The sequence below is a fragment of the Chlorocebus sabaeus genome, chromosome 11 (assembly GCF_047675955.1).
Source record: "Chlorocebus sabaeus isolate Y175 chromosome 11, mChlSab1.0.hap1, whole genome shotgun sequence".
Taxonomy (NCBI): domain Eukaryota; kingdom Metazoa; phylum Chordata; class Mammalia; order Primates; family Cercopithecidae; genus Chlorocebus; species Chlorocebus sabaeus.
Genome location: NC_132914.1, coordinates 84,436,855 through 84,508,943, shown reverse-complemented (window position 1 = coordinate 84,508,943; position 72,089 = coordinate 84,436,855). Strand labels below are relative to the sequence as shown.

Here is a 72,089-nt window from a genome sequence, read left to right as displayed (position 1 = left end):
GATTTACTTCAGAAAAATGAGACTTTCCTCATTGTTGTGTTGAAAATTACACTCTCAGTTCCCCAGCAAATTTTATCACTCTTTACTACTATTTTTTTAATGAAATTCATCACATTTTAATATACTATTTATTTACTTTAAAATTTTGTTTCGCAACCTTCCCTGATAGAATAAAATCTCTAAGACATTTATCTTTTTAAAAACTATTTTAAATAAGTGACTAGAATATTGCCTGGCACATATTAGGTGTCCAATAAATGCTTGTTATTTGAATCCAGGAATTATGCTTTCTTTTTGTTTCTGGCCTATCATAGTTTCTTCCATGATTACTTCCTTTAAACTATGCTTGCAAAAGAAATCTTCCCTTCTCAAATTTATAATTGTCTGTGTAATAAAGTATTACTCTGTGAATATAGTTTTCTATATTGTCCTACTTGATTGTTCCTTTGTTTTACATTTCACTATTTGATTACTTTATTATTTCATTTTTTAGTTTTGATTTTGTTGATTTGAATTATGTCTTAGTAATTTTCAGTTTTTCTAGTATTGAAACTTTTTGTTACAAGCTATGTATTTGCCTCTAAATACTTAGCTATATTTCACAAGATTGAAATAATTTACTTTCATATATTTCAGTTTAAAGCATGTCATAATTTCTCTGATTATTTCTTGTTTTCTTCAGTGAACTATCTTGAAGTGTATATTTGTTGATTTCAAATATAGATCACTTTTACATGTATTTCAAGTTCAAAGATATTATTTTAGAGAACACAGTAGATCATAGTGATAACCTATGTATATATGTTTTTACCTAACAAATCAAAAGGGCATACAGTCTATTTGATCTTTATTGGAGCATTACACAATAGGTAATACAGGTAAAATTAATTTAGGCTATTTGATCTTTATTGGAGCATTATGCAATAGGTAAGGTAGGTAAAATTAATTTATTGTTAAGGAACCTGGGATTCAGAAAGATAAGGGAAGTAGTATGCATCTGAGTCAACTAAGACTTGAACTCAGTTATTATTATTACTTTTAATTTGGATCATTCTTTTTTTATTTCATGTATTAACAACGTGGCTCAAGTACAGTTGACCATTGTACAAGGAGGGAGTTAGGGGAACCAACCCTGGAAGAGTTGAAAATCTACATATAATTTTGACTCCCCCAAAACATAACTACTAAAAGTCTACTGTTGAGTGGAAACCTTACTGATAACATAAACAATCAATTAATAAAATATTTTGTATGTTGTGTGTATGCATGTATTAGTCCGTTTTCACACTGCTGATAAAGACATACCTGAGACTGGGCAATTTACAAAAGAAAGAGGTTTAATTGGACTTATTGTTCCATGTGGCTAGGGAAGGTCTCAAAATCATAGCATAGAGCAAAAGGCACTTCTTACATGGCAGCAGCAAGACAGAATGAGGTGGAAGCAAAAGCAGAAACCCCTGATAAACCCATCAGATCTTATGAGGCTTATTCACTATCAAGAGAATAGCACGGGAAAGACCAGTCCCCGTGATTTAATTCTAACCCACTGGGTCCCTCCCACAGCAATTGGGAATTTGGGGAAGTACAATTCATTTTGAGATTTGGGTGGGGGCACAACCAAACCATATAATTTCATCCCTGGCCCCTCCTAAATCTCATGTCTTCAAATTTCAAAACCAATCATGCCTTCCCAACTGTCATCCAAAGTCTTAACTCATTTTAGCATTAACTCAAAAGTCCACAGTCCAAAGTTCCATCTGGGACAAGTCCCTTCTGCCTATGAGCCTTTAAAATGAAAAGCAAGGTAGTTACTTCCTAGATACAATGGAAGTACACGCGTTGGGTAAATGCAGCTGTTCTAAAAGGGAGAAATTAGTCAAAACAAATGGGCTGGGGCCCCATGCAAGTACAAAATTCAGCGGGGCAATCAAATCTTAAAAGCTCTGGAACGATCTCTTTTGATTCCATGTCTCACATCCGGGTCACGCTGATGCAGAAGGTGGGTTCCCATGGTCTTGGGCAGCTCCACTTTTATGGCTTTTCAGGGTACCGCCTCCCTCCTGGCTGTTTTCCGGGCTGGTGTTGAGTGTCTGCGGCTTTTCCAGGCACACAGGGCAAGCTGTCTGTGGATCTACCATTCTGGAGTCTGGAAGACAATGGCCCTCTTCTCACAGCTCCACTAGGCCGTACTCCAGTAGGAACTCTGTGTGGAGGCTCTGACCCTGCATTTCCCTTTGACACTGCCCTAGTAGAGGTTCTCCATGAGGTCCCTGCCCCTGCAGCAAACTTTTGCCTGGTCATCCAGGTGTTTCCATACATCTTCTGAAATCTAGGTGGAGGTTGTCAAACCTCAATTCTTGACTTCTCTGTACCTGCATGATCAATACCACGTGCAAGCTGTCAAAGCTTGGGACTTGCACCCTCTCAAGCCATGACCTGAGCTGTACCTTGGCCCCTTGTAGTCACAGCTAGAGCAACTGGAATGCAGGCCACTAAGTCCCTAGGCTGCACACAGCACAGGACCCTGGGCCTGGTCCACAAAAACATTTTTTTCCTCCTATGTCTCCAGGCATGTGATGAGTAGGGCTGCCTTGAAGACCTCTGACATGCCCTGGAGACATTTTCCCCATTGTCTTGGGGATTAACATACAGCTCCTCTTTCTTATGCAAATTTCTGCAGCCAGCTTAAATTTCTCCTCAGAAAATGGGATTTCCTTTTCTATGGCATTGTCAGGCTGCAAATTTTCCAAACTTTTATGCTCTGCTTCCCTTATAAAATTGAATGCCTTTGACAACACCCAAGTTAACTCTCGATTGCTTTGCTGCTTAGAAATTTCTTCTACAAGATAACTGAAATCATCTCTCTTAAGTTCAAAGTTCCAGAAATCTCAAGGGGGGCAAGATGCTGTCAATCTCTTTGCTAAAACATAACAAGATTCACCTTTGCTCCAGTTACCAACAAGTTCCTCATTTCCATCTGAGACTGCCTCAGACTGGACTTTATGGTCCGTATTGCTATCGGCATTTTGGGCAAAACCATTCAATAGTCTCTAGGAAGTTCCAAACTTTCCACATTGTCCTGTCTCCTTCTAGCCCTCCAAACTGTTCCAGCCTCTGCCTGTTACCCAGTTCCAAGGTCACTTCCACATTTTCAGTTATCTTTTCAGCAATGCCCACTCTACTGGTACCAATTTACTGTATCAATCTATTTTCATGTTGTTGATAAAGACATACCCAAGACTGGGTAATTTACAAAAGAGGTTTAATTGGACTTACAGTTCCATGTGGCTAGGGAAGGTCTCACAAGCATGGTAGAGGTTGAAAAGCACTTCTTACATGGTGATGGCAAGGGAGAATGAGAAGGAAGCAAAAGCAGAACCCCCTGATAAACCCATCAGACCTTGTGAGACTTATTCACTATCACGAGAATAGCATGGAAAAGAGTGATCCCCATGATTCAATTACCTCCCAGTGGGTCCCTCTCACAACACATGGGAATTCTGGGAGATACAATTCAAGTTGAGATTTGGGCAGGTGCACAGCCAAACCATATCAGTGTATTATGTAGTATATTCTTACAATAAAGTAAGCTAGAGAAAACGGTTATTAAGCAAATGATAAGGAGGAGAAAATATATTTACTATTAATTAAATAGAAGTGGAGCTTTATAAATGTCTTTATCCTTGTGGTGCTCACATTTTGTAAGCTGAGGAGGAGGAGGAAAATAAGGGATTGGTCTTGCTGCTCGTTGGTGGCAGAGGTAAAGATGACGTAAGGGGAGGCAGGAGAGGCAGATACACTCAGTGTAACTTTTACTAAAAGAATCTACATGTAAGTGGACCCCACATTTCAAACACTTGTTCAAGGGTCAACTGTATTACACTTTTCTTTCATAGTTACAGAGAAAACATTTTGGGTAGCTATATCTTCTAACTGCAGTATTGTAATGCATATAAGTGTGTGTGTGTGTGTATATATATGTATGAACAGATATACATTTCTCATCTTATGTTCAATTTTAATAAATGCCCCTCTGACTGCCTCATGGCCTTTTAATGTTCTTAGGCAAGAGAGCATGAATCTACATTATTAGAATACCACGCTGTATTGCATTTATTATGAATTATAGTTATTAAAACTAACTGAAGCATGAGGAGAGATTTTATTTATAAAAATGTAATTGTTTCCAACTTTATAACTGTTAAGGTATTCTAAATATCTTTCAAAAAAGTTGGACATTTAAAAATGATCGACTTTTAGGTTTCCTAAATCTCTTAGAGGAAGAACTTACTTACAAGCACTTTCAAGCTTATTTCTGTATTATTATGTGAAGATATTAATACCAACGTTTGATTTGTTCTGTAAAGTACTGAAAGTATTAAAGTCAAATCACCTAAGTAAGGTAGAATAGTTTTGCCTTTTTGAGATTTTTTTTTTTCTATTGCTGCTGTGGGGTTTTATAAAGAAGGTAAGTATGTTGCAGTGAAATGCATGTTGATTTTATGGTCCAGATAGCGGATTTAGCACTTGGCTTTAGATAACCTTAGGATTAATTTCTTTGAGCTTTAATTACTCACAGGTAATAAAAATAAAATGAAAATGTACAAATGCATATTAAAATGGGATAAGCACCCATTCAGCAAAAAGAAGAAATATTAACATATTTTACTCCACACAGCTATCATGACCTTGGCATTACTATATGCCAGTCAAAGTATAGCACAGGAAATGACAGTGATACCGCATCAGGAATACCATCAGGAGTACTGACTCCAATTTACATATTCACTGGAGGTCACCCAGTGTCTAGTAATCATTACAATTTCATCTTTTTGCCTTTATATTTTGTCCCCATATAAAATACAGAAGGTTAAACACATTAAATGGAGAAGGATGAACTATTTATTTATTCTACTGTGTGAAGGCAGAAAAGAAGACATTAATCAGGAGGAATGGAAGAGCACAACTTTTGGATTTTAATGTCCCCAACTTGGGAAATTTGTATAGACAGTATCATTAGTGGCACCAAAAACTGGTCCTGGTCTTATAAGAAAGTTATTAAAAGAAAACTTTGGACAGAAATTGTTACAGCAAATAATGACTCTATAACTGAATATCATTAAAAATTAACCTTAATAAAAGTTATCTTTTGCCTCTACATACTCTAGCTACATTTCACACTTGAAATAAAATAAATGGTGATAATATCTTTCATTTCTAATTTTGTAATAATTTACTGATTACTTTTCTTCCATGAACTATTTTGAAGCTTATTTCATCATAGAGAAGGATATAAATGTATGTATATATATAATTATAGAAACACCATGTGGAAAATGTTTCTTCAGAAGTTAAGTTTGCATGTCAAAATTCAAGATGGTTATCCTTTGAAATGGTCAAAGAAAGATTTATTACTTACAGCAGCTGTCAGTCCCGCTACTAGGAGGCAAAAGAGGAGCTCCACAGAAGGAAGTTTGGAAAGAGTAGATGAGTAATATGTATGCAGCCTTTCATGAAAAATAAAAGAAAACAAACCTCACCTTTATTAATTTTCAATGCATATATTATAAATGTAATGTTTTTTTCATTGCTATGAACACCACTTAATGGTATAATACTGTGTAAATTTTTATATGGTTTACTTCTTTCCCTTAATGTTATGTTTTGAGGCTCAATTACATTACATGCAAATGTAGTTCATTTATGTCCTTCACTTTATACTGTTCTACTGCATTAATATAACAACATTTATTTACCCATTCTTAACTTGAAGAACAGCTGTATTCCTTACAATTCTGAGTTATTTCTAAGAAAATTCTTTTCTTCATCTTTTGATCTGAGACATGTTATGTGCAAGATTTTCTCCACAGTATATTCTTAGGAGTAGAGTGGTGTATGCATATGTTTAACTTTATTCAAAAATATTGTCTGAAATGTTTTAATTTTACTGAGACACTCATACTCCACCACTATCACCATCACCACACAAGAAATATATGAGGGTGTTGCTCCACAACTTCACAAAAACATATCGCTTTTAAAAGTCTATTTCAGTTAGAAAGAGAGAATAACTCAGAAGAAATATTGTTCAACATGTTAATTACAGTTAATGTATTGTGTAGACTTGGAGATTTTTAACAGTAGATAATAAATGTTCTCCTCAAACACAAAAAATGACCAGTATGTAAAATGGCAAATGGTAATTCACTTGATATATTCCACAAAGTATAAAAAACAAAAATAAAAATAAATTCATGCAATTTTTTTGGCTATTGTGGGAAGGGATGCTGATAAGTGGAAAAGACAACAAATTAAACGAAAAAGGAAAAAAATCTCTTGATTTTCCTTTTTACTTGCTTATATTTTTTGGAGGGTGCTTCTGGTGGTATTCTTAATAATTGCTTGTTAAGAAAAGAAAAATAATTTTTAGAAAAGGGCTAACTAACCACAAAAAAGGATTAAATAATTATTGAGAAACAAATAAAATACTAAGTGATGTAAAAAGAGTAAAATGTAGACATGCAAATCAATTTGTAGAAACAGATGATCAAAAATGATTATAAATCAGAAAACCCATACACTAAAATGTATACATGTAAATATTAAAGTTTGCTGAATTAAACACTGCTGGTTAATATTTCAGATAGAATTAGAGCATAAAAATTTGTATAAAATTGTGGGGGAAATGCCCTCCTCAAAAGACATAGACTTTATTCTAGTTTTTCTTCTCACGGAGAAATGTTTTTAAAATGTGTTTGATAATACAGGTAGATTTTTTTCTTTATGATGGTTTATTACAGTATAAAATATATAGAGTCATTAGAAGAGAGTGTGGAAAACATTTGTGGAATATCTTTAACATCCATTCTCTTTTCTCTTTTCTATGTAGCATCCCAAATTTCAAAGTTTTACAGTAAGATAATTTATTAGAATGTAGTCCTTTTTGTTGTTTGTTTTATTTTCTCATTGATCTATTTCTATTATCACGTAGTGGGCATTTGGTAATATTTGCTGATTGAATTCATTGCTTTAGACCCGACAAAAGCTAAAGCCATTCACGGTAGATAATCTTTCTAGCTATAGTAATTGGTCAGAAATGAACACACTCCCAAATACTGATAAACCAGAAAAAAAAGAGACTAACAATTTAATTCCAGAACTTTGATAATCTATTAGGAAAATGACGTTTGTCACTTTTTGTAATCAGATTGAAAGGGCAATACATTTTCATGAACTGTGACTTTGATGAACTGCAGTTTTTATCTGTGGAACAGAAGGGTTAACCTTTCTGAGAACATAGTGAACAATGAGGAAATTGAGCCAATACTTGAAAACGGGAACTCTCCTTTAAATCAATGGTCTCCTCCTTTAAACAATGGGTAGAGACCTTTCTGAAGAAAAAATAAACGCTTTAGAGATGATCATTTGAATTGGAAATCTTCCTCATCTCAGCAAAGGGTACAATTCACCAAAAATCTGGGGGTCAATTTGATTTTTTTCTCTTTTCACCATTTTTCAGTTATAATCCAATATAGATTTCAATATAGATAAAAATATTTTACATTTTCTTGTTTTTCTTGATCTTCATGGTCACTTCCCCAGAAAAAACCATTATTATGTCTCATCCAGACAATGACAATAGAAGCATGTGCTTTATTCCAACTCTTTTGTGCCAACAATCCATTCCCTACACTGAAGTATGTGCTGTTAAACTCTGTCCTTCCATTCTCACCCACACGTGCTTCAAGCTCTTGCCTGGATATCTATTTCATTAAATATATGACTTTTTTTGCATGTTCACTGAAGCTTTTGTTTTTATTTTATTCGAAGTTACAATTGCACATAATTCAAAGAGTAAATATTTCTGCAGAACTTCCTGAGAAAAATGAGAGTCTTCTCTTCCTTTCCAGGGAGAGTCCTCTGTTCCCTATTTTTTTTTTTTTTTTTTTTTTTTCTTTTTATGAGACGGAGTCTCAGTCTGTTGCCCAGGCTGGAGTGCAGTGGCATGATCTCAGCTCACTGCAAGCTCCGCCTCCCGGGTTCATGCCGTTCTCCTGCCTCAGCCTCCGGAGTAGCTGGGACTACAGGCGCCCGCCACCGTGCCCGGCTAAGTTTTTTGTATTTTTAGTAGAGACGGGATTTCACCGTGTTAGCCAGGATGGTCTTGATCTCCTGACCTTGTGATCCACCCGCCTCAGCCTCCCAAAGTGCTGGGATTACAGGCGTGAGCCACCACACCCAGCCGTCTTTCTTTTTTTTTAATTTATTATACTTTAAGTTCTAGGGTACATGTGATGTGCACAACATGCAGGTTTGTTACGTATGTACACATGTGCCATGTTGGTGTGCCGCAACCATTAACTCGTCATTTACATTAGGTATTTATCCTAATGCTATCCCTCCCTCCTCCCCCAACCCCACGACAGGCCACAGTGTGTGATATTCCCCACCCTGTGTCCAAGGGTTCTCATTGTTCAATTCCCACCTATGAGTGAGAACATGTGGTGTTTGGTTTTCTGTCCTTGTGATACTTTGATGAGAGTGATAGTTTCCAGCTTCATCCATATCCCTACAAAGGACATGACCTCATCTTTTTTTATGGCTGCATAGTATTCCATGGTGTATATGTGCCACATTTTCTTTATCCAATCTCTCATTGATGGACATTTGGGTTGGTTTCAAGTATTTGCTGCTGTGAATAGTGCCACAATAAACATATGTGTGCATGTGTCTTTAGAGCAGCATGATTTATAATCCTTTGGGTATATTCTCAGTAATGGGATGGCTGGGTCAAATGGTGTTTCTAGTTCTAGATCCTTGAGGGATCACCACACTGTCTTCCACAATTGTTGAATTAGTTTACAGTCCCACCAACAGTGTAAAAGTGTTCCTATTTCTCCACATCCTCTCCAGCACCTGTTGTTTCCTGACATTTTAAAAATCACCATTCTAACTTGTGTGAGATGGTATCTCATTGTGGTTTTGATTTGCAGTTCTCTGATGACCAGTGATGATGAGCATTTTTTCACGTGTCTGTTGGCTGCATAAAGGTCTACTTTTGAGAACTGTCTGTTCATATCCTTCACCCACTTTTTGATGGGGTTGTTTGATGTTTTTCTTGTTAATTAGTTTAAGTTCTTTGTAGATTTTGGCTATTAGCCCTTAGTCAGATGGGTAGATTGCAAACATTTTCTGCCATTCTGTGTGTTGGCTATTCATTCTGATGATAGTTTCTTTTGCTGTGCAGAAGCTCTTTAATTAGATCCTATTTGTCTATTTTGGCTTCTGTTGTCATTGTTTTTGGTGTTTTAGTCATGACGTCCTTGCCCTTGCCTATGTCCTGAATGGTATTGCCTTGGTTTTCTTCTAGGATTTGTATGGTTTTAGGTCTAACATTTACGTCTTTAATCCATCTTGAATTAATTTTTGTATAAGGTGTAAGGAAGGGATCCAGTTTCAGCTTTCTACATATGGCTAGCCAGTTTTCCCAGCACCATTTATTAAATAGGGAATCCTTTCCCCATTTCTTGTTTTTATCAGGTTTGTCAAAGTTCAGATGGTTGTAGATGTGTGGTATTATTTCTGAGGCCTCTGTTCTGTTCCATTGGTCTATATCTCTGTTTTGGTACCAATACTGTGCTGTTTTGGTTACTGTAGCCTTGTAGTATAGTTGGAAGTCAGGTAGTGTGATGCCGCCAGCTTTGTTCTTTTTGCTTAGGATTGTCTTGGCAATGTGGGATCTTTTTTGGTTCCATATGAACTTTAAAGTGTTTTTTTTGTTTGTTTGTTTTTGTTTTTTCCAATTCTGTGAAGAAAGTCATTGGTAGCTTAATGGGGATGGCATTGAATCTATAAATTACCTTGGGCAGTATGGTCATTTTCACGATATTGATTCTTCCTATCCTTGAGCATGGAATATTCTTCTATTCGTTTGTGTCCTCTTTTATTTTGTTGAGCAGTAGTTTGTAGTTCTCTTTGAAGAGGTCCTTTACATCCCTTGTAAGTTGGCTTCCTAGGTATTTGTTCTCTTTGAAGCAATTGTGAATGGGTGTTCACTCATGATTTGACTCTCTGTCCCTTATTGGTGTATAAGAATGCTTGTGATTTTTGCATATTGATTTTGTATCCTAAGACTTTGTTGAAGTTGCTTATCAGCTTGAGATTTGGGGTTGAGGCGATGGGGTTTTCTAAATATACAATCATGTCATCTGCAAAGAGGGACAATTTGACTTCTTCTTTTCCTAACTGAATCCCTTTGATTTCTTTCTCTTGCCTGATTGCCCTAGCCAGAACTTCCAACACTATGTTGAATAGGAGTGGTGAGAGAGGGCATCCCTGTCTTGTGCTAGTTTTCAAAGGGAATGCTTCCAGTTTTTGCCCACTCAGTATCATACTGGCTGTAGGTTTGTCATAAATAGCTCTTATTATTTTGAGATACGTCCCATCAATACCTAGTTTATTAAGAGTTTTTAGCATGAAGGACTGTTGAATTTTGTCAAAGGCCTTTTCTGCACCTATTGAGATAATCATGTGGTCTTTGTCTTTGGTTCTGTTTATGTGATGAATTACCTTTGTTGATTTGCATATGTTAAACCAGCCTTGCATCCCAGGGATGAAGCTGACTTCATCGTGGTGGATAAGCTTTTTGAGGTTCTACTGGATTTGGTTTGCCAGTATTTTATTCAGGATTTTTGCATCAATATTCATCAGGGATATTGGCCTAAAATTCTCTTTTTTGTTGTTGTGTCTCTGCCAGGCTTTGGTATGAGGATGATGCTGGCCTCATAAAATGAGTTAGAGAAGAGTACCTCTTTTTCTGTTGATTGGAATAGTTTCAGAAGGAATGGTACCAGCTCCTCTTTGTACGTCTGGTAGAATTCGGCTGTGAATCCATCTGGTCATGGACTTTTTTTGGTTGGTAGGCTATTAATTATTGCCTCAATTTCAGAGCCTGTTATTGGTCTCTGCAGGGATTCAACTTCTTCCTGGTTTAGTCTTGGGAGGATGTATGTGTCCAGGAATTTATCCATTTCTTCTAGATTTTCTAGGTTATTTGCATAGAGATGTTTATAGTATTCTCTGATGGTAGTTTGTATATCTATGGGATCAGTGGTGATATCCCCTTTATCATTTTTTATTGCATCTATTTAATTCTTCTTTCTTTTCTCCTTTATTAGTCTTGCTAGTGGTTTATATATTTTGTTGATCTTTTCAAAAAACCAGCTCCTGGGTTCATTGATTTTTTGAAGGGTTTTTTTGTGTTTCTATCTCCTTCAGTTCCTCTCTGATCATAGTTAATTTTTGCCTTCTGCTAGCTTTGGAATTTGCTTGCTCTTGCTTATCTAGTTCTTTTAATTGTGATGTTAGGGTGTCGATTTTAGATCTTTCCTGCTTTCTCTTATGGGCATTTTGTGCTATAAATTTCCCTCTACAAATTGCTTTAAATGTGTCCCAGAGATTCTGGTATGTTGTATCTTTGTTCTCATTGGTTTCAAAGCACATCTTTATTTCTGCCTTCATTTCGTTATGTACCCAATAGTCATTCAGGAGCAGATTGCTCAGTTTCCATGTAGTCATGTGATTTTGAGTGAATTTCTTAATCCTGAGTTCTAATTTGATTGCACTGTGGTCTGAGAGACAGTTTTCTTTTTTTTTTGTTCGTTTGTTTTTTGTTTTGTTTTTTTTTTGGAGTGTAGTTGTTTCAATACCATTCTTGCCAAGCAATATCAAAGTTGTCCATATTCTTCAAGTTTGTCATATTTTTTATAGACAATATTAAAATTTTTAAAGTATGTGTTTAGAAAGAGACTAGTCACACCTCCAGGGATTTAAAAATGAGAAGCCACATAAATTCTCTTCCTTAAAAAACAGCCATTTCAAAAGGTTTTCTTTAATATCATAAAATATTTTCATGGACAATGAGCTAGCAAACACACATGCACCAATGTGCGTTTTGACAAGAGTACCCCCTACCCCAACTCCCACACCAAAGTGGACATGAGATTGGAGAAAAGAATACAGCAGATGGGACAGATAGAAGAAGAAAAAAAATCAGTAAAAAGGATAGAATATAACTTTGTGCTTGGTTATTTTCCTATGTCACAACAAAACAAGACATTTCGGTGCAAATAGTTAATCTTTCCTCTTTTTTTCCATTTGCTGGAGAAAAAAAATACTTTTTCTATAATAAAATACATAGTTTTTTGTTTTTTAACATAACTGTTTTTTTCTTTTTTTCAGAAAATAATTTTGTAAACTGTCACTTCCCAGGCAGGGAGGCTGGATACCATGTGGGCCCCAGCTCGCCCGATGGAGGCTGGGAGCTGAAAACAAACCTAGGCAGGAGATGGGTGATGGTGGAGGTGCAAGGCAGGGCATGGTGCATGGGATGAGGGCGGCTCGGTGGGGTGGATTAGAGGTCACTCTCGCCACACAGCACTGTGGGGAAGGATATGTAGTCCAGAGCACCTGGCATGGAATTGGGGCCAGTGTTGGGGGCCATCTGTGCGATGCAGTACTCTGCCTGGTCAGGTGGCAGCTCATGACGCAGCTCGTACACGGTAATGTAGTCCTTGTCCCCAGCCAGGATCTTGAAGGAAGCCATGACTTGGTCTGCTGTATCTGTATTGGCTGTCTTGCGGGACATGAAGTTGATAAAGGCCTGGAATGTCACTACCCCCAGCCACTTGGGGTTCACAATGCTTATGATGCAGGCAAATTCTGTTTATCCCTGGGGGTCATTGCCAATATCATAACCCAAGCTGATGAGGCAGGCTTTGAACTCCTCAGGACCCAGTGTGCAGAGTGATCCCAGTCAACGTGGTTGAAGGAGGCCTGGAACTCATTCATCTGCTCCTGGCTGATGTCCTTGGCATCCCAGGTCAAGATCTGGTTCTCCACCTCATTGATGGTCCTGGCGATGGTGGTGAGCAGCTACTTCCAGCCCACATGGATGTGCTCCATGGTGTAGTTGGTGTGCTTGTTGCCAAAGATGAGTGCCTCCTGGATGAGCTGATGGTCACCCTCCAGTTGATCAGTCTTTGGCTTATAGTTGAGGATGCTCTTCTCATACTGCTGCAGGTGGCTGAGCTGGTCCTCCAGGGTCCCGTGCATCTCAATGGAGATCCTCCTGATCTGAGAGACAGTTGTTTTGTGATTTCTGTTCTTTTACATTTCCTGAGGAGTCTTTACTTCCAACTATATGGTCAGTTTTGGAATAAGTGTGATGTAGTGCTGAGAAGAATGTATATTTTGTTGATTTGGGGTGGAGAGTTCTGTAGATGTCTACTAGGTCTGCTTGGTGCAGAGCTGAGTTGAAGTCCTGGATATCCTTGTTAACTTTCTGTCTTGTTGATCTATCTAACATTGACAGTGGGGTGTTAAAGTCTCCCATTATTATTGTGTGGGAGTCTAAGTTTCTTTAAAGATTGCTAAGGACTTGCTTTATGAATCTGGGTGCTCCTGTATTGGGTGCACATGTATTTAGGATAGTTAACTCTTCTTGTTGAATTGATCCCTTTACCATTATGTAATGTCCTTCTTTGTCACTTTTGATCTTTGTTTGTTTAAAATCTGTTTTTTGTTTTTTTTTTTTTCAGAAACTAGGATTGCAACCCCTGCTTTTCTTTGTTTTCCATTTGCTTGGTAGATCTTCCTGCATCCTTTTATTTTGAGCCTATGTGTGTCTCTGCACGTGGCATGGGTCTCCTGAATACAACACACTGATGAGTCTTGATTCTTTGTCCAGTTTACCAGTCTGTGTCTTTTAATTGGGGGCATTTAGCCCATTTACATTTAAGGTTAGTATTGTTATGTGTGAACTTGATCCTGTCATTATGATGTTAGCTGCTTATTTTACCCATTAGTTGATGTAGTTTCTTTCTAGCATTGATGGTCTTTACAATTTGGCATGTTTTTGCACTGGCTGGTACCAGTTGTTCCTTTCCATGTTTAGTGCTGCCTTTAGGAGCTCTTGTAAGGCAGGCCTAGTGTTGACAAAATCTTTCAGCATTTGCTTGTTGGTAAAGGATTTTATTTCTCCTTCACTTATGAAGCTTAGTTTGGATGGATATGAAGTTCTGGATTGAAAATTCTCTTTTTTTTTTTTTTAAAGAGTGTTGAATATTGGCCCCCACTCTCTTCTGGCTTGTAGAGTTTCTACCAACAGATCTGCTGTTAGTCTGATGGACTTCCCTTTGTGGATAACCAGACCTTTCTCTATGGCTGCCTTAACATTTTTTTTTCATTTCAACCTTGATGAATCTGACAATTATATGTCTTGGGGTTTCTCTTCTTGAGAAGTATCTTTGTGGTGTTCTCTGTATTTCCTGAATTTGAATGTTGGCCTTGCTAGGTTGGGGAAGTTCTCTTGGATAGTATCCTGAAAAGTGTTTTCAAACTTGGTTCCATTCTCCTTGTCACTTTCAGGTACACCAATCAAACGTAGATTTGGTCTTTTCACATACTCCCATATTTCTTGGAGGCTTTGTTCATTTCTTTTTACTCTTTTTTCTCTAAACTTCTCTTCTCGCTTCATTTCATTCATTTGGACTTCAATAACTGATACCCTTTCTTCCACTTCATCAAATCAGCTACTGAAGCTTATGCATGCATCACGTAGTTCTCATGCCATGGTTTTCAGCTCCATCAGGTCATTTAAGGACTTCTCTATGCTGTTTATTCTAGTTAGCCATTTGTCTAATCTTCTTTCAAGGTTTTTAACTTCCTTGCGATGGGTTCAAACATCCTCATTTAGCTTGGAGAAGTTTGTTATTACTGACCTTCTGAAGCCTACTTCTGTCATCTCGTCAAATTCATTCTCCATCCAGCTTTGTTCTGTTGCTGGCAAGGAGCTGTGATCCTTTGGAGGAGAAGAGGCACTCTGGTTATTAAAATTTTCAGTTTTTCTGCTCTAGTTTCTCGCCATCTTTGTGGTTTTATCTACCTTTGGTCTTTGATAATGGTGACCTACAGATGGGGTTTTGGTGTGGATGTCCTTTTTGTTCATGTTGATGCTATTCTTTTCTGTTTATTAGTTTTCCTTCTAACAGTCAATACCCTCAGCTGCAGGTCTGTTGGAGTTTGCTGGAGGTCCACTCCAGACCCTGTTTACCTGGGTATCACCAGCAGAGGCTGCAGAATGGCAAATATTGCAGAAGAGCAAATATTGCTGCCTGATCCTTCCTCTGGAAACTTCATCTCACAGGGGCACCTGGATGTATGAGGTGTCAGTCAGCCCCTACTGGGCAGTGTCTCCCAGTTAGGCTACACAGGAGTCAGGGAACCACTTCAGGAGGCAGTCTGTCTGTTTTTAGAGCTCAAACTCCATGCTGGAAGAACCACTGCTCTCTTCAGAGCTGTCAGACAGGGCCGTTTAAGTCTGCAGAAGTTTCTGTTGCCTTTTGTTCAGCTATACCCTGCCCCCAGAGGCAGAGTCTACAGAGGCAGGCAGGCCTCATTGCACTGCGTTGGGATCCACCCAGTTTGAGCTTCCCGGCCACTCCTTTTAACTACTCAAGCCTCAGCAATTGCGGATGCCCCTCACCCAGCCAGGCTGGCACCTCACAGTTGGATCTTGCACTGCTGCGGTAGCAGTGAGAAAGGCTCCTTGAATGTGGGACCTGCCGAGCAAGGTGCGGGATACAATCTCCTGGTGTGCCATTTGCTTAGACCTTTTGAAAAGCACAGTATTAGGGTGAGAGTGTCCAGATTTTCCAGGTACCATCTGACACGACTTCCCATGGCTAGGAAAGGGAAATCCCCTGGCCTCTTACACTTCCTGGGTGAGGTGATGCCCCGCCCTGCTTCAGCTCACCCTCCATGGTCTGCACCCACTGTCCAATCTGTCCCAGTGAGATGACCCAGGTACCTCAGTTGGAAATGCAGAAATCACCCATATTCTGCATCGATCATTCTGGGGGCTGCAGACTGGAGCTATTCCTATTCAGCCATCTTGTAACGATTCCCGACTATTTTTTTAGTAAGCTTATAAGTCTTAGGCCATATTTCATCTACTCACTTTCCCAAACTCTACTGCAGTTTTGTCCTTCATTTTGCTGTAGCCAGTGCCTGCCTGCCTGCCTTCTTTCCTTCCTTCTTCCTTTCCTTCTTCCCTTCCTTCTTCCCTCTCCTTCTTCCCTCTCCACCCTTTTCTTCCCTTCCCCTCCCCTTCCCTCCCTTTTTTATCTCTCTCTGTTTCGTTTGTTTTTTGGGACAGGCTCCCTGTCATCCAGGCTGAGTGCAGCCATGGTGCAATCCTGGCTCACTGCAACCTTAACTTCCTGGATTCAAGTAATACTCTTGCCTCAGCCTTTCAAGTAGCTGGGACTACCAGTGTGCCACTGAACCCAGTTAATTCTTAATTTTTTATTTTTATTTTTGTAGAAACAGGATCTCACTATGTTGGGCAAGCTGGTCCTTAGCTCTTGCTGTGCCTCTTTTCTGTGTGCAAACACTATGTATTATTTCTCCTTTCAACCTTTTCCCTAAAGGCTCCTCCCTCCTATAACTGGTTTCTTCTCCTCATTCACATTTCAGAATGGAGGTCGATTCCTCCAAGGTCTCTTTTACCAATTTTAAAGGGAATTTAAGGCCTTAATCTTGGTTTCTCTCCATTCTCTATCTTTCACAACACTTTCTGTAATCAATAATCTTCTTGTTTAATGATAAGGGAACTCATTTATGCTCTGTGAATCTCAGTAGACTTTAAAGGCTATCAACACTTGCTCATTGCTGTTTGCTCAGCTGTGGGCACAAAGAAAATGTTCAACTCATATTTGCTGAAAAAAACATATTTACATGATATTATTCAAGCCCACCATATGTATGTTTGTGATGGGATAGCAAGGTTTCCATATTTACATTTGGGGTGGGATAAGAGAGCTTTAGGTGCCTGGTAGTGTGGTGCTGCCATAGTCTCTTCACTCTTCACACACTTACTCAAAAAAATACAGAGCCTTTTCACAAGATGATGAAGAAAGAAGCTCCTGAAGCCTCCTAAAGTCAAAGTGAAAGCAAAGGCTTTGAAGCTCAAGAAGGCAGTGCTGAAAGGAATCCACAGCCACAAAAATAAAGAGTATCTGCACATCACCCACCTTCCAGTGGCCCAAGATACTGAAGCTCCAGAGGCAGCTCAAATATCCTTGGAACATCATCCCCAAGAGAAAGAAACTTGACCACTATGTCGTTATCAAGTTGCTACTGACCACTGAATCAAGCATAAAGAAAATAAAAGATAATGCACTTGTATTCATTGTGGATTTTAAGTCTGAAAAGCACCAGATTAAGCAGGCTGTGAAGAAGCTCTATGACACTGATGTGGCCAAGGTCAACACCCTGTTTGGGCCTGATGGACAGAAGGAGGCATATGTTTGACTGACTCTTGATTACAATGCTTTGGATATTGCCAACACTGTTGGAATCATTTGTATTGAATACAGCTGGCTAATTATATATATATATATATCTTTTCACCAGAAAACTAAAAACATAAATAGGAGAACTGTTGGCCATATATTTGTCTTTCAAATGACACTTTCAACTTGGTCATGCTTGATTAGACAAAGGTATGTAATCAGGCTGGGATAAACAGTTTATTTCTTTTGAGAATTTGCAGTGAGACAGAAATGTGATGTTAGAACCTGAGACACATTAATAATGACACTTCAGATTTAAGGATTACAATACCCTATTGCTAATGTGATGGTGGCTTACTTCATTTTTGAAGTCTTTCTGTTTTCATTTTTCTTAGATTTTTTTCCCACTCTCTTTAATATGTTTCAATAAAATTTATTTTTTTCTGAAAGTTATGTTGAAGTGGTTTATGTTGCTTTAAAATAAGAAAGTCCTACAAAAAACAAAAAGCAATTAGAAAACCTTTCTATAAAAATTCTACTTAAGTCTTTATATGAAGAAGGTTTGAAGATAAAATAGATTCAGTCGCTAGTGCAAAGAGGCTAAGATATCTTAATATTCATAAATATTCAATATTGCTTTGAATATATCAAGTTATGCGGGAATATAATTATCAAAGGAAGTAAGCTAAATGGATTTACAAATGTATCTGTACTACATTTGGAAGTATTCTAGGTTAATTCTTTTAGTTTGATGGTACTTACATTTTGGAATTTTGTATTAATTGTTTAAAAATGCTGCCAATGCTATTTCATTTGAGAGTTGTTGCTAAGGAATATGGGAATCTAAAAATATGGACAGACTGAAGAAAATTAGATTAACTTGTACAAATACACGTTAATATGTCTGGGACATTATAATGTGAAACAGATTACATGAGAGGGAATTGTTTGGAAAACAGTAATGCCAGAAAATTTCCCTCAAGGATGATATGTAATAGGATCTTTTATATACAAACACATTATAATATTGTACCAACTACATCCATTAGTTGGAAGAATAGCAAGAGAAATCATATCATGGAGTGCAAAGGTGTGGGTCACTTTTATGAAATGAGCAAGTAAATGTAAATGATAATGAGAGTGTTACTTATTTGAATTTATATGGCATATCCATCTGAATTGACTATATAACTACATAGTAATATATATTCTCTTATCTTTGTTATAAAATTGTGATTAATATCACTGATAAGTAGGGAAACTGAGTCATAAAGTAAAAGCTCAAATGTGACCTTGATGTACTGAGGAAGTTCTCTTAACTATATTGCCCCCAATGACAATAGAGCCAATGCCTCCAAATGATAAAGGCACAATGGAAACAAAAATATAATTAATAATAACAAAATCATGCTGTTTTGGTTACTGTAGCCTTGTAGTATAGTTTGAAGTCAGGTAGCGTGATGCCTCCAGCTTTGTTCTTTTGACTTAGGATTGTCTTGGAGATGCGGGCTCTTTTTTGGTTCCATATGAACTTTAAAGCAGTTTTTTCCAATTCTGTGAAGAAGCTCATTGGTAGCTTGATGGGGATGGCATTGAATCTATAAATTACCTTGGGCAGTATGGCCATTTTCACGATATTGATTCTTCCTATCCATGAGCATGGTATGTTCTTCCATTTGTTTGTGTCCTCTTTGATTTCACTGAGCAGTGGTTTGTAGTTCTCCTTGAAGAGGTCCTTTACATCCCTTGTAAGTTGGATTCCTAGGTATTTTATTCTCTTTGAAGCAATTGTGAATGGAAGTTCATTCCTGATTTTGCTCTCTGTTTGACTGTCACTGGTGTATAAGAATGCTTGTGATTTTTGCACATTAATTTTGTATCCTGACCACAATGAGATACCATCTCACACCAGTTAGAATGGCGATCATTAAAAAGTCAGGAAACAACAGGTGCTGGAGAGGATGTGGAGAAATAGGAACACTTTTACACTGTTGGTGGGATTGTAAACTAGTTCAACCATTATGGAAAACAGTATGGCGATTCCTCAAGGATCTAGAACTAGATGTACCATATGACCCAGCCATCCCATTACTAGGTATATACCCAAAGGATTATAAATTATGCTGCTATAAAGACACATGCACACGTATGTTTATTGCAGCACTATTCACAATAGCAAAGACTTGGAATCAACCCAAATGTCCATCAGTGACAGATTGGATTAAGAAAATGTGGCACATATACACCATGGAATACTATGCAGCCATAAAAAAGGATGAGTTTGTGTCCTTTGTAGGGACATGGATGCAGCTGGAAACCATCATTCTCAGCAAACTATCACAAGAACAGAAAACCAAACACCGCATGTTCTCACTCATAGGCGGGAACTGAACAATGAGATCACTTGGACTCGGGAAGGGGAACATCACACACCGGGGCCTATCATGGGGAGGGGGGAGGGGGGAGGGATTGCATTGGGAGTTATACCTTATGTAAATGACGAGTTGATGGGTGCAGCACACCAACATGGCACAAGTATACATATGTAGTAAACCTGCACGTTGTGCACATGTACCCTACAACTTGAAGTTTAATAATAATAAATAAATTTTTAAAAAAATAATAATAATAATAACAAAATCACGTAATCACTATTTATTGGTCCATTATATATAATCAAGAATTTCAGTAAAAAATATAATCTAAATTGTACCTTACCTGAGGTTTACCTTACATGAATGAGCCCTTTCTTACTTCCATAGAATATTTAAGAATACTTACTAGAATAAAAAAAAAAACACACATAATACAAATAAAATATTAAGATGGCTTAAATACAGTAGATCAAATTGAATAGTGAAAACAAGGATAAAATTGCATTAAGTTACTGAAGTAGGAAGAGGAAACTTGTAATAAGGAAATCTTTACCAGTAGAAACCTGATGCTTTATGTGTAGAGATATGAGTGTATATGAACCATGAATCTAATTTATAAATGGTGGGTAGGATAAATTAATTTATTTTAAATAATTGGAAATGTTCTTTCTTCTTGAAAAGTAGCAGTTTGAATGTGAGCTATAAAATTTGCTTGTTAAATATGACTAACAATTTAGTGCTTTGCAGCTACAAGCATTAGGAAGCATTTCTGAAATGTAGACAGACACTAACATGTAGCTCTTTGTTTCTCATCCCATGATATAGGATATGACTATTTCCATGTCTGTTACCTACTTATGAGCCCAGGTATCTTGTTTTCTCTAGTATCTTAGAGAAAATGTCTTGGCACAGAATAGCCTCCAATAACTGCTGTTATCACAAATAAACATCACTTCGTTCCTTCTTATCTAATTTTATGTTACCATATATATTGATTCTTTAGTATTATTTTTTCAATTAATTCCCAGTTTACAGAGATATTTTTCACCAAAAGTATAACACTAACAGTATTTCCTTTATATATATATATATATAAAATTTAAAAAATGGACTGAGGAATTTAAATTATATATATATTTATTTATATATTTAAATATATATTATATATATTATATATATATATAATATAATATATATATATATAAAATATATATATATATATAATTTAAATTCCTCAGTCCATTTTTTAAATTTATTTTGTTGCTGGACTAAAGTTCTCATTTATTTTGTTTTCATAACTGATAGTATGAAACAATGAGGTGATACTTCCAAAATCACTTTACTGACCCATTCTCTTTAAATCTTATCATAGTAAGGTAAAAGACAGAGGAAGTGACAGATAAGGAGAAATGATTTAACTGGTTTTCTTAAGCATATGAAATTTATTGTTCCTTTTCTTGCATATGACTTTCTGTGAATGTTTCCATAGATTTTTAGATTCTAACCTACTCTATTTATATTTTACATTTTTTACATTTTAGCAATAATGACCTTTAATTAAGAGAAAAAAAATTCCATGAAATTTTTAAACAAATAAAAATAGTCATGTAGAAGTATAGAGTATTACATTTTTTAAGTGTCTCACTTTAGGAATTGGCTGTGGGTAACATGACTGTGAAATCTATCATCCAAAGAGGGATGATTTTGAGAGTAAAAGATGTTATAAATTTTGTAATTTTAAACCTCAGTAGTTCTACTGGGGAAATGGAAATATTTGGTCACTCTTGCTTAAGGGGATGGCCTTGACTTTGCAAGCTGAGAGGACTCAGAGATTGATTTAAAAGGCAGTGATATATTTAGGCTCTTTGTTCCACCCAAATCTCATCTTGGATTGTAATCCCCATAACCTCCATGATTCCCACATATCAAGGGAGAGACAAAATGGAGGTAGTTGAATTATGGGGGTGGTTTCCCTCTTTGCTCAGCAATTCTCCTCCCTGCTGCCAGGTGAAGAAGATACCTTGCTTCCCTATTGACTTCCACCATGTTTGTAAGTTTCCTGAAGCCTCCTGAGCCATGATGAATTGTGTCAACTAACCCCCAACTTTTTTAAAAAAATAAACTACCCAGTCTTGGGCAGTTCTTTATAGCAGTATGAAAACAGACCAATATGGTAAATTGCTACAAAGATACCCAAAAATGTGGAAACAACTTTGGAAATGGGTAACAGGCAGAAGTTGGAAGAGTTGGAGGGCTCAGAAGAAGATAGGAAATTGTGGGAAAGTTTGGAGCTTCCTAGAGACTTGTCAAATGGCTTTGACCAAAATGCTGATAGTTGTGTGGACAATAAAGTCAAGGCTGAAGTGGTCTCAGATGAAGATGAGGAACTTGTTGGGAACTGGAATAAAGGTGACTCTTGCTATGTTTTAAGAAAGAGATAGTCAGCATTTTGCCCCTGCCCTAGAGATCTGTGGAACATTGAAGTTGAGAGAAGTGATCTAGGGTATCTGGTGGAAGAAATTTCTAAGCAGCAAACTGTTCAAGAAGCGACTTGGATACTCTTAAAAGAATTCAGTTTTATGCATTCACAAAGATATGGTTTGGAATCAGAACTTATGTTTAAAAAGGAAGCAGAGCTTAAAAGTTCAGAAAATTTGCAGCCTGACTATGCAATAGAAAAGAGGAGAAATTCCTCAATAGAAAAGAGGAGAAATAGAAAAGAGGATAAATTTTCTGAGGAGAAATTCAAGCTGACTGAAGAAATTTGCATAAACAATAATGAGCCTGATGTTAATTGAAAAGACAATAGGGAAAGTGTCTCCAGGGAATGTTGGAGGTCTTCACAGCAACCCCTTCCATCATGGAGCTGGAGGCCTAGGAGGAAAAAATGGTTTCATGAGCTGGTACCAGAGACTTGCTGCTTTGTGAAGCCTCAGGACTGCACTGTGTCCCAGTCATGGCTAAAGGGGGCCAAAGTGCAGCCTAGGCCCTTGCTTCAGAGAGTGCAAGCACCAAGCCTTGGTGGCTTCCACATGGTGTTGTATGTGCAGGTGCAGAGAAGTCAAGAATTGAGGTTTGGCAACCTCCACCTGGATTTCAGAGGATATTTGGAAATGCCTAGATGTCCAGGCAGAAGTTTGATACAGGAGTGGAGCCCTCATGAAGAACTTCTGCTAGGGTAATGCGGAAGGGAAATGTGGGATCTGATTTCCCATACAGAGTCCCAGCTGGGGTATGGCCTAGTGGAACAGTGGAAAGAAGGCCAGGCCACCATCCTCCAGATCCCATAATAGTAGATCCATCGACAACTTGCACTGTTAACCTGGAAAAGCTGCAATGGGAGCCCATGGAAGCAGCTAAGAAGTGGGCTGTACCCTGCAAAGTCACAGGAGTGGAGATGCCCAAGGCCATGGGACACCACCTTTGGCATCAGCGTGACCTGCATGTGTGACATGGAGACAAAGAAGATCATTTTGGAGCTTTAAGATTTGACTGCCTTACTGGGTTTCAGACTGGCATGGGGGCTGTAGCCCCTTTGTTTTGGCCAATTTCCCCCATTTGGCATAGGTGTATTTACTAAATGCCTTTTCCCCCCATTGTATTTAGGAAGCAACTAACTTGCTTTTAATTTTAAAGGATCATAGGTAGAAGGGACTTGCCTTGACTCAGATGAGTTGGGACTTGGACTTTTGGGTTAATGCTGGAATGCTGGGAAGGTTTGATATGATGATTGGTTTTGAAATACGAAAGGAACATGAGATTTGGGAGGCACCAAGGGTGGAATAATATGGTTAGACTTTGTGTCTCCACTCAAATCTCATCTTGAATTGTAATCCCTGTAATCCCCATAATCCTCATGTATCAAGGGAGAGACCACGTGGAGGCAACTAAATTATGGGGGTGGTTTCCCCATGCTGTTCTTGTGATTGATAGTGAGTGAGTTCTTACAAGATCTGATGATTTTATAAAGGACTCTTCCCCCTTTGCTCACCACTTCTCCTTCCTGCCACCTTGTGAAGAAGATGCCTTGCTACCCCTTCACCTTCCACCATGATTGTAAGTTTCCTGAGGCCTCTTCAGCAATGTTGACCTGTGAGTCAACTAAACCTTTTTTTAAAATAAATTATTCAGTTTCAGGTAGTTCTTTATAGCAGTATGAAAACAAACTAATACAGGCAGTTATTTAAGATGCATTTTGAAAAGATGAGTAGTGATGAGTTAGACAGATTTAAGGTTGAAAAGTGTGGTGAGAAAGAAAGAATCCAAGGCATGATCATGTTTGTTGCTTGTTCACAAGACACAGAATAATGACTGTTGCATAGTAGGTAGTTAATTGATGGAAAAAAATCAAGAAATGCTATGATATTATGAAGCAATTCAATCTTGGCTATTTAAAAGAAATGAAAGTAGGGACAAAAATAGATAGGTATTTGTACACTGATGCTCACAGTAGCAGTATTCACAACAGCCAAAAGGCAGAAGATACCCAAATATTATGGATTGAATGTCTTGATCTCTTCAAATTTCATATGTTGGATGCCTAATCCTCAGTGTGGCTGTATTTAGAGATGAAATATTTAAGTGAGTAATTAAAATTAAATGAAATAATAAGGGTAAAACCCTGATCTCATAAGAAACACAGAAGAGCTTGTTTTTTTGTTTTTTGTTTTCGTTTTTTTCTCTCTCTATGCATTCCAAAAAGAGACCAAGGAAGGGCACAACAAGAAAGCAACTGTCTACAAGCCAGGAAGAGTGCTATCCCTAGAAACCAAACTGACCAGAATCTTCTTTTCTCCAGAATCATAAGAAAATAAATGTATGTTTTTTAAGCCACTCAGTCTATGTTTTGTTTTGGCAGTACCAGCTGACTAATAAATTTTGGTATTGTAAAATGGGTGCTGCTGTAACAATTACCTAAAATTGTGGAAGTGATTTTAAAATGAGTAAAGAGTAGAGGCTCAAAGTGTTTTGAGGTGCATGCTAGAAAAAGCCTACCTTCCCACATAGGGACTATTGGTAGAAATATGGATGTTAAAGTCAGTTCTGGAGAGAGCCCATGAAGAAAAGAAGAAAACTATTGAAAAAGCTTCTATTGTCTTGAAGAATACATATATTATCATGAACAGAATATTGATAGAAATGCCAGAAATCATTCAAGTGAAATCTCACATGGAAAATGGGGAATAGATTATTGGAAAATTTTTCTTTTTTGAGATAAGGTTTTGCTCTGTCACACAGATTGGAGTGCAGTGACATGATCATAGCTCATTGCAGCCTCCAACTCCTGGGCTCAAGCAACCTTCCTGTCAGGTTCCTAGGAAGTAGCTAGGACTACAGGAGCATGCCAGTAAGCCTGGCTAATTGATTATTGAGAAATTGAGGAAACAATATATTTGCTATAAACTGTTAAAAAAAAATAAGGCTGATTTGTGTTCTAGGTTTTTTGGAAGGTAGAATTTGTGAGCAATGAAATTATATATTTAACTGAGGATATTTCTAAGCACAGTGTTGAAGGAGTAACTTGCTTTCTTTTTACAGCTTATAGCAAAATGTGAGAGTAGAGAAATAAATAGAAAGAATTGCTAAGCAAAAATGAACCAGAACTCATACATATAGAAAAATTTCAGCCTATCCATCTTATAAAATATGGAGAAAGTGTGTTCTGAAGAGAACACTAAGCATGTGGCTGGACAACCATTCGATAAAATATGATAGGTATGACTCACAGATGTGATCAGTCACCTCAGCAGACATCAGGGATTATACCAGCAAATACACTGGTAGTTTGAACTAAATAGTACAGAGAAAGCACGGTGGAATAAAAGCTGTTAGACTTCTGAGATTCCATACAATGGTACAATAGAGCTATTTGCCTGTGAACATGCTTGAGGAATACTTCAAGAAAGGGAGAGAATGGCCCACAAGTCAATTCAGACATCATCAGAGCTGCCACTCCCATTAAAGGCTCAGAAGACAAGGCTGCTTTCTCCCCAGTTTCATAGGATGGGATCCCTCTCTCAGTTAAAGCTGGGCAGACAGCTGTGGGGGAAGGGTAGCCCCACCAAGCCAAAGGGATAGGGACTTCTTGAAGAGCTATAGGGTTGATGTTGCCAACTCAATGGGGCTGAAGGGCAAATCATCAAACCAAAGAAGGTTATTCTTTTCCCTTAAGATTAATGGCATTTGTCTTGCTAGAGTTTGGACTTGCTTGGGACATATCACCCCTATCTTCCTCTCAATTTCTCCCTTTTGGAATGGGAATGTTTATTCTATGCCCAACTCACTATTGTATTTTTGAAGCATAAAACTTATCTGATTTTACAGGTTCACAGCTGGATAATTTTTGCCACGGGAAGAATTATGCCTTGCGTCTCACCCATTATTTGATTAAAATATTTATATGAGACTTTAACAAAAGAAGATATACAACCAACCAACAAATAGATGAAAAAAATCTTAAACATCATTGATTATCATGGAAATGGAAATGAAAACTACAATTAGATATCACTGTACCCCTATAAAAATGGCCGTAATTAAAAATTAAAAAATAATAGGGGATGGAATGCATGTGGTGAAAAGGGAACACTTTTACACTGTTTACACTGGGAATGTAAACTAGCACAACCACTATGGAAAATGTATGGAGATTCCTTAAAGAACTAAAAGTGGAACTATCTTTCGCTGGATTCAGCAATCCCACTACTGAGTATCTACCCAAATGAAAATAAGTCATTATATGAAAAAGGCACATCACATGTTTATAGCAGCACAATTTGCAATTGCGAATGTATGGAACCAACCATATATTTGCAATTATATATGATGGGCATATATAAGTGCCCATCAACCAATGAATGAATAAAGAAAATGTGGCATATATACACCATGGAATAACTACTCTGCTATAAAAAGGAATAAAATACTGTCTTTTGAAGCAACTTGGATGGAGCTGGAGACCATTATTCTAAGTGAAGTAATTCAGGAATGAAAATTAAATATTGTATGTTCTCACTTATAACTGGAAGCTAAGCTATGAGGATGCAAAGACATAAGAATGATATAATGAACTTTAGGAACATGGGGGAATTTTGGGAGGGGAGTGAGGGACAAAAGACATACATATTGTACATATTGGGTACAGTGTATACTGCCCAGGTGATGTGTGCACCAAAATCTTGGAAATTACCATTAAAGAACTTATCCATGAAACCAAAGACCACCTGTACCCCTAAAACTAGTGAAATAAAAATAAAAAAAAAAAAGAATATTTACATAAGACTTTGGACTTTAGAGTTTAGAGTTGATGCCAGGTTGAGTTAAAACTTTTGAGGCTTTTGGGATGTATCTTGCATGTTAAAAGAGCATGAATTTTTTGGTGGAGGCAGTGACAGAATTGTGTCCCTCCAAAATTCACATATTAAAGCCTTAATCCTCAATGTGACTATATTTTAGATAGGGTCCTTATGAAGTAATTAAGGTTAAGTGAGATCATGAAGCTGGGTCTCTAATCATGGAAGATTGGTCACTTCATGTGAAAAGGGAGATAGAAAGAGACAGAGAGAGGTCTCAGAAAGAAAAGGTTATGTGAGAATACCGTGAAATAGTAGCTGCCTTCTAGCCAAGAGTACAGGCCTCGGACTGAAACCTATCTCACTGGTACCTTGATCTTGGACTTCCAGCCTCCACAAACCGTGAGAAAATAAACTTTTAGTGTTAACATTAGCCTGTGTGTGGTATTTTGTTATGGCAGCCTGAATAGTCTAGGATACCACTTAATATATAGTTATCTTTAACCTAACATATTTTTATTGCAGTTTTATTTGTATTTTATATTCAATGAGTAATTGCTAGAACCTATTATAGGACAAATGCTCTACCTATGCCCTCTAAGTGTTTTTTCTGCTGCTTTCATTACTCATTCTTGGTATTTTTCTGCCTCTTTAATCATTCTGCCTCAGGCAAAGGACAGTCATTTTTCTGACTTGTAAATTTAGGAAAAATAAACTGGGCATGTTCAATTCAGCTTCTACCTTTTTCTCTTTGGGACCAAATTGCTTGTAAGAGTACTTCTCTCTACTCCACTTTGCTGTCAGTCAGATCTGGACAGGTTCCTGTGCCCTACAGAGTGGTGGGACTTGCCCCAATCTAGTATGCTTAAGTTGGGATAGGTGCCTGTTTATAGGGTTCAGTTACCAGGACATTGACTCTAACACAGTCTTAGAGCCTCCAACATAGTATATTTCAATAATAAAGACTTGTCGCAGGTGATTAAACTGCTATTCAATATCTGAAATTTAAAAAAGAAAATTTAAATATATTGCTTGGTATAGTAAGGAAAAGATATATTAGCCAGGTACAGCTCCAAGGCAGAGCAGAGTACTGATGTTACAAGTGTTTGGGGTGGCATGAAATACTAATCTGCTAGGATTAGTGGATTTTGAAAAGCTTATAGGTTTGACGCCATTTTTTGGAGGGGTTACTCAGGTGAGACTGTTGTGGATAGGCTGGCAGTCACAGATGTATATTTGTAGAGGGTGCTTTCCTGACTGGTGGATTTTCAGAAGGGTGTGTCTAATACTGACTGGTTGGTTGCAAAAGCTAGTTGACATGATTATTCACAGAAATATCAAAATGGTATAAAACTTTTGATGAAACTGTTCTTGGCTATTTGTTGACATGGCTGCAGAACAGTCTCTTGTTTTATTTTTTTAACTTGTGAAAACTTTTTAAAAAAATTAACCTGGTAACATTTTAATCTTTCTTCTACTTTTATTCATTCTTGTATTTTTAAATTTGTTCAGAACTTAGTTCAGAAAAAGGGAGATTATTTATTGGGCTCCCATAAACCACTAGCAGACCCCAGTAATGCATTTTAAATGTTTTCTAAGTCACAGAATGGTGAAGGCCATAGAAAATTTTAGTACTATGGTTATAAAAAGAACTTTTTCTAAACGAAGTGTCTTTTGAAAATAGACTTTTAGATGGAAATTAATCACTAGGCTTTTTCAGCTCTTTGTAATTTCCCACAGCTTTTTCTTGGTCTCTTGATGATGCTTTCCATCTTTTCTTCTTACTCCATCAGCCTGAGCAAAGTTAAATTGTGTCAATAGCTTTCTCAAGGTTTCAATTTTTTTTCTCCCTATTTCATATTCTTTTTATTTTGCTTGTGGCAAAATCATTTTCTTCATTGGGAATATAGATGTTTTTAGCAAAAAATAATCTTACAGTTTGCTTTGTTGCCTAGAAGTGTCAATGTTTTTCTTCCTTCTTTTTGATTCCTTTCATTGTTTTAACTCAGTATTCAATTTTTTCCAGTTTTCTAGCTTGTTGTTTTTACTTTTATAGCCAAAAATGTTTGCTTATATAACAAGTTTGAGAGCCTTAATTCCAAATCCAGCATTTCAGTGACTCCTCATTTCTCAGCTTATGATGTGTATCGTTTTTATATTTTCAAGCTCATTCTCACTTTTATACTCCTCATACCCAAGATTGGAGACACATTTTTAAATTTACAGTTTCTCCCACCTGGAAATCGCCCAACACTCACCCAGGAGCCATTGGTGTTGTTTATTTCATCATGTAAGTGCCATCTCATTGTTCTAAAATCAACTCAAGACTCACTACCACCTTCTATCTTTCTTGAGGCTTCCCTAATCCTTAACCCCTATCTCCAAGTAATAAAGTGAAACTGTATAGTAATTAAGATGTAGACTCTGGCTTTGTCACATGAGATCTATATGACAGTTGGGCTAATTGCTTAACATCTCTGTGACTCAGTTTCCTAAGTGTTTCACCAGGAATATATCCTAAGAGTATCTTCCTTATAGGGTTGCTACAAGTATTATTTGCATAAATATAAATTTAGGACAGTGCATAGGTCAAAATAATACTTGACAAATGTTAAGCATTTGTTTAAAATGTTCCCACAGCAAGTTGCACATAATTTATTGCAATTTCTATATTTTAGTATATTTAAAACATGTATTGTTGATGTTTCTCAATGTCAGTTTCCTTAAATGTTAATCTCCTTGGATGTCAGAGAACCTGTTATGTTTTTGTATCATCTGCACCAAGAATGTGGCTTCACATGTAGACAGGTTCAGGGCAAATTTATGGATATGATAAATACATACATATAAAATAAATCAATTTTAATACATATTGTAATTCAAACCAATGCAATTCAACAAATAGTTGTGAATGTCTGTTCATACAAGGCCCTTAGACCATAGGCTAAGGTCAACAATGAAAAATTTATGTATCTACTTTTAGGAAACTCACAATTTAGTGGATAAAACAGATACATAATTATTAAAAACATAAAAGTGAAAGTTCAGTGCTTTTAGTACAGAAACCTAGATACATGTAGAGGAAGAGAATTAGTATATAAGATAATAAAAAACATAGAGAAGTTGACATTTCTCTGAGAAACTGGAAAATAAGCCATTCTTTAACTGTTGTTAGAGAATTTACTGGGTACTAGGAAGCTGGTAATTCCAGGGTAAAAGTAAAATGTAAGTAAATACATGGATGCATTAAATTATATATTATGTGCCAGCAGTGCCAAATTAACTCTGCAATGGTCGTATCAGCATACCCACAGATCACAAGATCCAAAGAAAATCATAATCATATATTTAAGTCAAATGTATGGGATGAGAAGTTGCTATTTTGACCCACATTACATTAGAAATATCAAGACAACATTAACTGCGAATACTTTCCGAATTAAAAACAAAACAAAAACAGATGTCGGAATCCTTTTTTTTTTTTTTTTTTTTTTTCCTGAGACAGACTTTCCCTCTTGTTTCCCAGGCTGGAGTGCAATGGCGATCTCAGCTCGTCGCAACCTCTGCCTCCTGAATTCAACCAATCCTCCTGCCTCAGCCTCCTGAGTAGCTGAGATTACAGACATGCACCATCACGCCCAGCTAATTTTGTATTTTTAGTAGAGATAGGGTTTCTCCTTGTTGGTCAGGCTGGTCTTGAACTCCTGACCTCAGGTGATCCGCTTGCCTCAGCCTCCCAAAGTGCTGGGATTACAGCCGTGAGTCGCTGCGCCCGGCCCAGATGGCCTGTATTCTTGTAAATTATCTGAAGGTTTCGCAATATGGTCAACATACTTGCAAAACAATTACTAGGAGCTGACTAATGCCTATTCTATCCAACTGGCCCAAGACAGCCCTCCAGCTCGCCAGCGTTAGGTCACCTCTTCCTCCCTTTTCTCCTTGACATTAGGAGGAGTTTTACAAGTTAGTTCATCAGCATGCTTGCAGAGTTACTTGCTTTTACATCAGCATGCTTTGCTCTTTTACTTAACTTTTTCTGTTCTTGAAGATAGTTGAAATTATAGCTGTGGTACAGTGTAATCAATGAAAAAAGAATTTCAGAGGTCTATTAAAGACTATGAATTCTTTTCTTTACCTCTCTTATGCCTTTCAAAATATTAGAAATACTATGGTTCTTTAATATAACTACACTATTTCTTAATTACATGCATAAGTAGTTGTATTAATTTTAAAATAATATTTTAATTCCTTTTTAGAATTAAAAATATAATCCTATTTTACATTTCCTATGAACTTTATAATTTTAATAGTTATTCCAAAAATATTACATTTTGTGATATTCATAATTTCTAATTGACAAATTTTATTTAATCTATTTCCAATGATAGAACTAACTAAAAGGAATGATGACACAAACTCCTTTACAAAGTTCTCATGTATTAAAATTTAATAGTAATGAGATGGCAGTCAAAAAAAGAAATAAAAATATATTTGAAGCAGTAAAGTAATTTATTTATTTGCTGATAGACATTCTAAAGAGAAAGCATTGATTGATAACATTTATACTTATCTAAATACCATAATTATAGAAAATATATACATAATTTAGTCTCACTTTTTCCTCAAAGTTCAAGCAAATTTATAGAAGTATTGTAACTTACCTCATACAGAGTTTATTTTTTCTTAACAGCTTCACCTCCATTGTCTGACTCAATAAAACAAATGTACATTTTACTTTCCTGTTGTATAAAAAATGATGTTTAAATACAGAAATGTTAACAATTTTGTCCAAAAAAATAATAAATTGTGGCTTAATACTTACAAAACATTTCCCTCTTAAATCATAAAGATCTCTATATTTCTAAAATTAATGTATACTTTTACAAATATGTGAACACAATCTTCATATTAATATACTGAGTATTATAAATAGGTTAATATCTTACTTGACTACTGCTTCATTACAGCTTTCTTCTTTTCAAAACCAGAAGAAAGTAGTTAGTTGTAGATCCTTCCAGACATTTTTCTACATGTTTATAAACACACGTATGTGGTAATAAAAATAGAGATTTTTAAAATAATTAATTTTTTAATTATGTCTTTTAATTATTCTGAAACTTGATTTCTGAAGTGAGGACAGAATAGAATCTCACTGTTTTCATTAAAATTTGCCTAAATACTCTAAGTTTGAACATTTTAAAATTTTCTATTGATTGTGTATCTGTGTGTGTTTGTGTATTTCTTGGAACAATTTTGTTTATATCATTTATATATATTACTAGTTTGTAAATTTAAAAAAAATTCTAATACTCTTTGTTTTCTTTCTGTGTTATATGTATTTTCCCACAGTATTTCTCTTGATTTGATCCTTTTCTATGGAGATTTTTGTCCTGTGTGTGTGCGTGTCTGTCTGCCTGCATAATTTATACTATCAAGTATCTAACATAAATTATTTTTGTCTTTTGCTTTTTAAATCTTATTTAGAAGATATTGCCTGTCTAAGAACAGAAACATACTCTGTTAAACGATTTCCTATTGTTTTTATAGTTTGGTTTTAATAGCTAAAATTATTATAGTTTAGGGCTTTATTTCATATTACATGGCATATGAATGGTATAAGTAGGACATCTAAGTATACCTGACTTCTGGTGGAAAACCAAGCGTCCCAATGTCATTAACTTAGTTCAGTCTTTCCTTATTCAGTTCTAGTAAGTTCTGTAACAATCCAAAACATCATCCTTCAATGTGTCTCTGAGATATTAATTTGTTCTAATAATTTGTTTTTATTGCTACAAAATTATTATGCTGTTGCAGTTTTGTTAGCTTAAAGTAACTTTAACTATTTCTCACAAATTTTTTAAATATATATTTTGTAACCCATTTGTAAATTCTATGGCAAGATTTTATTCATAATTTTGGAAATGTTTAACGTTTTTATCAGGTTCTTTTTCCAACATTCTCTAGGTAGTTTATGGTAATGTTGCAAAATCTACCTTAGTTGCCACATATGCAAAGATTTCATTGACCCATTTCTCTAGTCTTGTCAGTAGTCCCTGTGAGTCACATGTCCATGCCTAATTTCTTTTTCTTTTCTTTTCTTTTCTTTTTCTTTTTCTTTTTTTTGGAGATGGAGTCTTGCTTTGTCATCAGGCTGGAGTGCAGTGGCACAATGTTGACTCACTGTGACCTCTGACTCCCTAGTTCAAGTGATTCTCCTGCCTCAACCTCCTGAGTATCTGGGATTACAGGCACACACCACCATGCCCAGCTAATTTTTGTATTTTTAGTAGAGACAGTGTTTCGCCATGTTGGCCAGGATGGTCTTGATCTCCTGACCTTGTGATCCACCCACCTTGGCCTCCCAAAGTGCTGGGATTACAGGCATGAGCCACCACACCCAGCCGCCTAATTTCAGTTGGATGGGGAAGGGCATATGTTCCATATGCCTGGAAGGTGGAGCATTAGAAACATTAGAAAAGGGTATGACTGACTAACACAATGGGTTTGTGAGAGAGAGGAGATAAACTCATGTTCATCTATCATATTTTACCAATCAATCAATCTATCAAAGTTACATGAATGATTAATATACATAGTATTACATATGGAAAAAACTAATTCTATTCAAGCTTATGTAATCAAAAAGGTTACAAAATAGGTGACAATTTATTAAATACTATCAAATAACTTCTCATCTTCATCCACTTGGCTCATTATCTGCAGCTCTTAATTCTAAATAAATATAACCTCTTTATAGGGTAGTCCAGCAGCCTGGAAACCAGATGAACAGCACAGTATCTCTTTCACAGTCACAGTACTCTTTTCAAATTCACATATGACTATATAATATTGTGGCATAAATCCATTTAGTGGTTTACCAATATTTTAGGACTGAGAACAATGCCCCGTATGGATTGTCCTTTGTTTACATTTCAGCTTCTTGTCTTATAGCTCACTTTTTTTTTCTGTGGCCTTCTTTTTCTTAAAAATGTCACACTTCCTCATAATATAGAGTATTTCTGTGTGTGGCTTAAAAGCTCTGACCTCTTTGCTCAGTTAACTCCTCTTCATCTTTGAGACTTTAAGTAAAGGGTTGCTTCCTCAGGTTTTTCATTTGAACCCCTGCCCCCTAGTCTAGGTCAGATTTCATCATATGTCTACACAGATTTTGTATGTGTGTGTTATGCTTTTCCTTACATTGTGCCATTATATGATTAATATATTTTTCAAACAGTAGATAGTACTCTATGGGAATGAAACAGTAATCTACTCCAGTCTATAAGATGTTGCTTAACATACAGTAGTATTCAATAATATTTTCTTAAGTGATTAAACCACAAAGAATATATGTTTAGAAGTTTATTATTATGCTCTCTCTGGTAGTGAATTATATCCAGGAATAAAGAAATAAAAGTAAGCAATAGTATAAAATGTAAAATATTTTATCAGTTCACTATTAAAATTTGAAAAAAAGTTTTGCGATTTTATTCTTTCATCTTATTGTAATCTGTTATATATTATTTTTATACAGTCACAATAAACAAGATCCCTTTTAAGTTAAAAATCATGATTGCATGATTTCCAGGGTATGCGACTATAATTTCTTAGACAAAATAATTTTTATATTACCTTGAAATACTTTATTAACTGATTGATCAGTTTGTATATACAGTGTACCAAAAGTAGTTAGAATTGAAATTACTATCTTTTTATATGGATTCAGAGTACTTTCTTGACATGAATCACAGAAATTTCAGAAATGATTTTGGTCTTCAAAGTGGCTGCCTCGGTGGGATGAAAAAATAGAAATTATGAGAAAAGTTTAAGTTTTATTGTCTTCTTTTCATTACAAACCAATTTGTGTATCTCTTTCCTTTTTTTTTTTTTTTTTAATTTTGAGTGAGGATCTCATGCTGTTGTCCAGGCTGGAGTGCAGTACCATGATAACGGCTTACTGTAGCCTTAAACTCCTGGGTTGAAGCGATCCTCTCTCCTCAGCCCCCTGAGTAGTTGGGACTATGGTGTGTCCTTTCACACCCAGCTGAGGTGTTTTGTTTTGTTTTGTTTTGTTTTTGTTTTACATTTTTTGCAGAGATGGGGTCTTACTATGTTCCCTAGGCTGATCTTAAACTCTGGACCTCAAGTGATAATCCTACCTTAGCCTCCCAAAGTATTGGGATTACAGGCATGAGCCACTGTACTTGACCAGCTTCCTTATTTATATTCCCATTGCCTCATTAGTTTAAATGTAATAAAGTTTAACTTTCTTTTTGTTATAAAGGAATTCCTGTAGAATAAAGAGTAATATAGTGTTTTTTTTTTTTTTTTAAAAAAAACAACTAATTTCCTTTAAAGTCCAAAACATTACAACACCATTCATTTGTTTTGTATCATAACATAGATTATTTTTATGGAAACTGAATTGTATGTGAAAAATAAATATAGTGGCTATCAGTAAGATTAGAGCTGTGCAGTTTTCAAATTTGGTTACAAAATATGTTACTATTTGAAAAACGTGTCGTTTCTGTAATGAGTTCATCTCAGTACAAGGTGTCAGGCAAGTAGCTCTAGAGTGTGAAGTTCTGTTTGTTCACCTACTTTGCATTTTATTTTGGTCTTCAAAAGCAGACTGAAGTGATATATGCATGTTATGATTCCATGGTTTTGGTATCTCTGACACTTCTCCTTATACACGCTTCTCAAGAATAAAAAGATAACAGGAAAGAAAAAAGTCTTTTCATTATGGCACTGTTAGCACCACTACAAATACTGTGGAGAAAATGAAAAAAAATAATAAAATAAAAAATCTGGACTTCTCACACAAAGCCCTTATTTCCCAGACATTTACATTTTCTTCTGCTTCTCCTAGAGATAACAGATGGCAGGGTGGTGATTTGGGATGCTAATTAGGCTGCTGTGTTTTTCAGCTAACCTTAGGTAGACACAGTCCTTTGAGGGCTGATTACTACTATGCCATTTTAAAATGCTAGAAGATAACCATTAAACACCCTTTAGTAATGAACTTTTTATAAACAATAAAACTATGATTAGCTCTAGTATAATAAAAAACTGTATAGCAGCAAGTCAGTAATTAAATGCACTGTGGCATTTTAAAAGAATAATTTCAAGTTTTAACTGAACTCAAGAATTAGTGGGCACACAACAAATGAAAACTGGTAGTATTTTTACGTGATTCATTGAATTCACTAAAATATGGTAATACAAAGGGAACCTCTATGGAAGTAAACAAATTATCCATGGGTAGAGTTAACAGATGGGAAAATTGAGTCTAACTTGATCACCTTGAATAAAACATTGAAAATTAGAGGAAAGTAAATAAACATTATCTTTGGAAGGTATGCTAGGAAATAACTATGTTTAGATTCATGAACAGATGATAGTGATATTCTATACAAAGAAACATTTTTATCCAACTGGAGTGCACATATTTTTAAACTACTGCCAGAATTAGAAATGATACTGTTAAAATATGCCCCTGGCTAATAGCAAAATGGACTCCCTATGGATAACTAAGAGGCACAAAGTTAAAACAGAGGAAGGCAGTTATGCTCTGAGAGTTCGTTCACAGGCCACGGCTGGGTGAGGAAGCGTAGTCAAGTACTCCGTGCTCTCAGAAAGATGTAAAAATGTAAAGGACCTTCCTTTCTAAAATCAGCCAAATCAGTTTCTATTGTGAGTGTTAAGATAAACTGCAGGAGGATTTTGGGATCATGGCAGACGAGAGGCAGGAATAGATTGCAACTCTGGACAGAGCAACATGCAGAGGCATGCATTGTGAATTTTAGCTCCAGATCAACTGCAAAAACAAACCAGCAATCCTGAGAGGACCAACAGACCCTCTGAAGGAAGCAGACTGCCCCTTCAGGACCCGGGAGACACCCCAAATTCTGTGAGCGCCCCAACCTCGGAAGTGGGAAAGGGAGAGCCTCCTCTCTTGAACACACACCCCACTGGAGAAGTTGAAGGTCTGTTTGCAGGAGAAGTTTCCGACTTTACGTGGAGCTGAATCAAGTTAGAGAGCCAAGCCGAGTGAAACACAGGGGTAGAGGAAGTAGCAGAAAGGCCCTGGGAGCTCACTGGGTCCCCAGGCAGCCCATTCCTGCCTGATACCACAGGGATCCATCAGGAGGGTGGCCAGAGGAGCAGGGGGTAAAACTCCACAGGCTGAAGGAAATCTCTAGCTGAGCTTCGTAACAATTTGAACAGGGTGAGAAGCCTCCTGGCCAGAACTCTGGGGAGGGTGCAAATCTGGCTTGCAGACTTCACAGGCAGGGGAAGAATTCAAGCCCTTTTCTTTCACAGCTGGGAAGCAGAAAGCCTCCAGCAAGTTTTCAAGCTTGTCTCACCCACTGCCTGGAAACAGACTAGGGACCCTTGTGGGGGACATGGTGGGAGTGAGACTGGCCCTTCAGTTTGCATGGGAACTGGGTGAGGTTGGTGACTGCTGGTTTCCCCCACTTCCCTGACAACTTGCATGACTCAGCAGAGGCAGCCATAATCCTCAGTGACCTCGGGCTCTCACCCCCATCCCCCACAGTAGCCACAGCAAAACCTGCCCAAGGAGAGTCTGAGCTCAGACACACCTAGCCCCTCCCGCACCTGATGGTCCTTCCGTACCCATCCTGGTAGTGGAAGACAGAGGCCATATGATCTTGGGAATTCTAGGACACTGACCCCGCCAGTCCCTTTCCACACTACTACAGCTGATGCTTTCTGGAAAGTGCCACCTCCTGGCAGGCGGCTAACCAACAAAAAAATAGAGCATTAAACCACCAAAGCTAAGGACCCTCACAGAGTCCATTGCACCCTCCGCCACCTCCATCAGAACAGGCACTGGTATCCATGGCTAAGAGACCCATAGATGATTCACATCACAGGACTCTGTGCATACAGGACTCTGTGCAGTACCAGCCTGGAGCTGGGTAGACTCGCTGGGTGGCTAGCCCCAGAAGAGAGACAACAATCACTGCAGTTTGGCTCACAGGAAGCCACATCCACAGGAAAAGGGGGAAAGTACTATATCAAGGGAACACCCTGTGAAACAAAAAAATCTGAACAGCAGCCTTCGGCCCTAGACCTTCCCTCTGACAGAGCCTACCCAAATGAGAAGGAACCGGAAAAACAATCTTAGTAATATGACAAAGCAAAGCTCATCAACACCTGCCAAAAATCACACTAGTTCACCAGCAATGGATCCAAACCAAGAGGAAATTCCTGATTTACCTGAAAAAGAATTAAGGAGGTTAGTTATTAAACTAATCAGGAAGGGACCAGCAAAAGGTAAAACCCAATACAAGGAAATCCAAAAAATGATATAAGAAGTAAAGGGAGAAGTATTCAAGGAAATAGATAGTTTAAAGAAAAAACAATAAAAATTTCAGGAAACTTTGGACACACTTTTAGAAATGTGAAATGCTCTGGAAAGCTTCAGCAATAGACTTGAACAAGCAGAAGAATGAAATTCACAGCTTGAAGACAAGGTCTTTGAATTAGCACAGTCCAACAAAGACAAAATAAAAAGAAGAAAATATGAACAAAGCTTTTAAGAAGTCTGGGATTATGTTAAATGATCAAACTTAAGAATAATCCATGTTCCTGTGGAAGAAGAGAATTCTAAAAGCTTGGAAAGCATATTGGGGGGAATAATCTAGGAAAATTTCCCTGGACTTGCTAGAGACTTAGACATGCAAATACAAGAAGCACAAAGAACACCTGGGAAATTCATCACAAAAAGATCTTTAGCTAGGCACATTGTCATCAGGTTATCCAAAGTTAAGACAAAGGAAAGAATCTTAAAAGCTGTGAGATAGAAGCACCAGGTAACCTATAAAGGAAAACCTATTTCTCAGCAGAATCCCTACAAACTAGAAAGGATTGGGGCCCTATGTTCAGCCTCCTCAAACAAAACAAGTATTAGCCAAGAATTTTGTATTCAGTGAAACTAAGCATCATATGTGAAGGAAAGATACAGTCATTTTCAGAAAACAAATGCTGAGAGAATTCACCATTACCAAGCCATCACTATAAGAACTGTTAAAGGGAGCTCTAAATCATGAAACAAATCCTAGAAACACATCAAAACAGAACCTCTTTAAAGCATAAATCACACAGGCCCCATAAAACGAAAACACAAGTTAAAAAGCAAAAACAGAAAACAAACTAAAGTACTCAGGCAACAAAGAGCATAATGAATGCAATAGTATGCCACATTTCAGTGCTAACATTGAATGTAAATGGACTAAATGCTCCACTTAAAAGATAAAGGACTGCATAATGGATATGAACTCACCAACCAACTATCTGCTGCCTTCAGGAGACTCACCTAACACATAAGGACTCATATAAACTTAAGGTAATGAGGTGGAAAAAGGCGTTTCATGCAAATGGACACCAAAAGCGAGCAGGGGTAGCTATTCTTATATCAGATGAAACAAATTTGAAAACAACAGCAGTTAGAAGACACAAAGAGGGGCATTATATAATGGTAAAAAGCCTTGTCCAACAGGAAAATATCACAATCCTAAACAAATATGCACCTAACATTGGAGATCCCAAATTTATAAAACAATTATTAATAGGCATAAGAAATGAGACAGACAGCAACATAATAATAGAGGGAGACTTCAGTACTCTATTGATAGCACTAGAAAGGTCATCAAGGCAGAAAGTCAACAAAGAAACAATGGATTTAAACTATACCTTGAAATAAATAGACTTAGCAGATATATACAGAACATTTCATCCAACACCCACAGAATACACATTCTATTCAACGGTGCCTGAAATTTTCTTCAAGATAGACCATATGATAGGCCATAAAGCAAGCCTCCATTAATTTAAGAAAATTGAAGTTATATCCAGCACTCTCTCAGACCACAGTGGAATAAAACTGGAAATCAATTCAAAAAGGAACCTTCAAAACCACTCACATATATGGAAATTAAATAACCTGCTCCTGAATGAGTATTGGGTCAAAAACAAAATCCAAATGGAAATTTAAAATCTTCTTCAAACTGAATGACAATAATGACACAACCTATCAAAACCTCTGGGATACAGCTAAGGCAATGCTAAGGGGAGATTTCATAGCCCTAAATACGTACATCAAAAAATCTGAAAGAGCACAAACAGGCAATCTAAGGTCACACCTCAAGGAACTAGAGAAACAAGAACAAACCAAACCCAAACCCTGCAAAAGAAAGGGCGTAACTAAGATCAGAGCAGAACTAAATGAAATTTAAACAAACAAACAAAAATGATACAAAAGATAAATGAAACAAAAAGCTGGTTCTTTGAAAGATAAGTAAAACCGATTGACTCTTAGCAAGATTAACCAAGAAAACAAGACAGAAAATACAAATAACCTCACTAAGAAATGAAACAGGAGATACTACAACTGACACCACTCAAATACAAAAGATCATTCAAGGCTACTATGAACACCTTTATGCACATAAACTAGAAAACCTGGAAGAGATAGATGAATTCCTGGAAAAATACAACCCTACTACCTTAAATCAAGAATAATTAGATACCCTGAGCAGACCAATAACAAGCACCAAGATTGACACAGTAATTAAAAAATTACCAACCAAAAAAATCCAAGACCAGATGCATTCACAGCAAAATTCTACCAGATGTTCAAAGAATTGGTGCCAATCCTTTTGATACTATTCCACAAGACAGATAAAGAGGGAACCCTCCCTGATTCATTTTATGAAGCCAGCATCACCCTAATACCAAAACCAGGAAAGGACACAACCTAAAAATACAACTAAAGACCAATATCCTTGATGAACATAGATGCTAAAATCCTTAACAAAATACTAGGTAATCAAATCCAACAACATATTAAAAAGAAAATCCATTATAATCAAGTGGATTTTATACCAGAGATTCAGGGGTGGTTTAACATACACATTTCAATAATGTGATACACCACATAAACAGAATTAAAAACAAAAATCACACGAGCATCTCAATAGAAGCAGAAAAAGCATTTGACAAAATCCAGCATCACTTTATGATTAAAACCCTCAGCAAAATCAGCATAAAAGGGACATGCCTTAATATAATAGAAGCCATCTATGACAAACCCACAGCCAACATAATAGTGAATGGGGAAAAGTTGAAAGCATTCCCTCTGAGAATAGAAACGAGACAAGGATGCCCACTCTCACCACTCCTCTTCAACATAGTACTGGAAGTCCTAGCCAGAGCAATCAGACAAGAGAAAGAAAGAAAGGCATCCAAACTGGTAAAGAGGAAGTCAAACTGTCCCTGTTTGCTGATGATAGGATCCTTTACCTGAAAAACCCTAAGACTCATCCAGAAAGTTCCTAAAACTGATAAAATAATTCAGCAAAGTTTTCAGATACAAGTTCAATGTACACAAATCAGTACCTCTTCTAAACACCAGCAGCAACGAAGCAGAGAATTAAATCAAGAACTCAACCCCTTTTACAATAGCTGCAAAAAAAAAAAAAAAAAAAAAAAAAAAAAAATGTATTTAGGTATGTACCTAAAAAGGAGTCAAAAGGCCTTTACAAGGAAAACTGAAAACCTTGCTGAAAGAAATCATAGATGACACAAACAAATGGAAACACATCCCATGCTCATGGATGGGTAGAATCAATATTGCAAAAATGACAATACTGCCAAGAGCAACATACAACGTATGCAATTCCCATCAAAATATCACCGTCATTCTTCACAGAATTAGAAATAACAATCCTAAAATTTATATGGAACCTTAAAAGAGCCACAAGACTAAGCAAAAAGAACAAATCTGGAGGCATCATATTACCTTATTTCAAACTATGCTCTAAGACCATAGTCACCAAAACAGCATGGTACTGGAATAAAAATAGGCACATAGACCAATGGAACAGTATATAGAACCCAGAAATAAACGCAAATACTTAACAACCAACTGATCTTTGACAAAGCAAACAAAAACATAAAGTGAAGAAAGGACACTCCTGTTAACAAATGGTGCTGGGATAATTGGCTAGCCACATGCAGGAGAATGAAACTGGATCCTCACCTCTCATCTTATACAAAAATCAACTGAAGATGGGTTAAAGACTTAAACCTAAGACCTGAAACTATAAAAACTCTAGAAGATAATATTGGGAAAACCCTTCTAGTCATGAGCTTAGGCAAGGATTTCATGACCAAGAGCCCAACAGCAAATGCAATTAAAAAAAGATAAATAGCTGGGACCTAATTAAATTAAAGAGCTTTTGCAAGGCAAAAGGAACAGTCATCAGAGTACACAGACAACTCACAGAGTGGGAGAAAATCTTCACAAGCTACACATCGGACAAATGACTAATATCCAGAATCTACAACGAACCCAAACAAATCAGTAAGTAAAAAACAATCCCATCCTAGTGGGCTAAGGACATGAATGGACAATTTTCAAAGGAAGATATGCAAATGACCAACAAACATATGAAAGGAGGCTCAGCATCACTAATGGTGGGTGAAGTGCAAATCAAAACCACAATGCAGTAGCACCTTACACCTGCAAGAATGGCCATAATCCAAACATCAAAAACAGTAGATGTTGGTGTGGATGCACTGATCAGGGAACACTTCTACACTGCTGGTGTGAGTGTAGACTGGTACAGCCGCTATGGAAAATAGTGTGGAGATTCCTTAGAGAACTAAAAGTAGAAATGCCATTTCATCCAGTGATCCTTTTGCTGGGTATCTACCCAGAGGAAATGAAGTCGTTATTTGAAAAAGATACTTGCACATGCATGCTTATGGCAGCACAACTCAAAATTGCAAACTCACAGAAGCAACCCAAATGCCCATCAGTCAACAAGTGGATAAAGAAATATATATATATATATATACACACACACACACACATATGTGTGTATATATATATATGTGATGGAATACTGCTCAGCCATAAAAAGGAATGAATTAACAGCATTTGCAGTGACCTGGATGAGATTGGAGACTATTATTCTAAATGCAGTAACTCAGGAATGGAAAATCAAGCATCGTATGTTCTCACTGATATGTGGAAGCTAAGCTATGAGGACACAAAGACATAAGAATGATAATGATGGAGTTTAGGGACTTGGGGGCAAGAGTTGTTGGGGCAAGGGATAAAATACTACAAACATGGTGCAGTGTATACGTCTCAGGTGATAGGTGCACCAAAATCTCATAAATCACCACTAAGGAACTTATTCATGTAACCAAATACCACCTATACCCCAATAGCTTATAGAAAAATAAAAATTTTTTTAAAAATGTAAAGGTGAATGGTAGTGGTATTACTTCTAATTATGGAGAATTCTGTGGTGGATAAAGAATAGTTAACTGAGTAAAAACGTCAAAGAAATGTAGAAAAAAAATGTTCTCCATTACTCAAGAAGACATTTCACTGCATGCTTCTGTAGATACAGTAATCCTACTTAATTTTGATGGTTGTTTGATGCATGTTAACTGATAATACTCATTTGGTTGAAGAACATGGAAGACTTGAAGCCCTAGGAGATCACCTTCTAAAGAGTCTTATTTTTTGTTATGGATGATCCATTAAATGTATTTTTTGAATCTCCTAATGTATTATTATAAATTTTGCCTTTCTAAATAAAGTAATCTCATATTCAAATTCTAAAGTTTAATATACTTAAAGATAAATCCTGATCATTCTTAATGTGTTTTTATTACTAGCTCTATAAAGAAGACAGACAGTATAACATTTCTTTCTGACTATATGATTTTCAGTGTTGTGAAATATAGCAAATATATTTAAGTAATTATTTCATAAATTATTGGTCATATCAAGAAATAGGTGTTTGTTGTTTACTTGAGATAATTCTGTAATTTAGTATTTCTCACATTTAATTAGTTGCATAATTAATTGTAACTTGGGGGGCAAAACATGACAGATAACATGTGAATTGTTTTCTGTTTGACTTCACTAAAACTCATTGTATTCTCTTGTGCCACATACATGCTGAGATCTCAAGTAATATTTGAGAATGATTTCTTGTCGTTATTTCCCTGAAGTTAGGTTTCACTTTCTTGCTTTTGTAAAAACAAACTTTGCTAGTATTTTGGCAGAGCTATATGCTTTCTTTGACAATAATCTACTAATTTTCTTATTTCAAAAACCAACGCCTTTATTTCTAATTTTATGCTCTAATACTTTATAAAGTAGTTGTTTTTCTCCAATGTAAATTTAATTTGGGTTATTCCATTTTTCTATCTTGATTGTCTATTGAAAATATCTCAACTGACTACAACTTTTTAATTCTTTCAATAAGCAGAGGACTATTATACTTTATTTTAGCTTTTAATTCTAATGATCAATCCTTTGTAGCAAATCAAGTGATCAAATAAGATAAAACCACTAAGATTTCGCTGAATCTCTGTATAGCAACAGTACTGTTGCATACGTTTTCTTTCTATTCTCATTTTTAACCGACCCCAGAATTTAAGTTACCAGATTGAGATTCAGTACTCTGCCAATAGCCCATGTTGAAAGAAGCTCTAAGAAGCTCTAAGAAGCAACAATATGGAAGCCTTGCTGATTTTTTCTGTAAATCTGTTACTGAAAAAAGAGATTATTACATTATAGGACATCTTTGGACAAGCTGATCTTTATGACTGTAGCCCAAGAAATACTTGAATTGAGCAACTGGCTTGTTTAATACTGGCTATTTGACCCTCTTTCCATTAGCTACCAGCAAATTTAGATGTGTAGTCCATCTCAACCAAACCTTTAGGAGCTTAACATGTATTATTTGTGTACTAATCTCATCCAGGCTTCATCTCAAATTCCCTACTTTGAATCTTGCTTCTTCATTCAGTTATTTTGTTGTCGTTGTTTTCACTGTGGTAACATAAAATTTACGATCTTACTCAGTTTCAAGTGTACAGTTCAATAGTGTTAAGTGCATTTACGTTGTGCATCCAATCTCCAGAACTCCTCCAGTCTCGCAAAACTAAAAGTCTATGTCCATTAAACCACAAATCCCCATTCCCCTTTCCTCCTGTCCCCTGGCAATCACCATTCTACTTCCTGTCTCTGTAAATTTAACTATTCCAGGTACCTCATAAAAATGGAAACATACAGGATTTCTCTTTTTGTGTCTGACTTATTTCACTAAGTATAATGTCTGAAGTGCATCCATGTTGTAGCATGTGTCATAATGTCCTTGCTTTTCGGGGCCGGATAGTATTGCATTGCATGTTAGATACGATGTTTTGTTAATCCGTTCAACCATCAATGCAAACTTGCGTCGCTTCCTCCTTTTGATTATTGTAAATATTGCTGCTTTGAACATGGGAGTACAAATATTTCTTTGAGACTCTTATTTTAATTATTTTAGGTATATACCCAAAGGTGGAATAGCTGGATCATGTAGTAGTCCTATTTTTAACTTTTTGAAGAACTTGCATACTTTGTTCCATAGTGGGTGCATCATTTTGCAATCCCACAAACAGTACACAAGCATTCTAATTTCTCCACATCCTTGTCAACACTCGTTATTTCTGATTTTTTATAGTAGCTATTCTAATGGGTGTGAGATAGTGTCTCATTGTGGTTTTGGTTTGAATTTCCCTGATTATTGGTGATGTTGGGCCTCTTTTCTTGTGTTTATTGGCCATTGGTGTATTATCTTTGGAAAAATGTCAATTAAAGTTCTTTGTCCATTAAAAAAATAAATAAATAAACTTCAGCCGGAACGTCTCCCCCTGCCACCAGCAATTAGTTAGTATAAAATAATCTCAAGTCTGCCATAAAATTTATTTTTCTGTCCAGGAGCAAGAGCATAGTGAAACAGTTAAAAGCAAATGTCCTGTAGTAGAACTCCCTTGTCCAAATCGTGTTCCTACCATTTATTATCCTTCTGAAATTGGGCAAGTTTTTAAACCCTCTTTAAATTCAGTTTCCTCAAGGTACCTAATATGGCTTCTGTGAAAACTGAGAGAATTCACATTAAATATTTAGCACACAGCCTAGAACATGATAAATGATGCTTGACATCATTTTTTGCAAATGATGCTAGATATTATTATTGTCATCATTGCCTTTGTCAGGATTTGAGAGACATAAAATTATGTGTAAATATAATACTAAATATAGATTAATACTAAATACAGATTAGGAAAAAATGTTTCTAGGAATTTTTAAAAATTATGCCTATAACTGATGTAATTTCAAATTTTATAAATAGCGTTCAATGAAAATTCAAAAGAATTAGAGAAATTAAACATACATCAACCATATTTGGGTTAGTAAACATATTTTTCTGTTCCAAGTGTATTATGAAAATAGGGCATTTTCAGTAGAGTTGCATTGGACATATTGAGCTGCATTTCCAATATACAGAAGATTTAAATGGTAAGAATGTGTTTTAATTCATAACATTCATCTGTGTGAAGATGTTTCTTCTTCTGAGATTTGTAAGTCTCCCTACCTATAAAACATAGTTTGAACATTGCTATCCACCAATGTCCAAGCCTATGGAATTGAATAAGTCAAAAATACATTTTTATGGCTTTGAAATAAATTTATTAAAATCAGAACATTGGAAACTCACGTGTGCATTGGCACCAGTCCTTTGTCTACAGATAGTCTTTCAATGGCTTTGTTTTCCTCTCTCATTCCTTCCTCCTATGACATTCTGCATTGAGGTTATGGAAGAGAAACAAAGGTGAAAAGACTGTTGTCAGTGTTTTAGGAAAGCTGAAACCCCCTATTTAGTGCCAAGATAAACAAGACAGGGGAGCTAGATTGCAACATTCTCTCACTTGCAATAGCTGATGGTCTACAACATTTGCTTCAACTATCTCACCTTTTATTTAGAAATGTATCAATGTGTTTCTTTTTACAATTAAATTAGTTTACATAAACACAGAAATTTATGATTTTAAGTAAAATTATTATGTTATTTCATTTTCCAGAAAATTATTATCTCTGTTCCAACATGTGATTCATTTGAGAAAGGCTAGTCCCATTTTACAGATTTGATTTCTCTCGTAAGTACCTATTATCCTCACTTTTAAGATAATTAAATTTCAGAAGAGCTAAATGACCATATAAGAAACCACAGTGAATTAGGGGCAGAGCCATAGTTATAATGCAAATAGTTTTAATTCCACTGTAATGTACTTTCCATTGCATATTGTTGCCTGTGTGTGTGTTTGCGTGTGTGTCTGTGTGTGTGTGTGTGTGTGTGTATGTGAATGTGGATGTGCTTCTAAGGAATTGTACTGCAAGTCCCCTTAGCTAGCATTGATTTGTCATTACTATTCTTATATGTTATTATTGTTATACTTTAGAGCGTAAGAAAAGTGTTCATCTCCCTTTTTTTATATAACATTAGTGATTACTCTCTATGCTCTATCCACTTTTCTTGATATTTTTCAGCTATTTTGAAATTTCAGCCAAAACAAAATTCATAAGAAATTTACTAGTTTGTTTCTCTAACAAAAAGATAAAGTTTTTAAAATAAGCTCTCACTGATGTTTTATCCAGTCCAGGATTCTGAATTTGGCAATAACACTAAGAAGCAACCAGCTGAAAAGTATGTCATTTTTCTAGGAAGTTAATTTCCAAAGCTCTTTAACTTTGATTTTTATATTACCTTAGCTGAATATGAACGTATAGTTTCTCTGTTGCTTTGTTCTTATATTTGTAATAAAAATATATAAAATGTCTATAAAGTAATGATTGCTTGCTTTGTTTGGCTTCTGGTTAAATCACCATCTTTTGAATACTGCCCATCATTTAGGGCCTAAGTTTTGATGCAAGTGGCAGTTAGTAAGACTCAATTCCTAACTTTTAGGCACCTAAATCTTGTGCAAGTGATAGGAAACATTGAAATATTCTTGTAATGCAATGACTTAGGAAAATTAATGGAGAGTGCAGTGAAATTGGCAGCAGGAATACCAATTAGGAGACTGCTGCACCAGTCCAGATAAGATAGCAGGACTGAGAGTATTGTAGTGGCAGTGTGATGGAAAAAGAAAGATTATATTAAGGTTCATTTTAGACAAATTTTAATTGCTTTCATTTGTTTTCAGTTAACCTGTTTGTTTTTGTTTCTTCCCTTTTGTTCTGCTCCTATATAATCAAACAATAACTTCTAGACATGAAGGAAAAATACATTGGTTAATTCCTGTTTAGTTTTGTATTTTATTCTTATTTTTTAGTTTTGACAATTCCAGACATATTAAAGTTGCAATAATAAAACAAAGAAATCAGTTTCCCAAATACTTCTATTTTATCACATTTGCATTAACCTTTTCAAACATATGAATACACACATAAACACACAAATGCACACGCACATATATGTGTGTGCATACATATATATATATTTTTTTCCTGAACTCTTTGAGAGTAAGTTGTAGACATGTGTCCCTTTAGCCCTGAATACTTCTGTGTGCATTCCCTTAAAACTAAGACTTTATCCTACAAAACTACTGTACAATTATCAAAAACCCTGAGTTGTTTCAATGTCTCCAATTTACTCTTTAGCCACTCCACTGTTATACTCAGGATAACCTCTGTTTTTCATCATGTTTTACTCACTTATCTATCTGTTTCAAAAATTTGGATTTTCATGTACAATCCTTTAGCTAATTTCTAGTGATTCCTGGCTCTAAATGAAAACATGGCCACACCTAATACATTCCACAGAAAAATCTACCCTGTCAAGTAGAGGCCTCGAGTTCTCCATCCAAGATTGTGAAATGGAGCCAGTCATCACCTAGCAAGAAATGAGGCTTCTGTCTCCATGGAACTGGTTAGCCTCAGGAAGAAAATCACTTCCCATAGCAATGCCCATGAAGTTGAACTGTGCAAAAGCCTATCTATGCATTGAGTTTAGAAAAGGGAAATAAGAAATATAATTTAGTCAGTGCAAGTCCAAGTTCTACCATGGGAAAAAGTTTCTGGAGGAAGAGACTATGGTAAATGCTCTTTCTGTTTCAGAAATTTGTCAGAAAAAAGCCAAAAAATACTGCCAATGAAAGCTGTAATTCTCTTTTAAAGAAATTTTGTTAAAAATTCACATGTAAAATATAATTACATATTTACACAGCACATAGCTACATAAATAATTGTACTTTAAGCATATACTTTGTAAGTATATTCTTCAAGAGTAAAATGCATCTTTTTCTACTTAAACATGATGCAACTATTCATGTTTACACAGGATATATTTTAAACACCATGTAACTTGAATAACTATATTTTAAGCATGTACTTGACATAAATGTTTTCCACTGGCAACTATATCTTTCCTGTGCATTTAATGAATTACATTAAATGAAGTACATAAAATTATACCTAAGTTTTTGTTTTGTTTGTTTTTAAGGCACAGAAAGAGCACTACGGAAATAATTATAATCAGAAATCAGTTCATTTACAATGTCTATTGTGCTTATCATCTCAACCTCTTGACCTCATTTTAATATCTGACTTGGAATATCTCAGAAACTGGCCTTCTCACTTCTGATTTATATGCAACTAACTGATGCATATACTGGATTCGCATCCAGTAAAATGAAGGTGTCCGATGTGATGCTTCTTCAAATGTTCTTAATTTTTGAGTTCTAAAAACTTAAATTCATCAATTTTTATCCATTTTATTAGGCAGAGAAATAAGATATTTTGTATATTTAACTTTGAAAATACTCAGATACATGGTGTTGAAACTATTCAGTATCTTGACTGTGATGATGAATACACAGGTGACAAAATTGTACAGAACCTAATAAATGCATACAAAGATACACACACAAATAAGTACACTGAAAACTGACTAAATCTGAATGAGATAAGAATATTGTATGAATGTCAGTATCTTGGTAGAGATATTATACGACACTATTATAAAATATTACCATTTGGGGAAATAGTAAATGATGCAAGATATATTTCTATATTTTTTTCTTATAACTGTATGTGAATCTATAATTATCCCAATAAAAATTTCAATGAAAGAAAAATTTTCATGTAACTTTTAAACAATCTTATCCCTCTTAACTAAGAAAAAATATAACATGCATATTCATTCTGCATTATTTTGAAGTTTTTCTAAAGGAATTTTGTTAAACTTGTTTGTGGTGAGACTCTAAGCAAATGAATATCAAAAAATAATTATATTTAATATCTGATTATTTAAAATGAAGGATGACTGTTATTTATTACATTCTGAAAAAGACCAAAAATGTTCATTTGCCTTTACTAGTAAGGAACTCATTATGTGGCGAATTGGGCTACTTTTTGTGGGGAGAAATCTTAATAATAAACATGGCACAAGTATACATATGTAGCAAACCTGCACGTTGTGCACATGTACCCTACAACTTGAAGTTTAATAATAATAAATAAATTAAAAAAAAAACTAAACAATAAGAAAATCAACCACCTGATTAAAAATGGGTCAAAGACCTTAAGAATCATCTCGCCCAAGAAGACACACAGATGTCAAATAAGCATATAAAAAGATGTTTCACAACACATATCATTAGGGAAGTAAAAAGCAAAATGAGATATAACTATATACACATTAGAATGGATAAAATTTGGAACACTGACACTGCCAAATGCTGATGAGGACATGCAGCAACAGGATTTCTTATTTGTTATAGTGGGAATCAAAAATGGTACTGCCACTTTGGAAGATAGTTTGGTTATTTCTTATAAAACTAAACATATTCTTACCATATGATCCAGCATCACAGCACCTTGATATTCATCCAAAGGCTGAAAACTTATGACCACCAAAATCTTCACATAAATGCTTATAGAACCTTTACTTACAATTGCCCAAAACTGTGTATAATCAAGATGTTCTTCAGTAGGTAAATGAATAAATAAACTGTAGTATATCCAAACAATGGAATGTCATTTAGTGCAAACAACAAACAGCAACAACAAAAAGAGCTATCAAGCTATAAAATAATAAGGAAAAATTTTAAATGCTTACTGCTAAGTGAGAAAAGCCAATCTAAAAGTATTATATACTATATAATTCCAACCAGATGACACTCTGGAAAAGGTAAAACTAGGAGGACAGTAAAAGGTCGTTATTTGCCAGGGGTTTGTGTACTTGGAGGCATGAAAAGGGAAGAGGTAGACCACAGGATTTTTAAGGCAGTGGTAAATGCTCTGCATCATACTATAATAATAGATACTTGTCATTATATGTCTGTCCAAACCCATAGTCTGTACAACATCAGGCATAAACCCTAAGGTAAAATATAGTCTTTGGGTGATTATTATGCAACAGTGAGGCTCATCAACTGTACCAAGGGGGATTCTGATAATAATGGAGGCTATGCATGTTTGAGAAAAGGGGATATGGAAAATCTCTGTACCTTCCTCCAATTTTTCTGTGAACTTAATATTGTTCTAAGAAAACAAAGCCTTAATAATAATTAAAAGTAGATATTGTCTTTAAACTGTTTTTGTCTCGTCTTCATTGCTATATTTTATTTTGTTTACCTCCTGACTTCCATGCCTCTTCTCTAATCCATTCTCTATGGCACAGCTAGAGCAGTACTTTTTGCCCTTCATGCCAAATTCATCAGCACATTATGGTGAGAGGCAAACTTATCACGAAGCTAAAAAAGTTTAAGTGTCCCACACCTGCACAAACCCCTCCCAAGGCTTTGTGCTTATTTGTGCATTTATGATTTTCTGTTCATTTCTTTAAAAGAGATAGGATTAAACTTCAGGGTCCATGAAGCTGATTGATATCTAGTGCTGCCTGGCATTTTAATTTTCAGATTCTTTGTCCTACCTTTTTATTTCTGTCTAGCGCTGGTAGAACAATTCCAGTTTCTTATCTTTTCATCTGTATTACTTTGATAGTGAAATGATCTTGCTTTCCTATGTCAAATAGGCAAAATCTCCCTCAAATATCTAGTTCTATGTCTATAGTCTTGTTTGTTCTTAAAATGATTTTCTATTCCCCTTCCTTAAAATTGGAGAAGCCCCTTTCTTTCTATTTCTAAAGGTAATAACTTGGATTTTTCAACTTCCGTTTTTCCCTCAATCAACTCACTCTTTTTTCATCTACATGTTCAAAATTTTAATTTATTAATGTAAATATATTGGCTTATTTGTGTTTTTCTCTTCTCAAATACTACAGAAGCCAGACACAATCACAATAGACAAACAAAAGTTCCTTGGAATTCCCATTCTTATCCAGCTACTGCCCATCCTGTGATGGAGATTTCCAAACTAAGCATCTCAAAGGTGATGAACAATTTATGTTTCTGAGTTCTCACCTCCTTGATTTAGCTTCTGAAACTTACTCCTAAGATCATGCTGAAATTTGATTTCCAGTGTGGCAGTGTTGGAAGGCAGAGCCCAGTGGCAGTTGTTTGGGTTATAGGAGCAGATCCCTCATGAATAGGTTAATGCCCTCCCTCAAGAATGAGTGAACTCTGTCAGAAATGGATGAGTTTGGGTAAGCAAGTTTTTTTTTCCCCTCTCACAGTGTGATCTCCCTGCATACACCAGTTCCCCTTCCACTTTCCTTCAGGAGTGGAAGCAGCATGAGGTCTGTACCAGATGTAACTGCCCAATCTGAAACCCTCCAGCCACCACAATTGTAAGCCAACTCAATATTTTTTCTTTATAAATTACCCAGCCTCAGGTATTCTTCAATAGGAACACTAAACAGACTAAGACCTGTGGCTTGACTACTTCTTCCTTTAAACACTCTCCTCATGGTTTCTGTGACTCTGCAAAATCCTGTGTGTGTGTGTGTGTGTGTGTTTAACTACTGAACCGAGCATTCCTTTGGGTTCCTGATCCCCTGTTGAGCCCTGAAATGTTCCTGTACTAGGCTTATTCTATTAAAGTTATTTAATAAACTCATTCATCCTCGTATCAAATAGCATTCCTATGCTTACTCATTTATTCAGTCATTGCATGTTGAACACTCACTTTATGAGTGGCACTGTGCTTAATACTGGGGATAATATTTGAGCAAAAGTGATATGCTTTTTAACCTTTAATCAAATAATCATACAAGTAAACTGCTAACTACAAGAGATGAACATGATCATCTAGGAAAAAATACGCTATACTCAGTGAATGTACAAAAACTGGAACTGATATGGGAAGGGTTTTCCTGAAGGCATTGTATTTTAGCTAAGTTATACAAGTAGAAATTCAGTGAACTTATTAAACTGTTAAACCTACCACAGGTTGTGGCAGCAGCAAAATAAAGACTCTGAGGCCTTATATAAGACTTCAATAATTTGACTATCATAAATTGCAAATTCTTTTGTACTAGTACCTCAATTTACTTTTGCCTGATAACCTCTCCTCCACTGGAATGTGTTAGGTGTATAGTTAATCAAGATTCCCTGCTTTTCCCTTGCCAAGGAATGAGTATGTAATCTAAATTAAGTCAGTCACATATTTTCTTACTGAAATGTAATTTTTTAACAGAATAAAAGAATTGGAAACAAAATTGGAGTTCATTCATTGCTGTATGGCTACTGATATTAAACTGTTTAAGCCTGATATCTGGATCCCAGATAAATCTTTTATTTTATTATTTTTTTTCCTCTGGGCCTGTTTATCTAGCCTTATTGTCAGTTATGTGGACATTCTCATATAATTCCTTATAATTTTCCTTTCTGCTAAAGTTAACCCAATTCAGTTTCAATTCCTCACCAGATTGAAAATTGATAGATATCTCTTTCTATGACCTAATTTAATCTTGTTTTATTCCTCTCTTCTTTTCTTTCATCTCCACTGACCAACTTTTCATTCAAAAGTTTTAATTTAATTTTGCATTTATTCCTATGACTAGGAATCTTGCATATTAGCATGGGGTTTTTGAATGAAAAATTGGTCATTATGGAAGAAAGGAAAGAAAAGAGGAATAAAACAAGATAAAATTAGGGCCTAGAAAGAGATATCTATCAATTTTCAATTTAGTTTAAGGATTAGGCCTCCATCCTAAAATCACAGGGGAGACATTATTACAAAATGTTCAAAGAGAGGAGTTATATGATCAGATTTATATTTTTAAAACATGGCTCTGGATTTAGTTAGGAAAATACAATGCAAGCGGAAAGCATATATATGGGACCATTTAGGAAGCAATTGCACTAGAAAAGTGAAAGTTGAAATAGAGAAAGCAGATGGATGTTAGAAAAATTGAGAAAGCAAAACCGACAGTTTTGTCACTCATGGCAGCAGGAGGAAGATAGCTTCTTCAGGATGGCCTTGGGTTTCTTGAAAGTCTTTAATGTCAGAGATGGCTTGGAGAAAACTGTTACTTAAATTTCTGGCTTGTAGAATTGGTTGTTTGGAAATGCTACTTCATGATGAACTAAGGGATAATGAATGACAATTAGACTTAGGTAAGGGCATATTTTGAGTTAGGTAAGGGGATATTTAAGAACTCATTACATTATTAATAATTTTGTGACATCAAAGAAGAGTTAACCAATAGGCATTGGCTATTTGTGTCTGAGGCCTGGGAAACAGTTTTGAGGGTTATCTCCAGCACTGACTATTGTGAGCTCCAGACTCACACAGCCAACTTCCTACTTAGCATGTCTACTTGTAGGCCTCCAAGGCACCTCAGACATCATACGTATAAAAGCCAAACTCTGCACCACCCTCAAAAAACATATCTGTTCCTCTTCCTTTGTTGTTCATCTCAATGAAATTTATTACTATTCACCTGGTTGCCATAGTCATTAATCTATGGATCATCATTTTTTTTCTTTCTTCTATATTGCCTATTTCAAAAACAATCTACAAGCTCATTTTACATACTCTCAAATTAATATTTATTCATTTATAACCTCATGTCATGTCATAATCTTTTGTATTTATTTTATAATTGTGAATATCAAACTTTGCATTTTCTCTAGAAGCTGAATGTCTTCCAAAGAGTGATATGTGTGCTCCTTTAACATCAGTCATTATTCTCTCTGGTTTTACTATTGTTATTAGCTTGCTATATTTAAATTTAATGAAGCATTTATTCTCAATCAAGAAGACCATTGAGATGATACAATTCTGTAAGTCCGTAGTATGAAATCAGAGTAATAAACTTTATTTGGTGTGAGATGAGAAATGACTGAATATGCTTATTATTTATTAAAAAGGTTTTATTCTTCCTCTATGATATTTGTAAGTGAAGTAAATAGTACAAAGGTATTAGATATTTTCCTAATCTTTAGATTTCAGTGATAAAGTGTTAAAGAGAAAACTCCCTGGGCAAGGACAACCTGCCCCCTTTTAGGTATTCACTTCTGAGATCCCATGGTAAAGTCAATCTTTATCTTCCTACAGATGTAGTTTTTAAAGCATAAGGTAAAGGAAACACTGAGACATATTAGCATATGTTGCTTACTGAAGTCTAAGTTTTAAAACAGTTATTTTTGAATGTCAACATAGAAAATTTAGATATTTTATACCCACATTAATTAGTCTACAGATTCATAATGCATAAAAAACCAAGATGATATCTCTTCCATGTTTCAGGATTAACTAGAATTAAAAAAAGAAAACAAACAAGCAAAAGCAACTCATTTTTTACACAACTGTTTTTCAATTTTCTCTAAGCAAATAAAAATATACTATTCATAATTGAAAATTATTCATTCACTGAACTAAAGTAATTTTGTAGTATTACTGTCCCTTACTTATTATACTTTTTACCATCTCTTTCACACTTAAATATTCCCCAGATTTGATTCATGAACCACTGTACTTACTAAAAAATATATATTTCTGATCCTTGGCTCAAACATATCATAGTAGACTCTATGGATGTAGAGTCCAAAACTGCATTTAAACAGCACTCTGAATGATACTTTACTCTTTAAATTTCAGTACTTGTGCTGCTAAGACAAAAAATGGTGATGTAACTTTGGTCATCCAGAGTGTAATACAGAGAGTAAGCAAAGTTTATATCAAACTTACATTGCCAAGAAGTAAAACTGATAATGATGAAAACAGTATGTTTGGAGTTGAAATCCAGTAGCCCTCTAAATGAATGCAAATTTCATGAAAATATGATCTTTCTTTAAGCAAAACAAAAACAGAAAGAAAACCTAATGAAATGTTATTGCCAAATTTTAGGTGTCTTGCCCATCTTCTGTTTGCCTTTCCAAAATACAATCTAGTGATTTTTGTAGCCACAATAGAGAAGTAGTTTCAAAACTAATGATTATTGCAAAATAATTCTATGTCAATTTTAATCTTTTTATTCTTTTGTGTGTGCAAATACAGAGTACACTTTAAATAGATACATTTAGAAGAATAAATTTAGCTCTTATACTGCAGTGACTTGATTTTGATGAATCAAATATTTTATTTAAGTGATTAGATTATGTATAAATTCATTTTCATATCATCATGTATAAGTTAATCCCCAATATATATTTTATATTATTAGGATTAAAAGTCAAATCAAGAAATATATTTATAAGAGAATCTGATCAGCCTACTTTCCTCATTCTGAGAAAAAGAAATCTAATTGCTTTTTGAATAAGTACTGACATATTTGGTTATTTTTCCTCCTTTGGTAAACTACTTTAAGAAAATGACCTACAAAGTGTCTTCTTATTACTACATGTCTCTCACTTGTATTCCAGAGCAAGATATAATAACAATGACCAAATGCCCAAAGACAGCTTGCTCTCTATTTTTGTAAATAAAGCAATAACCACCATTTGATTACATATTATTCATGGCCGGTTTCATACTAAAACTGTGGAATTGAGTTGTTGTCACAGAAACAGTGTGGCCTGTAAGCCCTAACATATTTACAATTTGGCCCTTTATAGAGAAAGTTTGCCAATTCCTGTGGAATATACCTAGCATATAGGCCAAATGGAGTGGATCAATTTCTATTTTTTCCTACTATGGCAAATTAATATTCAATAATAACTGTAAAATGAATTAAAAATAATGAAAAGATATGCAGCATGGGAAAATTTTCTGTTGTTAACTTTATTTTTACATTTGTACAAGTAGAAAAATAATTTAGTAAAAAAAAAAGTAAATAATGGAATAATATATTGTAGTACCAAAAAAGAAAAAACATCCCCTTAATTCTTTTAAATTCAATTTATTTTTACATGAGAAAATATATACCTATAACAGTTCATCAAAGTCAACCATAATTTTACAGTAACTCAAAAGTGAATGTTAATAAACATGGAATGATTGTGAAAGATATGTTTTAGACAAAGAGCAAATTATACCAATGATACAGTTTTCTTTCCTGGTTTTAACAAATACAATTAAATATTATTTTATAGATTACATTTTAATTTAAAATATATTGTTAAAATATTTTTAGCAAAGCAAAATATTAGACCCATAGTTTTCACTTACTGCTTTAAATTTTAAATACAAGTAAAACCTCCATGTGGTCATAAAAATAAGAGTAAAGTAGCACAAGTTTTGTTTCTTGTCTTTACAATCCCTGTGTGATGTCTAATCTATTATTTAAACACAAGAATATGAAATACCATGGGAGCTGGAGACACAAACTGTGTTTGAAGCAAGACTGAATGATTCTGAACTGCTGTGAATTTAATCTTGAATGAGTGTGTGTATTCTTCCAGGTAGAATACAGAGTTTATTAAAGTATAAGTAATTAATATACAGCTAATTTGAAAGCTACATATATTGTGAAACTCAACCATAACTGCAGCAATTATGTAGCACTGATTTCAGCAATTACTTGTTTTTTAAGTTCTCTACATACTGCAACATTTTACTGATGTACACTGTGGTAGCCAGTGTTACCTGCTGTCTATTCCTTATTGGGTGTTTTTGGTTGTCTCTGTTTCTTTGCAATTTACCTTTTACTCTCTGTGATAGTTATTCTTCTTTTCGTTACCTACAAAATGAATAAAACCTAAATATATTTCATTTTCATTTCACCTGTAAGAAATTCCTTTTCAAATTTCAAGCCCCAACATGTGTCACTTTATTATTGGTTCTTTTCACATTCTCACAGGCTGAACTAAGCAGCTTTTTTCGGCACTCTTCCAACACTTCATTCATACTACAATCATATTGCAAACATAATATTTGCCATGTCATTAAGATAACTCACCTTTTCTTTTGGCTGGTCCTCTGAGGTCAGATAATGTATTATGATCATGTGATCATTTCAGTATTATTACAGCAATGCAATGCTCAGACTATATAGCAGGCATTTGAAGAAAAGTTCTAGAGAGTGAAACCAATCAATTTAAGGATTACAAATGGATCCTATGGTGACAATCACACCACTTTAATTTGCAGTATTGGGCCTTTAGTTTTATAGCAATAAAGGTTGTTTTACATATTAAAAAATAATATGTCTCTTGTATTTTTTCCAGAATAAAACAAAGATGAATTTTCTAGCTTCTTTTCTTCCTTCAGTACTCTAAGATTTTCATTTTTTTCTTTATCTTTTGTTTTATTTCCTAACTGGGAAACTTGTATCAGGGCTTTTGCCATGGACATTGGTATTAGGGTGCACATTAATCAACTCTAGTATGTTCTATTTAATAAAAATGTTCTATTACTTTTTATTATGTGTGTACGTGGGCACATTCATTTTAGAAACAATTTTATTCAGATATCTTTACCTGAAGCCCACCTAAGCATTTTATAAACAAGTGTGTGTGTGTGTGTGTGTGTGTGTGTGTGTGTGTGTGGTGGGGAAGTAATTATTTGGCTATTAAAAATTGTACATAATTAAAATAAGACAATTATCATATATATTAGAAACATAAAATAAAAGGGGTGTTCATTACTGGAAAAAATACAGGAGAAATATTTTTATGGTTTTTTAAGAAGATTATAATTAAATTCACATTTTCCTGAACTTTATATTGTCAAACTCTTTTTTTCTTGTTTCCCTTAGTGTGTTTTATTTTACTTGGAGAATAAGCCAAGGTATTTCCTTTTAAATATAAGTATTTTAAAATACAAGGTATTTTATTTTTAACACAAGCAGGCCGGGGCTTGTGTTTTCAATAAGAAATAAAATGGTTCTTATTCCTCCTCTCTTCTTCTTAACCATCTAATGTACCTTCATTGCTATAAAATTAAATGCTCAATACTGCAATAAAGAAAACTATTTTAAAATAGGGTCTTATGATATGACCTAAAATGTATTTTTTCTTTCTGCAATGTACATTTATCTGAATCCAGAGAACATAGAAACCGTAAAACAGATGATTTTTTAGATGATGATTATGCTAAAAAAAATTAAGAAAAATATTATTTTGGTGTTCCATAAAATTGCTTTCCCTGAATTGCACTTTGGCATTTTGTGACAGTTTGTATTGAGTAAAAATTCAACATGCACAATAAGGGCCTTGTTTAGACTTTAGACATTGACAGAAGGTTTTGAGGTTCTCATATGTGTGGTAAAAATGCATTATTGGGAAAAAATGATTTTTTGTTTGTTTTGAGAAAATGAGAAAGATCAGTGGGAATTTGGAATTCATGCTAAGAAATTCATACATATTCCTGAATACACTTTTAATTCATTATTGAGTGTGCGTGTATATATACACTCAAGAATGAAACTATATATGTAAAACCCCAGAAAAAAGAATTTGGATACAATATATATTCATTGAAAAATAATGACAGCAATTACTATTTAGCGAGTAATATTTTGAACCAGGACTATGGTGAGTGCTTTCTCTGAAGTTTTGTATTAGTAGACTAAACAAAAGCAATTTGGTAGTGTACATATCTGAGGTTACAGTTTAAGAACTTAATTTTAACCCATTTTAAAATTATTATAATATAAACAGCATACTTTTATATTCAAGGATAAAGGAGGAAACCTATTATGGAAAGAATTGTACATTGTTTTTCTGAACGTATTAAGCTTGTTTTAAATAAATTAAAGTTTTGTTCAACATGAAAATCTTGATATTTAGCTTATGGTAATTCATTTACCATGCCATTTTCTTATTGAAAAACATTTTCCTAGCAAGACAAATATGTTACTTAGAAGATAAATAGAATCAATCTTTTACCTCAAACACAATACACTTTTCTGTAAACTGCTATGTGAGTAACTGAAAAATAGCAGTATGGAAAAAATAGAATCAAGTAAACAACAACAAACATTTTCTAGAATGTTGCTTTTAAATTCCTTTTGAATAAATTATTACATATTGTTAAATGGTGTTTTATAAATAACATATACTTTGGTAAGACATTAAGATAATTTTAACAAAAATGATATTTAAATTCACTGTCAATTTAAAAAGTGTATATTTAACTCAAATCAGATGTATTTTGTTGACAAAATATCTATATCCATGGCAGTTGACAGTCATGGGGGAAGGGAAATAATAGAAATATTTCTACACCTGTCTTCTTTATGCATTAATGTTTAAACACACTATGGAACATATGTACATGATGCCAAATTTTGGTATAATAGTATAAAGTGTTCAGTGTACTTCATAGGGTAATATATGCCTATGAAAATAATTTTCCAAACTCCACACTTACATGGTTCTTTGCTACTCAAAAGTGAATGTTTCTTGGTCTTTTAGTATTTCCTTTACAAACACTTAAATGCAGTAATATTTGTAATTGATAAAATTTTTCTCACTGTGCACCATGATGTCGCCTCCGATCATTTAACCATTTAACATTAATCAAGAGTATTGGTCAAAATATGTTGGAAAGAAAAAAAAAGAGGAAGAAAAACAGAAAAACACAAAGATAAGAAATGAGGATGATCAGCTAAAACAACAACACCCCCACCCCCGCAAAAAACAAAACAAAAAACAAAAAAAAGAAACAAACAAACAAGAAAAACCTCAAAATAACAAAGACCAAAATAAATTAGGATTGAACTAGTCTTCTTTAGAACCTATTCTTGAACTAGTGCTTAGTTTCAGTGACTTATAGATGAATTAATAATGGCTCATGTACAAAGCAGACATCTATCACTGAGATACAGATATACACACTGATTATTGTTTGCATGCTTTTTGCAACTATTTAGACAAATAAGTATTTTATACTTAAGTGTTCACATGCACATACACTCAATTTTCATTATCTGTATTTCAAAATTGGTAGAGAGTTTGCTAAGTACATTATAACAAACTCTCCTTTGTAATTTTAAAATTCTGAAAGCAAAATCACTTCTACAGAGTGTATGTTTGATTCTCCACATATGCAGGCATGTGCATTTATTTGGGTTTTTTTTTTTTTTTTTTTTTTTTTACTTCTGTGCATGTTATAATTTTCTAGGCCTAAAGTCTCTTTCTCCACATGGGAATTTGTAAAATGGGCAGAGCACCCCTTCGTGCCTGGAAAGTTGTTACTGGTCTTTTACTTCAAGTTTTTTCACCTCTCACCCTAATCACAATCAAATTTTTCACTTGGTTCCATGATTGGCTTTAGAACAATTTGGATTGAAATCAAATGAGCAACACAGATGGTATCTAATATTGCATCTCAGTTTTTGGCTTGACTCTGTGTGCTGCTTACTCAGAGGCAGAGGCAAAGGGAAGAGCTGCTGACAGATGACACTATTAGAACCATCATAGCCAAGATAGACTGGCACAATTAGAGTGTTCAACAATCTGTTTTATATCTCCATGTTTCCAAGTCTATGTTATTTAACAAAGGAGTCCTTTGAACATGTAGAATAACACCTGCAACAAAGGTCATGTACAAAACACACATTTTATTCTAAATGGCTTAATGAGCAGAATGGTTTCTGCAGGTATCTACAGAGTGAGAGGCTGCATATGATACAGGTTAACCACGTGGAGTAGGAATATATTAACTTCTGTTAACTAATTTAAAACAATTACACATATTTATTGTACATTTTTGAAGGCAAAAGCTCTGTTGTATTTCATTGTAACCTCAAACAAGTTAAGAAAGTATATATAGGCCGGGCGCGGTGGCTCAAGCCTGTAATCCCAGCACTTTGGGAGGCCGAGACGGGCGGATCACGAGGTCAGGAGATCGAGACCATCCTGGCTAACACAGTGAAACCCCGTCTCTACTAAAAAATACAAAAAACTAGCCGGGCGAGGTGGCGGGCGCCTGTAGTCCCAGCTACTCGGGAGGCTGAGGCAGGAGAATGGCGTAAATCTGGGAGGCAGAGCTTGCAGTGAGCTGAGATCTGGCCACTGCACTCCAGCCTGGGCCACAGAGCGAGACTCTGCCTCAAAAAAAAAAAAAAAAAAAAAAAAAAAAAAAAGTATATATAAGGATAAATTAATAGTTGACTATTGATTATTTAATAAGCATTTTGATTTGCCATGGATATTGTTTTAGGAAAACTATAGTCATTTTAAAAGGGTAAATATTCCTTTAAAACAAATTACAAGTAGAGTATAAGTAGAGTATTTTTCTGTTTATAAGATGATGTACATGCATTTCAGACACTTTTAGAACATATCAAAATAACAAAGAAGAAAATGCAAATCAAATATATTTCTCTCACACAGAGATGATTGTTAACTTACTGCAATAGTTTATTTTTTTCTATGCCTGTTTCTCAATATTTATGGCATACTTTATATGCTATTTATTTAGAAAAAACTATTTTTATTTGTGAGATATATTGAAAGATGGGATAAAATTATTTGTAAAAACATAACAATGTACATATAACACAATGATGGTTCCAACCTGAGTTGAAAATAAGAGTAAAACATCATACTTCTGTTTACCATTTACTAAGCATTTTCTTATATTCATCTAATTTGATTTTCACAACTCTCGTAAGATTAGGCATCTTATTTTTTAGTTTTCATTTGTGACAACAGTTTTCTGAGAAGATGGACGAAGTAACCAAGGCCACGTAGCCTGTGAATAATAAAGTAAGGCTATAATACTGTTCCTCCAAATCCGAATACTATGTTCCTTCCCTACAGATCTGCCTAAATGAGTAAAGTGGCTGCTAAATATCAGCAAGATTAGCTAATAGGTTATATGTTTTAGAGAGTGAAAGAATAAAATGAAATGCCTAATTTTGAGTTTGAAAATTGTACAGTAGGTTGAATGACTAAGATAATATGCTTATTTCATTTTTATGTATATAGCCCCATATTTGACTACTTTTTATTAAACAGAAGAGATTCTACTAATTTTCCTGCAGGTAGATTATTATAATGATTTTTAATATTTTCCCCTTAACCACTGAGTTTTCAGTGCAAGTTATTCTAAGCATGATTTTTTTTTCAAAATGAAATTCATAAAAACTTAGATTGACCATTTTGCCAGAGAAAATTTAGTCTGCTTAAATGCTGAGGTTAAATGTTTTCCATTGGATATAGAAAGTTATGCAAAAACTTGATAATACCTGATATATTCATTTCAATATATTTTGAAACTTGGTTTGATTTTTCCTTATCATTAATAATTTAATAATATTTTAAATAAATTTATGAAGCAAGTTTTTCTTGGCACAAAATATAAAACCTCCTCACACAGAAGTTAAGTTTGTCAAACATATTGATCCCTTTTAACTTTTTAAAATTTATACTATTTTTATAGAACTATAAGGTAAATAATTTTAACAATTATCTATATAATGGATAAAATATTTTTTATCTGAACCTTGCATATATTGTTTTGTTTTACAGTATATATTAAACAGAGTAAGTTTAAAGGAGTATATTTCCAAAATTCTTTATGAAAATAAATGTTGTTATAAATTTAGTTTTAAAGTTTTCATTTTCATAAAACCGAAGGAGAAAAGATAAATTATTTTAACCACAATAATTAATTATGAGAAACTTCCATCAACTTATCTTGTGAATATTGATCAACTGATTCTAAAATTTATATGGAAATGAAAAATCCCACAGTAGCAAACCCAATATTGAAGAACTAAGTCAGAAGACTGATGCTACAAAACCACAAGACTAACTATAAATCTACAGTAATCAAGACAGATTTGTATTGGCAAAAGAAAGGACAAAAAGAGCAATGAATCAGAATAAAGAGCCATGAAAGGGAGAGATACAAACATAGTCAATTATCTCTGACAAACCAGTAAACACAATCCAATGGGAAAAGGATAAACTCTTAAACAAATGGTGCTAGAACAAGTAGATATCCACACGCAAAGACATGAATCAAGACATAGGTCTTGGACCTTTCATGCAAATTAACTTAAAATGGATCAAAAACCAAAATGTAAATACAAAACTTTAAAACTCCTGAGAGATAACAGGAGAAAATCTAGCTGACCTTTGATTTGGCAATGACTGTTTAGATACAACAACAAAGTCATAATCTATGAAGAAAAAAAAAATTGATCTTTAAATGAAAAAGTGTGCTCTGCAAAATATGTCAAAAAGAGAATGAGAAGACAAGCCACAGGCTGTGAGAAAATAATTGCAAAATATATATATGATAAAGTAATATAATTCAAAATAAACAAAGAACTCTTAAAGCTTAACAATAACAATATACACAACCAAATAGTAAAATGGGTAAATAATCAACATATATATGTTGCAGCTTTTGCACTCCTGTAGTTTGGTGAGTGGGAGGGAGTGATGCCCAGTGGCTTCTCTCCCATTTTTTGGTGAGCGGGAGGCAGTGTTACAGCTTTTTTACTCTCACCACCCACAGCTCAGTGAGCGGAAGCACACAGCTCTTATGATCCCATTATTTGAAGTTCCAGGTTCTTGTCCCACTACCAAGAATAATAAAGCACGACAACACCAGAGAGAGAGTAAGGCAGAGTAAAATTTTATTGAGCGACAGAAAGAAAGCTCGCAGCAATGAGAGGGGACCCAAAAGCAGGTAGCCATCTGTGAGGCTGATTCTGGGGTTTTTATGGGCTTAAAAGGGGGAAATGAGAGCTTACTGGTCCATGAGTGGGCTTGGAAAAGGAACAATTCAATTGCTTCAAAGGCATCATTCGGAAGGAATCAATCGAGAGAGTGTGTAAGATGGAGATGGAAGTTCTCATTCCATCGTGGACATGATCCAGAACTGGCAGCTCAGTTTTCAGGCTTTAAACTGTCCTTGGCTTGAAGGTCAAGTTTCACCAGGGACCCATCCCTGTCTGCCTAGGAATTTGTCTGTCTCCTGTTGCTGTCATATACAGATGGCTAATATACATATGAAAATATGCTCAACATAATACTCATCAGAAAATTTCAAATTAAAACATCAATGAGATATGACTGCACACTGATTAGAATGGCTAACATCTAAAATATTGACAGCAGCAAATGTTGGTGATGATATATAGCAACTGAAACTCATTTATTGCTCATTGAAATGGCAAATGGTACAGCCATATTGAAAGACAGTTTGGCAGTTTAACATATTCTATCATATGATCCGGCAATTGAACCCACTGGTGTTTACCTAAATGAATTGAAAACATGGTTACACAAAAACCTGTACGCAAATGTTTATAGTATCTTTACTGACAAATGCCAAAAGTTGGAAGCAACCAAGATCTTCTTCAATGTGTGAATGCAAAGGTAAACTGAGGTACATCCATACAATGGAATATTATTCAGTGGAAAGAGGAAGTGATATATCAAGCCACAAAAAGATGTGGAGGAACTTTTGATGCTAAGTGAAAGAAGCCAATGTAAGGCTACATACATATGGTTTCAACTATATGGCACTGTGAAAAAGCCAAAATTGTGAAAACAGTAAAAAGATCAGTGGTTTCTATGACATTAGCAGAATAAATAGAGGGATGGATAGTTGGAGCAGAGAAGAATTTTTAGAGCAATGAAACTATTCTGTATGTTATTCTCATGTTGTATACATTTCGTTACACATTTATCAAAACTCACAAAATGTACAACATAGATTGAACCCTAATGTGAACTGTAGACTTTATGTAATAATAATATATAAATATTGGCTCATCTATGGTAATGTGTTGGATTTGTATCGGCAAAAGAAAAGACAAAAAGTGCAATGAATCAGAATAAAGAGCCATGAAAGGGAGAGATACAAACATAGTCAATTATCTCTGACAAACCAGTAAACAGAATCAAATGGGAAAAGGATAAACTCTTAAACAAATGGTGCTAGAACAAGTAGATATCCACATGCAAAGACAGATAGTAATGGAAAGACAGTATGGGAAACCATGGTTGGGGAGTGAGAAGTCGGAGGGTATGTGGAAACTCCATACTTTCTGCTCAATTTCTCTGTGAACATAAAACTTATTTAAAAATAAAGTCTCCAATTAAAAAATACAGGAAAAACTTAGAAATTTATTTTAAAATTTGGGAATAAATTTAGTGAATTGAAAATTTTACAAAGTCTCTTTTGACTCTCCATATCTTGTTTCATGTATCCCCGAAAGCCCCTGTTTATCTTAATAATAAAGCCCTTGGAGAGAGTTATCAATATTCACTATCTCAATGCTTCCTCTTTTCCTCTCTTTAACCTATTTCATTCCTCACACTCAACCAAAGCTGTTCTTACCTAAATAATTGCATATGATGTACACGTTGCAAAATTCATTAATGAATTTGTAGTTCTCATATGCAGTATTTGACACAGACCATTACTCTGAATTCATTGAAACAGTTTCTTTAGTTGCCTTCCACTAATTTACACTTTTTCTCCTTCCTCAATAGGCTGTTCATTTCAGTACCTTTTGCTGGTGTGTCCTCATTTGTTTGAACTCTAAATATTATAAGTGTCCTGCAGGCCTGACTATACATCTCTTTCCTTATCTCCATATTCACTCATTCACTTCAGGAGCTTAACATTGTACCTATATGCCGATGAGTCACAAAGGAAAATCCCCAGCCTGGATCTCACTTCTAAAATACAGATTTATTTATCCAAATTTTTACTCAACATTTTCATTCTTACCATATCCCCAAATGAATCTTTCTTACTCCAAACATGTTCCACTTCACATCCTCTTCCTCTCAATTTTTAACTCATATTCTTTTAGTTCTCTGGACCCAAACTACAGATATATTCTTAGCGTCTTTTTGTTAATTCACAATCCACATTGAGTATATCAGCAAATATTGGCTCTGTCTTCAAAATGTATCCAAAATCTGAAAACTTGTCTTCACTTCTATTTGTTACCTTTGTTCTGTTCTGAGTCCCCATCCCCCTTTACTGCTCAGATTAATGAAATCTTCCTCAAACTGGCCTTCCTGCTTCAGCAACTACCTCATTACAAACTTTTCTCAATGGTGAGTTATCTCACTCAGAGTAGTAACAGTTCTGACATTAGACTATTAAACTCCATTGCAGAGTAATATGATGGAAACATGTGAGTCATGTTAATAGCCATATTTTTAAAAAGTAAACAGAAAATGATGAAATTAATTGTAATACACTTTATCTAACCCATTCAATGCAAAATATTATTTCCACATGTAATCAGCACAAAAATTATTTAAAAATGTAACACTTTCATTCATACCTTTGTCGAAATTTGGTGTGTATTTTACATGTACATAACATCTCATACTGAGCTAGCTGCATTTCAGATGCTCAGTAGTAGCTAATGTACTGAACATCACAAATGTATTGAGTCTGTTACCCACTTATTACCTCTCTAATCTCAGCATCTACTACAAATCTCCTTACTCACTGTGACTTTGTTTATCTTTTTCCTGTTTAAACAAATCAGACCTTTTCCCACTTCAAGACCACTGTACTTGTCATTCTTCTTCCTGGGATTGTCTTCACCTAGATACCTAAATGTTCCCTATATTTTTTTCCTATATTTTGGTCAAATAACAGTAATTCTCTTACCTTCCTATTTTTCATTGTATCACTTCATTTGCACCTATCACCACCTGGAGTAAAATTACTTTCCACTGTATAAAATTATTAACATTTAATCATTATTTCTGCAAAATAGTGATTTTATATGGTTTAAATTATATATATTTGCAGGTGTCATATGTGTGTGTATATGGAATGCATGTGTGTGTATTCAGTGTTCCACTACATTCTGGAAGGGAGACTGTATGAATGGAGGGATTTTTGTCTGATTGTGCGCTTTTATATGGTACTTTTAGTGCAATGATGTCTTGTTTTAGATACTAAGTAATAAAATATTTGTTTAAAAATTAAAGGTCTAAAAATTATTATAAATTACAAACAACAATATAGTGTGATACTGTATTTAATGAAAGCAAACATTACTAGAAATATTTTGCTAGATGTACATGTTTTCCTATTACTGAGTTACAATCTACCTCAAAATGTAGTGGTTTAGAATAGGAGTCAATAAATTTTTCTCTAAATGTCTATATGGTAATTATTTAAGTCTTTTCACATCATAAGGTTTCTATTGCAACTAGTTGACTCTACTGTTGTAGCATGAAAGCAGCCACATACTGTATATACATATTCCAGTGGATGATGCTGTGTTCTAATAAAACTTTTTTTACACAAACCAGGAGACAACTTGTGGGCCCTAATTATTCAAGGCTTAAAGCAAAAGTCATTAATATAATTCATGAATCTCTGGATCAGGTGTATGGCTTTGCTGATCTACGTCTGGCTTGTTTGAGCTCAGTTAGGTTCTCTAACGTGCCTGAGGTCAGCTGGCCAATTGACTGAGCTGACTGTCTAATCCACTTTATTCACATATCTGATGCTTGGCTGTTGGCTCAGGCAACATGAATAACCGGGCCAAGTATCCTTCATCATCCAACAGGCTAGACTGGGAATATCCATGTGGAGGCTTGGCAATATTCCGGGAAAGAGAGTATAAGCAAACAAGGCTTCTCTAGGCCACTTTCCACTGGTCAAAGGACGTCATAAGGCCATCCCACACTTAACTAATAAAGAGAGAGAGATCTGATAAGGTACAGAGTTGCAGAATCACAATGCAAAGAGGCATGGATGTGGAGAAGGGAAAAATAGCATCCATTTCTGCAAGCAATCTTCCATAATGTACATTTCATGTATTAAGCAAAATAATCTCTAGGAAATGGTTCATTGTTAGAAATGCCCTGTATCTATGACGAGTAAATAAATATGAGGCCAGGATCTTTTCCTGCTTAAGCAGCTGCCATGATTTTAGCTTATATGATTGTTTGAATTTCACGAATATTAATTTTTGCCAATACCTGTAGGTTATTATATACTGTTTAAATCATATGTGCTTCAGACTGTAACTTGACTCTTCAGAACCATCTGGACCTGTACTCTGTCTTTCAATGTGTAATTTCAGCTAAAGATTCTTATGACTTCAATTTTATTACTTGCATTGTGATGTCAGAAGCACATCTCTTATTGAGGTACATTAGTTAATGCTCTCACTTTGGTAGAGAATGCTGAAACTTCAACTCCTGCAAATAAACAATTCTAGATTTTAATCTCTGGTGTTAAATATCAGCATCATGCCTTTCAATTTGGTGGTACCCTAGAGGTAGTGATTCAGTCAAACATTTTATTACCTCCTTATCTCTGTTTGCTTCACCAGGCTGCTTGGAAAATGAAAGCAGATGGAGCTGGCCAGAAATGTAGTTCATAGAGACAGTTACTTACCCATTAAAATTTGTGATAGATATAAACAGGCAGTGTAGAAAGAACTTGTTTTTTATGGTAGCAATTGATGTTTTTTTTCATACGCTGCCTTATCTTCATAGAAAAGAAAATACTTTCTGACATCTGAATATTTTCAGAGTATTTTACTCTTCAGAAAATAAATGTAAAATTAATAAAATTCAGGTTATATTCTAATGAATTTATATTTTATTCATTGGAAAAATGACTAAATATTTTTGAATGAATGATATTAAATTAGGGAATACAAAAGTATTTATACTATATTCAACTGTATATATACTATTCACTCAAGCCACATAGGAAATAGTAAGCTCAAATGGAATTAGAAATTAATTATATGAATACTTTCAGCAAATCAAGGCAATTTTTCTCAACTTTCTAAATATTTTAATAACTTATCTAGGAAATTGTCACATTTAAGGCCAGGCGCGGTGGCTCGTGCCTGTAATTCCAGCACTTTAAGAGGCCAAGGCAGGCCGATCACCTGAGGTCAGGAGTTGGAGGCCAGCCTGGCCAACATGGTGAAACCTTGTCTGAACTAAAAATACAAAAATTAGCTGGGCATGATGGCAGGTGCCTGTAGTCCCAACTACCTGGTAGGCTGGGGTGGGAATATCACTTGAAACCGGGGGCAGAGGTTTTGGTGAGCCAAGGTTTTGCACTCCAACCTGGGTGACAAAGCGAGACTCCATCTCAAGAAAAAAGAAAAGGAAAGAAAATTATCATATTTGTCTTTATTATTTTATTTTAGTTTAATTTATGTCTCACCACCGGGTGAATTAATATTAATTTTAGGATGTACGTCAGTATTACTGTCTGAATGTCTCAAACAGAATGATGAGTATTATGGCTATTCATGGAAATATGAAATTAATTTACTCTGCAGACATTTATGGTTAAAGCTACTACAGGGAGAGATATTGATTAGAACTGAATACACCAAGATAACACTTACATTAAAAATGAGGCGGTATAATCCCAGCACTTTGGGATCCCGAGGCAGGCAGATCATGAGGTCAGGAGTTTGACATCAGCCTGACCAACAACGTGAAACCCTGTCTCTAGTAAAAATACAAAAATTTACCAGGTGTGGTGGGCGGCAGGCACCTGTAGTCCCAGCTACTCAGGAGGCTGAGACAGGAGAATTGCTTGAACCCGGGAGGTGGAGGTCGCGGTGAGCCGAGATTGCTCCGCTGCACTCCAGCCGGGGTGACAGAGTGAGACTCTATCTCAAAAAGAAAAAAAAAAAAAAAAAAAACCTGTTTGTAAATTTTATTATAAAAGTATGTATGAGAATGTGCTACTTAAAGTTTCTTTTATATAAGATACGTGATTAGTAAAAGAATACAATTTATATTAGGAAATTTACTCAAGGAATAAATGGTTAAAAGCTCTTGAGAACATAAACTCCCTAATTATTCTTCATTCAGGAACAGTGTCTTTAGCTTCAAAAAACCTCAAGCACTTGTAAGTTCACAGACAAACAGAGACACACACACACACACACACACTATACCTCCACACAAAGACAATACAACCTAGTACGTATTCTGTCCATAACTTGCTTTTACAGTTTTGTATTTGAAAGGTTACTGTTCCTAAGGCCGAATATTTTCTTATGGGTATTTGACTTATACTTAATTTATATCATAAGCACATTATGATTCTAGTATTTCTATTTTATTACTCTATGTAGATTAAAAATATGTCTATTGAAAAAGTTAATTGACATATTTAAAGTTGATGCATAATATTACAGTAAGACCTAAAGAAATGCAATTATAAGGGGCTTATTTTTCCATAATAATATTCACTCTCATTTGATGTATTTCTTATTCTTTTGTAGACAAAAGAAAAAAACTTTAATTTATTTGAACTGATCATTATTTTAGTGTCAAAATCCCTTTTGACTTCAGAAAATTCAATGGACTTCACTTAAAAACCTCTTATCTTCTTTAGCTTGGGATAGCGACATACTCTCTGACTTGGTGAAAACAAAATAAAACAAAGAAACAAAACCTTAGTTTAAAATAAACAACCAAAAAACAAATTTTCCCTCCAAGATCTTATCTCCCTTCATATTTCTATTGAATCCTGGTAACAGTAAGCAAGCTGAGTAGGTGATGGCTACATACCATTTCTGCTTGTCAGTAACTAGAGCCCTTGAGATAGTCTTTTATGGAAATTTCCACATAACACTTCACAATGAAGAAAACTTCCAATTTTGTATCTCTATTTGATTTTACTGTGTTAACTGTTACTAATTAAACTGATTCAACTATAAAAACTATATATTTTCAGATTAGAACTTCTGCAACTTACTCATGTAAACTGTCCAAATCCCTTTTAATGAATATAATGTAAGATTAAGAATTAAAATAATTTAATATGATGTAAGTAAATATTCATTCCACATTTAATCAGGCCTTATACAGACATATCTATGTACAATCTCGTAAGTGGTTGTACAAGCAACATTTTAGGCAGTTTGACCATTCAGAAACGATGCTTTTAAAAT

At 35.1% G+C, this 72,089-nt stretch overlaps 1 pseudogene; it reads right to left on the bottom strand.

Moving 5' to 3' along the window:
* Positions 1 to 12,388: 12,388 nt before the first annotated feature.
* LOC103239512 (alpha-actinin-1-like) lies at positions 12,389 to 15,661 on the bottom strand (annotated as a pseudogene).
* Positions 15,662 to 72,089: the final 56,428 nt, after the last annotated feature.